This window comes from Carex rostrata, chromosome 30 (genome assembly GCF_964058835.1).
Source record: "Carex rostrata chromosome 30, lpCarRost1.2, whole genome shotgun sequence".
NCBI lineage: Eukaryota > Viridiplantae > Streptophyta > Magnoliopsida > Poales > Cyperaceae > Carex > Carex rostrata.
Genome location: NC_135947.1, coordinates 3,386,125 through 3,458,213, shown reverse-complemented (window position 1 = coordinate 3,458,213; position 72,089 = coordinate 3,386,125). Strand labels below are relative to the sequence as shown.

Genomic DNA, 72,089 nt, shown 5'->3' with positions numbered 1-72,089 from the left:
CTGGAGAAACGGCCCCCGCGGCCCCAAGGTATATCTTCATTCAAATGGTAAAAACAAGGCTATTTATATTATTTCATCCTAGAAACAAATGCTTGCCTCATTTACTTGCGTTGTTGGTAGTTGTACTATATTGATCTTTACTAATAGATCTCATGTTATGGTACATAATGTTGAATGTTGAATCAAAATATATGTTATTCAAATTAAAAAATAGAATATCGGTTCTGTTTCTTGACATTTTTCTAATAAGCTCATGAATCATACTCGGAATCCATTGATACAAATACAACACTGAATCCATTGAATCACACTGGTCATAAAAACATAATGTATTGCCAGGATGCCCCTTTTATATAAAGCATCTTCATTTTTCGTTATTTGCTAATTTTTATTCAAATATGTCCCTGTAGTCTTTGTGCAATGCATGTGGTATCCGGTACAAGAAGGAAGAGAGAAGAGCTGCCACCACATCTGCTATACCAGTTGAACAGGGAACAGCTTGTGGTTACCAGCAAGCACAACCATGGGCTTTTTATGGCTCTACAAAAAGTGGGCCCATCTCGATTTATGGTCATGATTCATCTGACAATGCTGACATGGCATCGTACCTCCCATGGCGGTTCAGTGCTGTACCTGTTCAAGAGAGAACCACCTTGTTCCAGTATAACTAGCCAATTTATTTAGGTTAATTATAGTAGGAAATGTTGCGGTATTCTCATCTTTTAATTTTCATTTTGGATTTTCATTTTGGAGAGTATAACAGCACGAAAATCCATGTGATGTCTAGGGTAGGTACTTGATTAGAAGAATAATATATTTTTTTTTTTTGAAAAAAAAGGAAAACGTCTTTTCTCTTGCTAGTTTCCTTAATTTTCTTTTATTTTTTATTCATGTTAAGGAATTTGGCTAGTATAACATCAGTGTCATTTAAGTCTATATAACACTAACTTTAAAACCTATCAAATCGACTTTGAACGACTAATTCAAACCGTTCAAACCGACTGACATTATGAGTGATGCGTTTACATACAATTTTTTTATATTTTTTTTATATTTTTGAGTTATTTTAGTATCAAATCAAGCTGTAAAAATATTGAAAAATTAATATATTAAAATTAACTTAAAAACTCACACATTTGACTGCTTGACTTAGTACTAAATAAATTCGAAAAGTTATAAATTTTGCATGTAAACGTACAACTAATGAAGTAGATCGGTTTGAACGGTTTAGATTTACCGTTTGAAGCCGATTTGATAGGTTTTAGAGTTGGTGTTATATAGGTTAAAATGACACTAATGTTATACTAGCCAAACTCCATGTTGAGTAGACAAATCTATTCTATTTAATCATCGTTCAAACATAATATAAGTTTATTTGCGGGAGAAAGGAAATAATTTTAGTTTGACATAAAAAAATCTATCGAATTAAGACGTGAATTCAAGGATATTAAACAAATTAAGTACTATTCTTTAAATGTCGGCTAATACTCTGGATAATTGTATTTAATTTTAGAATGATAGACATGGAATTTATGTCACACTTCAAATCCGGGACGGAACAGTTTGTTACATATATTTAATATATACAAGACAATTTATATTTGTATGCATTACTAATATCACAATTTAAAATACTACCGTACTTCAATTTCTTCCCAAATATTTACAATGTTTAAGTACATAAATAAAATCAAAGTATCATCCTAATAATACAAGAGAGTGCTAAACAAAATACGATGAGTAGCAATTAAATGTGTAAATTTTACTTTACTCAATTCACCATGTTTGGTTGTGGCCTAAAGGGTGTAATAAGGAGTTTAGGCCTCGTTATTCCACCAAACGTGCTTTAATTAAGCCGGACTAAGATGATATAAGTCGATCTTTAGGTCAGCCTAAATTAAATCACGGAACATAGTGGTTTAATTTTTATTCCACCTCGTGGCCTAATTTGAATGATTATAATAATATTTTATTTGTATATAATTAATATTTTCTTATTCATAATTACTATTAATATGTAATTATATAATTAATATGTTATATTGTTAATATATTAAATAATTATTATAATACTATTATATAATTAATATCCTTTTATTAATAATAATTATTAATAAATAATTATATAATTATTATGTTATATTGTAAATATATTAAATAATTATTATATAATATTGTAATATATTATAGTTATTATTAATATATTAATATTGTGTAATTACTAATTAGTATCTTATTAACTATATAAAACTATATAATTAATATGTTATATTGTTAATATATTAAATAATTATTATAATAATATTATAATATTTTATAGTTATTATTAATATATTAATATTATATAATTAGTATCTTATTATTAATGTATAATTATATAATTAATATCCTATATTGTTAATATATTAAATAATTATTATAATAATATTATAATATATTAATATTATATAATTAATATTTTCTTATTCATAATTACTATTAATATGTAATTATATAATTAATATGTTATATTGTTAATATATTAAATAATTATTATAATAATATTACAATATATTATAGTTGTTATTGATATATTAATATTATATAATTAGTATCTTATTATTAATTTATAATGATATAATTAATAATTAATATTGTTAATATAGTAAATCATTATTATAATAATATTATAATATATTATAGTTGTTATTGATATATTAATATTATATAATTAGTATCTTATTATTAACAATTATTATTAATTTATAATTATATAATTAGTATTTTATTATTAACATATAATTAATATTTTATATTATTAATATATTAAATAAAATTTATAATAATATATAATATATTACAATTATTATTAATATATTAATATTATATAATTAGTATCTTATTATAAATAATTAACCAATTTAGGCTTTCAAAACTTTAGTCCTCCACCAACTCTAACCAAACAAGGAATAGTTTAAGCTATGATTTAACTTTAGGTCTCAACCAAATATGAATAATTTAGACCTCCTTAGCTTTAGGCCACAACCAAACATGAGGTTTAGCTTTAAACTAACAATTATGTTCTAACTCAGTCCAAAATCTCTCCTGTATTCAATATTTAATTAAGTGGAACGGGTGGGGTGAGAGTTCAAACCTAAACTCTCAGTGCGTTATTTAGTTCTAGCATGTGAATCTGTATAGTTTGCCTAGAACAAATACCAATTGAGTCGCGTAACCACTACAAGATAATACAAACACAAATATGTATATTACATTTTCATGGTTTCATAATATGACCTGAAGTCCTTAACTAATAGTTAACCGTAACCAGATTTGGGATCTTAAGTTTAGTTTAATAATTTTCTTTCATCAAGGATTAATATCAGTTTGGAAACTATCACATCCATCTATCAATTCATATATATGCAAATGTGTACAGATGCTTCAATTAAAATTTAAAAGAATAATAGTCTGAGGGCAGTTGTCAAAATTTATTTGGTTTTCTAAACCATTTTACCAGATCTGGTAAGTAGATGGCTTAAACCAATTAAACAGTTATGGATCACAGTCAAACAATCAGTTTATCAATTTGATTTAGAATTCGTACGTTTTACATAATTTCAAAATTTGCCACATCTGAGAAGTAACGACTAGCAATAAACGTGACGATTATGATCTGCATAGTGTAAATTACGATTTCAATCCCATCCAAGGTATGGAAACACTTTACGATAACCGGGTACCGATCTATATATGTATATAAAATATGGTAATGCCTTTCTGCGTGACATCTGTAAAACTGTATTTGAGAAAACAGAAAAGAGAAAAGAAAAGGTATTAGCAGCTGTGAATACTATTATAATTTTTATGATATAGACAAATTCAATAAAACAAATTATAGCTGTCCAGAAAAATCAATACCTTTTGTTAAAAAAAAATACATTCAAATCCTGAACATGATTTCTCGTTTGAAGATGGAAAATGAAAAAAAATTCCATATTGATCAAATTGAGAAATTACAGCCTGTCATGACATGAATAGGTCCAGTGCTGGTACCAGGAACTCAGTTATTTTGTGCACGAAAAGCATCTTCGTCCAAAATTAGAGGGGGAATGATCCACTTTCCATTAGCATTCATGCTATTATTGAGTCCACCTAAAAATAAGTCAACAGATGGAAAGATATTCTGTGAAGCTAGTCAAGGGGAATTTTTCAATGAGGAAAAATATGAAAACATTATCACATTTGCTTCCAAAAGAAGAGGTATCAAGCAAAACAACCCCTAAAATACAAAAATTATACACAAACCAAAGCAAGGTTAATTTGGATGCGATCGAAGAAAAAAATATTATGTTTTACCGAGTGTCAGGTACATATTTTAGAGGGTCATATAATAATCATATCCTTACATAAGAATAAAGATGATACTGATAGCCGATTTATTGTGGGGAAGTAAAATATTTTTCCTCTGTATGAAGATTTTTATGTAAATTGAGTAATTGACATATGCATCCAGTGATTCTGAAGGACATATAGCTATTTAATCTTGTAAAATTCTCTTTATGCATGTTACTTATGCAGTATATGTGCTTCATCAAAATAAACCTTCTCAGAAAATAAAGTCGAAACTCCACTGAGTTTGTAAGTCTTTTCTTTTCCAAATTTTACCTTCTTTTGTTGCCTCTTCACATCTTTTGAAGTAATTCAACACTAAACCAGGATCAATTTTTTTTGATAAGGCCTCGTAACTCTTTTCAGCATCAGTAATGCACTTTATCTACAAATGAGATCAAATCAAAACCAGATGAATGCATATTAGCCAGCATACATCATGCCCAATTAAAACAAAGGAACCAGTGTAGATAACCTTACAAGCATTTTGGGTGCAAGAGTAGCCCCATAAAAAGCCACAAACATGCGAAGTATGTTGAAGGTGTTGTTTGCCACATCCTCCTAAAAAAGGACCCCCACCTTTAGTGTAATTTCAATTATAAAAATTATTCCCAAGTGAATTGAAAATCATACCTCATAGTCATATCTGCAAAAGGAATTCAGTCTTAGTTAGAAACCTACCACTACTTGTCACACAAGCACTATGGTATAGTGATGGTTTTGGATCTCTTATTTCCTTCACTTCTTTTCTAGAGTTAATTGTGGAGACTTGAGAATTAAAACAACTTACAAGTAGGGAAAAAAAAAACAAGAAAACAACTACATAAATTAAATGTGAGGCCTGATGTGGGTATATATTGGTTCAAACTATTGGAGTAGGTGATAAACAAATGAGTATTGCAAGTCTTACAATAAAATGTTGAAATGATATGCTGTTTAGTAATCTATAAGTCAGTTTACATTTAACAATAATATATGAAAATAAACAAGGATACTTACAAGTCGTCAGATACCTCTACAAGAAATTCTGACACAGAAAGAAACTCCATGTGCAATTCATTCACCTAACTCAAAACATGGTTGTGATGGCTTCAGAAACTTCATTAGATTAAGGCACAAAAATTGCCAATATTAAATGGAACATGTTAGTTTCCATTAACCTAATTTAGCAGTTGGGTATTACCAAATATTGCAGGTTATCAGGCGGGGTGCCAGCTCTCGGGCCAAGCAAAAGAAAAAAGAAATGTTTGATATTTTCAAAAATGAAAAACCATATTTACCTCTTGACCTCTTAACTGGTACAACAAGAGGTTCAGAACCCGATAATCAAATGACTTCAGATGAATGGCCTTTAACACATCTTCAATCAATATCTGTAAAATAATCATTAATAACTGTAAGCACTTCCAGCTTTCTTACCAAAGTATATAATGAAGTAATATTACTGGTTCCAGGAAATGAGCATTAAGCCAAAATTTAGCTAATAAATGTATCGAATACCAATCAATAGTGCATTTAAGACTCAATGTAATCAGTATCAGCCTTAATTATTCCTCAGACGTACAATTAAACCTTGATTTAGTCCATCAACCCAAAATTTCACAAATAATTACAGTTAAAAGCATCAACCTTTTCTTTTTTAGTTAAAGCTTGGCAAAGCTTCGTCTCAAGAGCCCAGTACAGAATTCCTGATTTTAGTTCATCAATAATTCTACAGAATTAGAGAAGAAACAAAGTAAAAAAGTAAAGTAAGAATTAAAAAAACGGATCAATTAATTTACTAATTAGCAAGCAAATATGGTATAACAGATCTCAGGAAAGGTACAGGTGAACTTTTGGTAAGCATTAAAAAAAAAAAAAATTAGAAGATGATCTGAAGTAGATAAAAAAAAAAAATTATTAGTATTGATGAGTTTGGAAAAAAAAAGGAAACCCACCTGTCAGTTATCAGCCCTCGGTCTTGAAGCAGACTAATGAGAGGATTAAATGCATCAGAACCAAAGATTTTTGGAAGAGAAATCTCCATAATCTTCTCTGCCATATTAACCTATCAAAACATAAAAGAAAACTAAAGTGAAAGTTGATTCGGTCCTAATATGAACTGGACAAAAATTCCATCTTACTATGAGAGAGGTACCATAATTACCGGTTTGGGTAAAAGGCATTTCTGGTCAAAGTTGGGAACCTTGAAATCAACCGATAGAAAACTGCACTGTTATTTAATTTCATTTAATTTCCTTTTTAAGACCGATTCTTTATCTCAAGCATACAACATGCAAAATCCTGAGGACCTCATATAGATGCACACTTTTAGTGGATAAGGAATAATCTAACTGAATTTTTTATTTCCAAAGGAAGTGCACATATTCATTATATGTTAGACTTCAATTCGAGCTCACACCAATCATAGGGGTTCCTTTGTAACACCATAAATCATGGCACTTCTTGCAAATACTAAGAATTAGCACTCACATTATCAGATGTACTTTCAGCGGAGGCGGTGTTTTTAGACCCCTTGGACAAATTCTTTTCATTCCAAGTATCAAGCTACACAAGACATTTGAAAACACAATTTATTCACAAAACAAAACAAAAATAACAGTAGCAATTTTTGGGTCAATGATGCCTTAGTTAACACAATTGAATAACTTACATTGGCAAAGTGATATTTGATTGTCAAGATATCACATAATATAATCACCTGATATATATAGCTTTCGGTAAATGATAGGATAGGAAGGAACTTAAAAATAGACTTCGGCTGATTTGCATCCATGCCATGAAACATAAAGTAGGACCTGCACTGTATTCTCAAAACATTACATAATAGAGAAATATAAGTTCTCCAACATAACATTTCACATCATGGTATTCCACATAGTACTACTAGTTACGGCCCCAGTTGGACAGTAATCAATACATTTGATCACACTTGCATTTTCACCCCTCTTGGCTTGTTTGGTGCATTATGCACTTACGGTTGCTTAAAAGGGTTTAGATGCCAATTAATAAGACAAAAGATCTGACGTGCTTACAAAATCCTCAAGGGTGGAGTTAGCTCTCTGCATTGAATCTAAACAAATGAGGGGCATATCCAGAAATTCTGGTCCTTTGAGTTCAATTTCATCGTTTTTCATAGCTTTTGAAGGAATGCCAGAGTATACATCTACTTCTCCTGGGTTTCAGTAATCAGTACAAATTCACCATATTAAAATACCGCAAATCAATATGACGTCTAGGGGTATTCGCCGGGTCCAGTTTATTTGGTTTAAATGGATCAGTTCGGTTTTTCGGTTGAATTACTTTGGTTATATATATTTGGTTCGGTTTAGATTTTGCAAAACCAAAAAGACTGAACTGACCGAACTCTATATGGCTCAAATCCATGCTTCATATATAATGTATGTAATATTAACAACAAGTCTTTTGGTTTGGATATTTTAGAATATTTACATATTTTGTATGGAATTGAACAATGTATGTAATGACAACAACTTATAATATATTTCTATGATTATAAATGTTGTTGTGTATGTATTGAGTTTTGACCTTTCAAATCTAATCTCTCTTATTTCGGTTCAACCAAACAAACCAAAATTTATTTTGGTTCGGATGTTCAGGAACAGTAGGTGGTATGGATTACCTTGATCCATTTCATCAAATTCAAAGAAACTTAACTCTTCAATGACTTCAGGAGTAACCTGTTTTCATAAGAACAAAGAAAGAATAAAAAGATAATTCAAAAAAATTGAGGCTAAGTCAAAAGGTTCATTTTGCTCTGAATTGGAGAATTGTGGGTAAAAGAAGGTATGTTGGTTCCTGTTTCATATGGGTCCTGCTTAATCAAGAATTTAATTACAGCATAAACAGTGACAATTAACTCAGTAAAAATTTATAGAATTGAGGGAAACTGAATCTTAATTGCAGAATCAAGAGTTAAACAAGGATTGCAATAGTACAAGTACAATTTTTACATCAATACCCTACATATAAAACCCGTTAAACATCTTTAAAATTGTATTACATCAAGTTTTTATAAAATATTCTAAAAAAATAATTTAAATTTGCCTTATTGAGAAAGTCTAGTGCCAGAGAATACTTCTTCTCTACGCTTAGCATCCCACAAGGCTGCACCTACATACGAAAAAATAAAGTATCAACAATTAAATTTCATTAGCATTTCCTCGAACACTTCAAGTGCATTCCTTTTACTTGGCCATTTTGAGCAGTAATTATACATAAAACTTCCTCTACTACATGGGAAAAGAAGTTCAGTAAATTTGATGATGCTTGAGGCACAGGAAGCAAAATGTCATTTCTAAGTTAAAGAAAAAAAAAAAGGTTGGGTTAAAACGGTGTCAGAGAAAAAATACAAAGAAGAGAAGGAGATCAGCGAGAAAGCGATCGGAGTGGAGATCGATGCCAGAGGAGAGGCCATGAGAGTCCATGAAAGCAAGCGTGCTCTGCACTCTCTCCAGCTTCCTCAGTGCTTCCATCTGAGTTAAAACTACTGGAGAGCTATACCACTGGAGAGGAGACAGAAGGGGCTGAAGAGAAAATTAAAAGAAAGAGAGGGATGGGCGACGATATTAGAAGAGGGAACAGCACTCAAATTTTGGGCTGAGAAATTGGAAGCCCAAATTGTTTTCATTTTACATACGAGATCAATATTTTTTGTGTGTTAGGCCTAAAACGAAAATATTGTTAAGAATAAATGAGAAACAATGACTCAACAATTTATAATTCTTCTATAAGTTTGAAGGGCGGAAACAACATAAATTTCACACAAAAAATTTCTAACATTTCTTCTTTTTTCTTCGGATTTTCTTCGTTAATATATATTTTTTTTAAAATAAGGCTACAAGGCCCGTTTCATATAGAAACTAATTGGTAACTTTTCTTGGTTAATAAATCGGCAGCAGAAGTGCAGAACCATAGTTTGGTTTTTATTTGCGTGGTACACAGAAATAGCAAAAGAGAAGGGCACCAAGTAAAATGAAAATAGCGCTCTTTTACGTATAAACCCAACATTATATTCGAGGATATTTTTTTAGTTCGAACAAAAATTTCTTAAAAAAAAGTTTGTCAAACTAAGTGTATTCCTTTATTAGATAAGATAAAATAATATACTTATGTCAATTAAAATATTAATATAGAAAGATTAAAAAAAAAAATAGGCCGAAGCTCCACGATGCTTCGTACCTAGTTAGTTATATTATGCTGAAATTTATTGGTGATAAGATGGAAATAATAATAAAAAAAAAGTTACAGTCTGAAATTACAAATGACTGGAAAAATTCTTTTTAACGGTTTGAGTCTGTTTGTTCGTCTCATCTTCAGCCTTCTCAGAAGTTGCCACAAAAAATCATAAAACCCCCGACAGTTTCTACCGGTATGCCATCTTTTCTTAGAAAATAAATACTTCTTCCATGTATTATTAAAATTTCAAATTAAAGAGAATAATGTACCTAATTAATTTTTTTATATTGAATATTCTTAGACTCAATTTTTTTCAGTTGTCTTAAATTATCTTTTCAAGTGAATTATATTATTGTAACTATTAATATAGAGTTATATTCCAAATTTACAAATATTTAAATAATAGACACCAGCTACTTAAGGCTAAAAATATGAGTATATGTTTCAAATTTGTTTTGAGCTAGGCATATTTTTGTTTCTTTTAAACCTAAAGGCTAACTAAAAAGATAAATGTTAGAATTTCATTGACAGTAACATTTGTTTTTTTTTTTTAAAGTTAATGGCTTTAAATATCTACTAAATGACTTTATTGATGAATACATATTTATAATTACTCAAATGACCCTAATTTGAATGCATAGACTTTATTTTTTACCTCGGAAATTTTACTATACAGCACAAGCCCTTTGTCAAAACCATACCGGAAATTAAGTCTTGAACTTGATATACATTTGAAGGAGATTTGTGTCTTGTAACAGTAGTTACTCTCATATGAAACAATAACAGACTAATTATTCCTCTTCATATATATTATTCTTTCTGTATATCTGTTTTAATCATCTCATAAAAATTGCCAATACCATTCTGAATCAAAATTTACACATTTACGAAAACATGCATGATACTGGAGATAATTTTAATACATCTTAGAAAAATAACAGAACTCAAAATATCAAATAGTTCAATTAAAAAGCACATAATCATCAACTCGTTCTTTCTAGCTTTCATTATGTAGGGATAGTAAAAACCACCATATATATATAACATTTGTAAAACAGACAAAAATCTATACTAAAGACGTATGTTTGTTGAAGTTTAGCATGACTGTTACAAACAGAGAGTTTCCTGGAACCCCACAAACATGATTTATTGATTATTCTCAAAACTAATTACCTTTTTGAGGGGTTTGATCCTCTCTGGTGATATACAAGTAAAATTTACTAGATACTGGCATATCTTGCCAACATTTATTGTAGTTACAAAGTTTGTACCTACGGTTTAAAGAAAGAACAAATCGCTCCACACAAAGAAAAAAAGAAAGGTAAAACAACAGTAAGATCCCTAAGAGCTAAAAATGAAAGAATAGAATGTAATTGAAATCATTGGAGATCTAATCTGGCTCTATCGCATGCCAGAGTCTGCCAGTACCAGTCTGGTTAGTATGTCTTCATGTCAGCGTACCGGATCTTTACCGTACCAGTACCGGGTCTATTCTGTACCAGTCCCCATTCCTTCCGGTTCCAATTTGTGTCCTATGATTTCTCAAATTGCAACGAGCTCAGTTCATTACACTCATCAAACAAAGACAAAGAAAAGGGAGTCAATACCAGAATAATCTTCCTCCGCAGAAGCTACAAATGCATTAATTGATTTCAACAATCAAGGAAATGGATGGATAAACAGAGATAGAGGAGTTGATTACCGCAAGTAGAGGCGAGAGAGGGAGGAGACGGAGAGGCAATCACAATTAGAGTGGATGAGCCAAGAACAAAAAGGGTTTTGGTACGAATCTCGATGGAGATAACCACAATGAGTACCATTGGTTCAGCTATAGCAGTAAACAATTTTGAATCTTACTAACCATCTTTCTTTTCATAAAGGACAACCCACAATGTTATTACTTTTAAGTTGCAACTGCAATCGTCACTTAACAACAACAAATTTCCAAAAAATGCCGGTACACAAAACCACATTTTGAGCTTAATAATAACCCCTATGATATGCACTTTACATGAACCCAACAAATTCTGCAATGCATCAGCTTTGATTACATCCATAAACAAATCAGTAGCCACACATTCATATGTTTTACACCACAAAATGAGGTGCAGAGAAAGGCCGTGAACTGAGTTATGCATGCTCGCTGCTGGATTTGATCACCAAAAAACATGAAATCTGATTCTGTGCAATTTTCTTTTCTTTTTTTTGAGGGAAAGCCCTTAGGCATATCTTAATCATAGCAAATTCTTACATTACACAAAAAATCTATTGTCAGCTAGTCTAAACATTGGAAAGCAGACGATAGCATTCCTAGAAAAGAGTAAAAACAAGACTAAATAAAAACACAACCAGTATTTAAACTGGTACCAGTGAATGAACATAAATAAAACTAAAGGCATCAAGTGAACAGAACCGGTGTCAGTAAGTGAACAGGACCAGTACCAGTACTAAAGCTGAAGCCCTGGTACAAGAACCAGTACCAGAAAGTGAACAGAACTGCAAAACCAGTACTACAGCTGAAACCCCGTACCAGTGAGTGACAAGAAGTGGAGACGAGTACCAGTAAGCTATCCTTGGCGGAGAAACCCGTGCCGCTTGCTGACTGTCCCGTTCTTTTCTTTCATCGTGCTGCTACTGTGTGAATGCACTAGGCATTTTGTGAATCCTGGCTTGTGAAAATTGTGGATTCCAGGTGCTGTTGCAAGTTCATCATTCTTACTTCATATTCATTTGGGTACCCACAGTAACTATCTCCAGTTGTTCTTGCCTTATTTGCCAGATCATGCGGTGTGCGCGTTAACATGGTGTATTGTTACCCGGCCCTACATACCTTGAATGTGTTAGCGCATTTGGTCACTTTTTCAGCTGCTTGCCATGAGGGTATGTCATCCAGGTGGTATTCTGTGACGATCTCCACAAGTGTTTTACAGTCGGAGTATACGGCATAGTTGGTCTCTTCATATATCTGACAATGTACTTCAGCAAACTGAAGAGCATTCAGCAGCGGCAGTTTCTGCTTGCAGTGGATCCGAAGCTTGGATACGCTTGTATCTGACCAGTTGTATGGCTCCTGTTTCATTGTATAGCACAATTTCCATGCCCGCCTTCTGTCTCGCGTCCCAGGATGCAGGATGCATCAACCAGAAGCACCCTTGTATGTGGCAGTATCAGCTAACTGTACAGTTAGATACTCCACCTTTGTTGATCACCAAAAAGAACATGAAATCTAAATAACCCAGACAGAATTAATTGCCACCACATCAGATTAATCCAGCAACTAAACAAAACTTTCGGCACAATATTATTGTAAAAGGAAACAAAAACAAAGAAAAAACGAAGCTTGCTACAATTTTCTTCTTCCTCAGATTAACCCAGTGCAGTGATAAATATTAACAAATCAAATATGCCGCAAAGAGAAAAATAATTTACTCATCTTTGACAAATGACCTTGATTTGTCTGACAATGATTCCGAGGAATCCACAACTTGCATATCATGCCTATAAGAAAAGGTCTGGAATCCAGTGGGGCTGAACAACTGGCCCGACCCGCCGCTACTGATGGAGACTGACCTCTCTATATCCTCTCTGTTGGCCACAATCGGGATCGAACGGTCAGGAATTGAAATTGATGGCAGTGCTGAGTCTGATTCTAGAATCTTGAGCACCTGATCCATGGTGGGCCGTGCATGCAGCTGGGGATGGGTGCACAAGACGGCAACAAGCACATGCTTCTCCATCACCTCAGGAGGATCGCACTCCTCCATTCCTTCCTCTACGACGTTGAGTGCCCGGCTTCGCCTAACGAGCGACCACGCCCAGTCCGTTAGGACAAAGCTCTGCCCCTCTCCTAGCGATATAAGAGCTTTCTTCCCGCTCAACAACTCGAGAAGCACCACCCCGAAGCTGTATACATCGCTCTTCTCAGTCAATTGGCCGTACAGAGCGTACTCTGGAGCAACATAGCCCATGGTGCCGGCAACCCGTGTGCTAACATGGGTCATGCCTTCAGGGGCAAACTTGGCCAGACCAAAGTCAGCCACCTTCGCCTCGAAGTCCGAGTCGAGCAATATATTGCTGGCCTTGATGTCCCTGTGGATGATAGCAGGCTGGGCGCCATAATGCAGGTAGGCGAGGCCGCGTGCTGTGCCAAGGGCGATCTTCTGGCGTATGGGCCAGGGGAGGCTGCTGTTGCGGCTACGGCTCTCTTGATCCTTAGATGCAGATGCAGGAAGGGCAAGAGGAGAGAAGAGGTGGTCATAGAGGCTGCCGTTGGGAATGAGGTCGCAGACAATGATCCTCTGGTGGCCTTCGAGCGGAGTGGTGCAGATGCAGTAGCCGCGCAATGCCACCAAGTTGATGTGACGCACACTCGCTATCACCTCAACTTCGTGTACAAATGTCTCCTCCCCTGCAGCAGAGCAGTTCTTGAACCGCTTGACGGCCACCTGCGACCGGTCCGGCAGAATCCCCTTGTAAACGTTGCCGTAGCCACCGCGGCCTATGATATTCTCTCTGGAGAAGTTCTTGGTGGCCTTTCGGATTTCATCAAGAGTGAATTTGATCACCGTAGAGCTGGCGGTTATGGATTCCAGTGCCCGCGGAGTGGTCTGGAGGGAGGACCCATGCAGGGGTGAGGCGGCCCTTTTTCCCTTGCAGCGGTACCACCAGCAGAATCCCAGCAAGAGCAGGAGCAATGCGAGAAGGCCAAAGACCAGGCCAAAGATCAAGGCTGAAGAGGGGTGGGAAGAGGAGGAATTAGAGGAGGTGGTGAGGAGGAAGAGGCAGTTGGCAGTGGCAGGGTCAGTGGGCCCGAGGGCATGGAAAGCGGCAGCATAGATGGAGGAGTAAGCAGTGCAGGTGGTGACGTTGTTGGGGTCAGGGCCGGTGAGGTAGGAGGCCTTGAGGGTGTTGAGGGCGACGGTGCAGGCAGTGCAAGAGGGTACAGGGGCGAGGGAGCGATTGCAGGCTGTGGAGAGGGAGGAGATGGCGGAGGGAGGGACAACAGCCTCAAAGTCAGCACGGGAGGAGATGTTCTTGCAGCCCTGGGAGATGGAGGGGTCGAAGCCGCAGGAGGAGGGTAGGGAGAAGGAGGAGGGGAAGAGGGAGGCGGTCAGAGTGGCAGAGAGGCCGGACCAGCAGGCATCATCGGAGGAGGAGGGAGGGAGAAAGAGAGAGGTGGAGCGGAGGTAGGTGGAGAGGAGGAAGTAGAGGCACTGCAAGGCGAAGGAGCAGCGAGAAGAGGGGTCGGAGGGTACGGGCGACGGCGACAGGTAGGGCTGTAAGAGGCTGAAATCCAGGGGGCAGCTACTATTTGTATTATTTGTAGTAGTTGATACTGCTACAGGTAGGAATGAGTATTGCCACAGCAGCTGGAAGAGGAGGAGCAATCGCAGCAGGTGAAGATTCATCATTCATACCCTCCTCTCTCTCTCTCTCAGTTTATTGGTTCCTTGTGTCCGTCGTCTGTATCTGTTCCCTCTTCAATTCAACAAGCTAACTTTTTGCATTAAATAGCTGATGCCACGTAAGATAGGATTGATGCTCACTGCTTTGTATCTATTCCAGTGCAGAATTAGATTTGGAATGAACTGAAAAAGAAAAGAAAAAGAAAGTGTTACAGGTTTTGTACTGAAAACAAAGAAAAAAAGTGTTTACTGGTAACATGTTTTGTAAAGTACATGAGCATACAGAATTGTTATCTGTGAGCATGAAATTGTAAAACTGTAATATGACAGAGAACAACATATTTAAATATATTACAGTTTACATGATTTGTGAAGTACAAAGGCTTATGTACACTTTTACCTCTGTATTCTCTTTTCTTGATAAGAGTTCTGTAATAGTAAAAAAAACTTTCACCTTTGTATTCTCTTTTATCGATAGAAATTCTGTAATAGTAAAATCTAATAAATTACCATTTACATATGTACACTTTCACTTTTGTATTCTCTTTTATCGATAAGAATAGTGTTTCGTATATATAATAGATATATAAATAAATTGTCAAAATAAAAAAATAAGAAGGAAGAGCAGTACCTATGCACATGCAGATAGAGAATTCTCAAGGATATTCTAAATCGCCTATTCAGTCGACACAGTGTGTACAAAATTCTATGTCTGATCTGATTGCAATGTTCTGCAAGAACAATATGTAATAATCAATTAACATAGCACATCCACTGTTATGTCATACTATAAACATATCTCAATATTGGAAGTTTTTTCGCATATCCAGTTACTGTATTGATTAATTTTTTATCTCAACTGAAAGAAGTACTAATTGTCAAGCGACAAAAATCAAATAGGGAAAACCATTCGATGTTGAATAACACGTAATTTGTGTTAATATACAATGAGAAAAGCCACTTTCCATTGGCACCATTGAAAAAAGATGGTTTCTCTCAGTTGATTTGTATATGAGTTTGACGTGTTAAATAGATTAAGTTTAAATTTTACTCTTAATCACCGGCATAAGAAATGTTTATATAAACAACATTCAATTTGAAACCGTGTCAATATTAGGGATATTATAAAGGCATAAGGGAGCAAAGTGTAACTTGAAACCATCCATGAACTTGTTTACATTGTATTTGAGTTTGGTAACAGGACAGTGCAACACCAGTTTCCCATAAATTTGCAAATGGGGCAAATATAGCATTTGTGTTTTGCTCAATTCGAGTTTGGTATCAGGAAAGTGCAATACAAGTTTTCCATAAAATTGCAATTGGAACAAATATAGCATCCTGTTTTTGCTCAATTGTGACAAATATAGTAACAATTAGATCGATAAAAAAAAAAAAAAAAAAAAAACAATTCAGGTTTCTCGATTTGGAAAAGAAAAAAAATGACTGGTTGGTGGGTATGTTTCGATTTACTCTGATCGGAGTGAGATTCCCCAAAAATCGTAAGAAAAAAAGAAGGGAATGTAAAAGAGAAAGTAAAATGAAGAACCTGCTTCAAACTTCGGAGAATCGCACAGTGAGAGATAGCGCTCTTGAAGAGGGAGACAGTGACAGAGAAGAGAAGACACGGCTCGGCTGTCTCTCTTTCTGTCTCCGACTCTCCGTAGCTCAACTACTTTCGGAAATAAATTTCCGTGTAGCAGCTCAATTCCTTCGGAAATAAATTTCCGTGTAGCGACATGGGCTTTTGGCCCAAATCAATTGGGCTTCAATTATAACAGTGTGTTGTCAAAGATCGATCACTGTCTTTCAGGTAAAGATTTATCGTTAGTTTTAACTTTTAAGTTAAAATTGCCCGAAATTTTTATTAATATCCAAAAGTTTTTCAGCGGGATTTCGAAAAATGCCTAAACCGGTGAGATTTCCTGTTCTATAATTTTGTTAGGATGAAATTTTCAATTTTTTTTTTTTTTACAAATCAGATTTTTTTTAATTTATTTATTTTTTGTATTGGAATATTAAAATTATTTAATATATTTCTTTGAAAATAGATGGAATATAATATAATTTGATTTATTAGAAAGACTAAGACAAATAACTCAGATCAATATTTTTCAGGCCGGATTTTTCGCGGTTATAAGAAAAATTAATATATTTCTTTATGTGTTATTGAAAAAAAATAAAAATACTTAGATTCTGAGTTATTGATCCCGGTTCAAAAGTCACTTCTAAGTAAATACAAAAAATATTGTCATCCTTGTAGTACATTTAATTTATAAAAACTTGTATCTATTTTTGAAAAAAAAACTTTAAATTATTTAAGGATTGTTTTTCAAAAAGAATTTTCTAAATAGATACAACTTTTTAGAAATTAAATGTACTAGAAAAATTACAATATTTTCTTTATTACCTAGAAGTAACTTTTAAACTGCGATCAATAACTCAAATTCAAAGCATATATATTTTTTTCCAATAACACATAAAGAAATAAATAATTTTTTCTTACAGCCGTGAAAAATCCGACCAGAAAAATGTTGATCCGGGTTATTTGTCGCAGTCTTTCTAATAAATCAAATTATATTGTATTCCATCTATTTTCAAAGTAATATATTAAACATTTCTAATATTTTAATACAAAAAATAAATAAATAATTTTTTCTTCTGTTTTATAAAAAAAACAACAAAACAAAACCGGTGAGAATCTCATCGGTTTGGGCATTTTTAGAAATCCCGCTGAAAAGCGTGTAGAATTTGAATTTTTTTTTTTTTTTTGGATATTAATAAAAATTTCGGTAAAATTGTTTTTGTTTTTAGTTAGATGTTAAATGACGAGGCGTGTGTGCTCCAAAGCTAGACATGTTTTATTTTAGCTAGAGTATTACCAACATTTCTTATCTGAATGGACCACCTTTCAAGATATTCTCAATTTTGAGTTTGCCACAAGGTAAGACCAAACAATTCTTTCTGATTACACTTAATGCTTTTGCTTGAACTATTTGAACTTATGAAATAATATCTGTTTTAATCATTTTGCCCCTGATACAGTCCGATCTATTAATTGTTACTAATGTTGTTCACTTTGGTTCTCTATTGGCCTGTAACACTAGAGGAAAACGCCACCCAGGAGCGAGCTGCTTGGCTGCTCCCAATGTAATAAAATGCAGACTATGCAGCCGCATAAAATCTCAGCTATGCAGATTAATATGCTGATTTTACAGTCCGCTTAAAATATTTTATATTTTATTTTAACTACAAAAATACGGATTCTGATCGGATATCGGGTATAAAACCGAAACCAATTCGTAATCCTCCACCAGACTATATTGTCCAGTTCGAAGTTATTTTGAAGGGGAGTGAAGAGGGCTTTATTTATGGAGACTCTAGCGGCTTCAAAATATTAGTTTAAAGATGTGGGACTAAAGAAAACCGGTTTTACAATTGAGGCGCCGCGCCCCAGGTTCATTACTTTATCATTTCCTTTCACGTGCTCCATTTATTACAAAGCTTTTGGGCCAAGGATTAGTTCTCTTAGGGCCTGTTCGGCCAGATCACTATTCACGTGGGAAAAAAAAAATTCAGTTCAACTGAATTTTTTTTTCCCACGGGAACAGTGTTTTTCAGTTCAAATTCCGTGCCCGCGCCCATTCCCATTTGTCGGCCGAACAGGCCCTTAGTTTAAAGACGTGAGACTAAAGAAAACCGGTTTTACAATTGAGGCGCCGCGCCCCAGGTTCATTACTTTATCATTTCCTTTCACGTGCTCCATTTATTACAAAGCTTTTGGGCCAAGGATTTGGGCCATGAATGCTACCTTTCATTTTATTTTCTTCATGCTGGCAGCAAAGGATATAGACAAAGTTTGTTGTTAGCATAGCACATTCTGTAAAATTTTGTTATTATCAGAATCAATACCTGCATCGATGTACTTAATGTATACACAGATTCTTTCAGATTTTGGATCACGCTATTACAATCATGATTATATTATGTGCATATATAAGTCCATATATAATCAAAATACTAAATATTTAATGAAAAATTCGCATATATAAAACCACATAAAAATCCGCATATGCGGCCGTATACCGTATATGCAGTATGCGGTGACCTCCTGCATACCGCATAGAAACCGCATTTTATAACATTGGCTGCTCCAGACTATGGATGATGTTCCACTTCAGGAATGGGACCCAACTACAGCAGGATAGATAGTGGGCAATCCTGAGGATGAAAGAAATTCTCACTAAAGTATATTGCTTGCGTATGCCTATATGGATATGGCACTAGTACAAAAAACTCCTTTACTGACTGTTAAAAAACCCCTTTACTGACTGTTATTGAGGCGTCACTGATGGCGCCGCCAGTATAGGTACTCAACACTGACGGGTAAAAAACAGTCACTGTAAATAGCCTACACTGACGGTTTAAAAAACAGTCAGTGTAGGGTGCCTACAGTGACTGTTTTCTTAAAAAACAGTCACTGTAGGCACCCTACACTGACTGTTTTTAAAACAAAACAGTCACTGTAGGCACCCTACACTGACTGTTTTCTTAAAAAACAGTCAGTGTTGGCGTAAAAATTTTGGCATGATTCTGCCTGTAACAGGGCTAGCCTCCATATTTTTGCCAGCCATATATATTACTATACTACATTAATTGACTGTTAAATAGAAGATCATACAAATAATATACACAACATAAACACAAGACAACACAATTTAATAACATAACATATTCATTCACAAAAAAACCACACTATAGTAAAATATACATAGTAACAAAATATACATTTGAAATTAACAACATTACATTTGTTATGACTAATTTAGAAGTTGTCCAAGAAAAATGTACACCATTGTCGAGTTATTGAATGAAGTTGCATCGTTGTATATTTTTCTGTCGGTAAATCACACTACATGAATACAAATTAAGAAGTTAATTTTATCCAAGTTATATGAAAAATGAATCAATTTCAATCATAAAATACATTAGAAAAAATGTCAAATTCCGTAGTGACTAAGAAATACTTTCACTCACAGGCTTGAAGATGCAGGTTATGCTGTTGGTGCCAGAGTTCTTGAACTTCTGTCACAGAGACAAAGTAAACAATTATTTAACATAGTAATACAGTATATTTTTTGTGGTTGCTTCCCACTAATTTGTTTTTAAAAAGAATAGTAAAGTACTGGAGGAATTTTATATGAAAAAACAATTGATATAAGAATATTCCTACTATAGAGAATGCTACAAGTGTTTGCCTTCTTTTTGCCATATGTCCCACATCTCATTCGTTGTTGGAACCTATGAAAAAAAAAACAGAAAGTGCCATAGAAATAAATTCCTCATTTGTAGAGGCAATCACATACTATACTTCACCATATGTGGTGCCTCGAGATATTCAGTAGTCAGAATATTATAGAGCATATTACAAGTTGTCTAAATAAATGTTGAAGTATCAAATCTTGGTTGAATCCAGCAACAATGGTATCTACTGAAAAGACAATAATTATGTCACTTTCAAATAATAGACTATGTTACTTTCAAAAATGAAAACCAATTTATTTAGAGATATATTGTAAATTTGACAATTTCGTTCTGGAAAGACAATAATTATCAACATTCGAAAATGCACTAGATTACAATTGCTTTAGTTATAAACCAAACTCAAATTGGCTTTTGAGGAAAATAAACAGGATCTATTTGTAGTGAATTAAGAGTGAAATAAAATAGAATACAAACCAGGTGCCACCTAGGGAGAGGGTGGTAACATCTTCATCGGGAAAACAAACATCAGCCTAGCAAATGCGAAAATCAAACAAATTAATTCTCATAGTAAAAAAAAAAATAGATAGATTTGATTGAATCCGTGTATATAAAGATTATAACTTTTTCTTTCCCTTTCTTTCACTTCAAAATTGAATTAAGACCAAGCACAAATAACTTTTCCCATTTTTCCATATCCGATTTGAACAAAAAAATAACAGGGTCATTTTACTGCTTGCTATTCCATTGTTCTCGCCAATTAGAGAGAGCAGTGGGGAAAATGGAGACAACACCTTCGTCCCAGGTGAGAGGCTTGTAGAGCACAGCCGTCAGGCTGTCGTCTCCGGACTCCGGTGGCCACCTTCGCAAAACCCCACCACATCGCCGACGGGAGGCCACGCACCCCTGTCACCAACGCCAAAGCCATTTCCATTTCTGACAATCCTCTGAAAGTGTTTTATATTTTGATTTATCTGTTTGGTTAACTATAATCCATAGAGAGAGAGAAACAGCTGCGGATTTAGTGAATCAGATCTAGATCTGGGAGAAGAGAGGAAGTGAGGTAGTGCTGAAAGATAGAAGGTGGGGGCTGACCACCGCTTAAGGAAAGGGGAATCGGAGAAAAGAGAGGAGGGTCGCAGTTTTTATTTTTAGCTGAGAGAAAGAGAGAGTTTTCAAAAAAGAGAGAGAGGAGGGCGGGGGAAATGAAAATTTTTGGACATAATGGAAGGGAAATGGCGCAAATTGACGAGGAAATGAAATTTTCAGAGCGGGAGGGATATGTTCTAAAAGAAGATGCAAATAGTCACGGGAAAATTTGTGCAGTTTGTATTTAATTGTGACCGTTCAATTTTTAAGCCGTCAGTATTGTATTCAACACCGACGGTTCGCTTACTAAACAGTCAGTACAGGATATTAATACTGACGGTTCCAAAATAAAAACAGTCATTATATGACTTTAACACTGACGGTTTTGAAATAAAAATAGTCAGTTTAGTATATCAACACTGACGGGTCTAAAACAAAAACAGTCAGTAAAAGTATCAACACTAACGGTTCCGAAATAAAACAGTCAGTGAATCAAAATTACAAAAAAAAATGAAAATAAAATCAACATAAAAGGAAGTTTGGAATCGGACCGTTCATTTTCACACGGAAAATCAACGGTCGATCTGTAATGAAATCATTCCAAATCTATTTTAAAATGATCAAGGTAGAACATTGAACGTAACCAACATAAAAGTTCAGAAGTTTTATTATGTATGAGTTTCGATCCAACACAAAGTGTTTATGACCATACGATGCTTCAATTTTTGGTCAACTAGATGGATGGGTAAATAAAAACAAATTTTGATCAAACTTGGATGCAAAACAATATATGCAGTGCTCTTTAATTTAAACGGTTCTGATCGACCCACGAACAACATATTCTTGTGCATCTTCATTAATTCACGGAACGAGAGTTTATGTTTTATGTTCATGCATAGAAGATGTGAGTCATATATGCAACATGCATGTAATTTAATGTGTCAAAATCATTTGATTAAACAATAAATGTTATAACATTAATTATTGCATAAATATTACTAATTAATATAATTTCCATTACCAAATATTTTCAAATATTAAAGTCAAATTTTGATATTAATTGTCTAATCACGTATTATTACTAATCATATTTATTAAATCAACACTGACTGTTAATAAGATAAAACAGTCAATAAAAAGTTCAATAGTGACGGTTCTATTAAACCCATCAGAGAGCTAGGTTTTTTTTATGAAACATAACAGAGAGAAACACTGACCCTTTTCTTAAAAAAACAGTCACTGTAGAGTATACTATCAACACCGACCCTTTTATTAAAAAAACAGTCACTGTAGGGTGAGGCAACACTGACCCTTTTATTAAAAAAACAGTCACTGTAGACTATACTATCAACACTGACCCGTTTATTAAAAAAACAGTCACTGTAGGGCGAAGCAACACTGACCCTTCCTTTAACATAACAGTCAGTGTTGGTATACCGCTCAACACTGACGGTTTTCTAATAAAAGGGTCGGTGTAGGTGGTGATCAACACTGACGGTTAACAAAAAAAAGCAGTCAGTGTTGATTCACTGACGGTTGTTTACAATTGAACAGTCAGTGTTGAAATTCTTCTTATTTACGATTTTGTCACGCAGTCTCTACACTGACTGTTACACGTTAAAACCGTCGGTGATTGACGGTCAGTGAAAGGCTTTTTTGTACTAGTGGGTTTATCTTTTATGTTTTGTTTGTGCTCTGCGTGGCCTAACTCTATTTCATCTTTAGTATTTTGAAATTTTTGATATTAGTTTCTGGTATTCTCTACTGCTTATTAGGTGCTTTGTGGAGCTTGACTTTACCTGCGTATGTAGTTTGTAAGTTACTTTGTTTCTATATGAAACGGGCTTTGTGCCTTATTTCCAAAGAAAAAAAATAAATAACGAGGCGTTTGTCAAACCAACTTCATGCACGTATGCTCTGGCATATATGTTTTCTCACAGAATCTAATTAAATTCTCGAGTTCAGAACTGCCTCATGATGTACCTTAATTTTACAATGACTTCCATTTTATGTATTAAATTCTTTGAATCATGAGAAAAGTCATGCGTTATGTTTTGAGCAAACAGTTGATTCACACGAAACCGTTGTTGGATTTAGTTACGGTGACATGAAGAAAAACAGTTTAAACACTATATATAAAACAAATTAAAAAAAGTGCTTGCTAATGCAGAGACCAGAGGGTAAGGCATTAGGCATGAGCGCATGTGTCACCACGTTAGCATGAAGAAAAACAGTTTAATTAAACACTATAAAACAATTTTAAAAGCTGTTTTTGCTGATGCAGAGGCCAGAGTGTAACATAAGCTAGCGCATGTGCCCCAATCACATGTTTAATAATAATAATCCTCAAGGCCACGACTTGAAAAGTTGAAACTATATATGCTAAGAGAAAGGAAAAGAAACAATAAGGGATAATTGCAGTCGTTTCCTCCTATCTCACCTACCACAAAGTGTTGTAAATAACGGTATGCATGCGGTCGTCAGACGGACAGGATACCGCCAAGCGATTAATCGGTATGCGGCCGATTAATTAGAATTATGGGGACAATTTAATGTTTTTATTAAATTTATGTATATATATCATAATTTATTAAAAATAATTTATTTAACTCATTAAACGTATCAAATAAACTTAATTTAACTTAATTTCATTAATATAACATAACTCTACACTTATTTTTTTTTAACGCATAAGCACTTTACATGTGTATGTAACACATTTATTTAATGAAAAAATAAATTTAAGAGTTAAGTTTTTTTTCAAATACTAATAACATATTATGTGAAAGAAAAGAAACATTACAACATAAAATCACTAAATTTAGTTTATAATAACAATTTAGTTTCGATCAATTGATAGCGCACAAACAAATGTTATCATTCATAATTAAGGTGTCTCAATTCATATATGCACTATGCACAAGACATTTAGTACTTTTTCAGAATTTATAGAAACTTAAAACAATCAACTAACAAAAAAAGAGAAAAAAAGAAGTAAAAAGAACACTCTTGTTGTAGTAGAATCTCACACAGGGGCAGAGCTACTGTGTATCAGGGGTAGGCAGCTGCCTACCCCTGGAAAAAAAAAATTTGGACCAGGTTTTCTAATGGGCTTGAAAAGTTTGCCTACCCTCGGATTAAATTATGCCTACCCCTGGCCCAATTGTTTCACAGCCCGTTAGGAGAAGTGAAGAATGCTTCAATCTTCATCCCTCCCGCTCCTGGCTCCGCTCCGTTAGGGGAACAGAAACAACCACACGATGACGCGACTGCCTCCGCCTAACCCTAAACCGCGCGACTGGCTTGGCTCCGCCTAACCACGCGACTGCCTCCGCTCCGCTCCTAGCTCTAAGCTTCTGACCACACCTCATCCTCTCCGCGAAATCACGCCTCTCCGCTCTCCTTGAGACCGTGTTGTCAGTGAAATTGCGCCTCTCCGTGACTGTCAGTGAAATCTTTGACCACGCCTCTCTGACCTCCGCTCCTTGCCGTTCTCTACTGGTCAGGTTAGTTACTAGTCGGGCTGTCAAGTTCTTGGTGGAGAAAGTGTTTGATTGGTTTGTAGGACCAAGGATCATGAAAACCATGAACAATGATTTCAGAGATTTGAATAGTGGGGGTAATTAATTAGGTCCGATGCTTGTAATTAATTTGATTTATACTTGGGTTGATTGCATGTGAATTTTTTTTTTTTTTGGGCTCATGAGGTGAAAATCCTAGTTGGCCTAAATGTCAGATTATTTTTTCTTTAATCTGGAAACTGAGGTGCTGACTACTTAATAAAAAGCTGAGAAATTCAATTTTGGTATGTTGTTAGGACGCAGTTTATACCAGTGATTATGTTACATTGTTTCTGTCAAAAATTTGAGACCCTGATTAACTATGTCATCCTGCACCGATTTAATATTGGGGCTAGAAATTGGTATTTGTACAATTTAATATCCGCCTACCCCTGGCAAAATTCCTGGCTACGCCACTGATCTCACATGCAGTCCAATGAGCACGCTGAGGGCAGGCGGATGCAAATTTGCGAGTTATAGGTAGAAAAGGAAATTTGTTATGCCGCAATCAATCACGTCACGGAATGTCATGTCACGTTACATTACATCACATTTGCGTCGTGTGATGTGACTATTTGCGTGACATGTCCGCATTCGAGCGAAAATTTATATACGTCACGTCACGTCACGCAAACTAGTCACATCAAAGTATGAAACATAAAGTATCCAATTTTTTGAATTAATTTTCAAATTTTTTTTATACGCATATAATATCCAGGTTTTTTTTTAGTGTAGATTCATTGATATCGATACTCATGTAATACTGATTTTTTTTATTCTGAATTTTCAACAATTTAAGTTAAAACATAAAAAAAAAATTGATGTGATTAATTTACGTCATGTCATGCGTGATCATACGTGACGTGATTGTCCAACACTATTTTAATCACGTCACGTCACATCACGTTACGGCATGTTCCATATTTCCTTTGATATTATTGCATTACAAGATTGTGAACGTGTGTAGCATAAAAATTCCACTGTAATTTATCCAAAACACACGTTTTTCAAGGATTAATGAGTAATTGTTCATTGTTAGCTAAATGGTGATTTAGATTTAAGGATCCCACGGTAATAGGTAAATGAAAATCCATTCTAATTGCTAAATATGATTCTACTGGTTTAGCTTCTACTAGATTTTTTTCCGTTTTGGGTTAGTATTTTGAATCTTACAAAAATATTTAATTTGGGCATTAATAGGATTGTAGGTAATGGTAGGGATACTTCCTTTTGGTTAGATAGATGGCATGGTAATTGCTCTTTATATTGTGTCTTTCCTAATATCTTTATAATTGCATTTAATCCATCAATTACTGTATCTGTTATGTTCTCTAATTTTCCATTTGGTTTGAAATTTAATAGGCAATTAACGAAAATTATCATTTTTGAATGAAATCAGCTAATGGGGCTCTTCCCCTTCCATTCTTTAAATTCAAATCAACTAGATAAAGTTTACTGGAGATGGGTTTCTACTAATTTTTTTACAGTTAACTCTCTTTATAAATGGTTATCATTTAGGGGTATTCCTAATAATATTTTTAATAATCTCTAGAAAGCAAAGATTTCTCTTAAGATCAAAGTTTTGTTTGGTTGTTTAGGCAGGATAATTAAACTTCTTACTAAATGCAATTTAATAACTAGAGGTTGGCAAGGCAATGTAGATTGTGTATTTTGTAGTGCCCGTGAGATTGTAGATCATCTTTTTGTTACTTGCCAATTTATTTCTACTTTGTGGTCTTGGATTGGTAATCATAACAATTTTATTTATAATTGCACGCATGTATTTGACCTATGGAATTTTGATTATTGGATACTTTTAAAGGATACATTATTGGCTGAATTAATTAGGACAGCTACTTTGTGGATTGTTTGGTTAACTAAAAATAAAATTTGTTTTCAAAATTTACAAGTATCATATATTAGTTCTGTAGCATCTTCTATAATTGCTATAACCTCATATTGGTGTAAGACTCGTTTAGATAATTCATATTTCAAGTTATCAGTTTCTCATTTGACTCAGATAAGTACCATGATAGTACTATCGGACTCGGACTCACATGACATATCCAGCCCTCTATTAGATTCAGACGTGGACCCTTTTTTTGGTTTAGAAGGGTCGGACCTTCTGTGTGACAGGGTAATATTTGATGCCATTGATGCGGCTACGAATTCCTGTCTCCTGATTTGTCATCTTCTACTGGTATTAGTGATATTAGTGGTATTTAGTGGATTTTCTTCTGTTCTTTGTTGTTATGTTAGTATTGTATCCAAAGGATATTCTTTTATGTAACTATGTTTTGTGTTTTGTGGATGATAGTTACTAGTTGGTTGATGTTTCACTAGTTAGGTCTATATTCAATGTTTTGTACTAATTTTGTATGAAATATGTTGTTTCGCAATGAAACATGTGAAATATATCCACTTTTGTCAAAAAAGAAGAAGAAGAGAGTAATTGTTAGGCAAGATACAAGGGAAGGGTTATTGATGTTTTTTATATTGAAGTATTAAATTTATTTTCACTTATAATTTATGCAATATAATTCAATTAAACTGCAACTGCATGTTACATCTTTCAAATAGAAGCACATATATCAAAATAATAAATAATCACAAAGAAAGAGATATTTCAGCCAAAAAAATTAAAGGTCCAAACTAATATTAAAATATTCGAAATTTTAACTATTTTAGAAAACTCAACTATAATCCCAATTCCCAACAGAGGTATACCAGTGTTTAACTGTTTCAAAAAATTCAGGATTCAGAACTTCAATTATAGTTAATATTTTTTGATCCATTAATATAAGAGCAAATTTAGTAATTAAATTCGAGCTGACATTTTATAATCCATTAATATATATATATAGAGAGAGAGATATATACTGGTACTGCTGCCCCTAATGCGACTATGAACCATAGCAGTAATCTATAGAAATAATAATCCTGAGTAAAACAAAATCTTTTCTTCATAGAAGCATTTATTGTAGCACTCAATCACACAAGTTAACTCAGTTCTCGCACTGGCAACTTTCTAGTAGCTTTGCAAGCCTTTGTTATTTTGTTCCCTGAACGTGAAACATGCACCAAAAAAAAAAACAGTTAGAGGGAAGAATTAAGAGTTCTATACTGGTGCACAATTATTATTATTTAAACCCTCAATAAACTCTCAACTGCCTGCAACAATTAATTAGTAATAAAGGAAAGAAAAAATCTGATAACAGAATTTTCATACTGGTGCATAGCGTTGTCAAGGGAGATGATATTCACACTACTGAATTTGTAATTAACACAACAGAATTTAAAATTTAATATTGATTGACAAGTATGCCCTTACTTATTAGTCCAACAGTTATGACGTTTGTCATACTAAATTAGTACATCTTTAGTTTTCTTTTTATTTATTTTTTCTTTTGCTTATGTTTCCTTTTATTTCAATCGAATAAAATAAAGAGAACTTTATACTGTTTCATAGTAATTAGATCCTTTTGATTTTTTTTATTAAATATTTTAATTTTCCTACTTAATATGCACAGAACAAAATAATAATTAAAGAGAGAAAACAAAATTGCATGGTAGTGAAATATCAAATTAAAAAAAAAAGAACTAACTGATGCACAGTATAATAGTTATCTAACAATGATATCAGTTGGGCAAAAATCAATTAGTTAACTACACAATTTATAATAATAAGAAAAGAGAAATATTTTTTTGCAACAATTATAGTTATTTTTTTTAATCAATAAAATTTCTAAGCGATTCTTTTTAAGTTGAGTAATTAATTTGATTATGTTTTGTTCTCATTTTCACAAAAAAAAATTCAAACCTCAAATGTTAGATGTAATAGGGGAAAAGAAACTTTTACAAAATATACTGATTAATTCGTTGCACAAAACATAAATTTTAATTCATTTTATATTATTTTCATTGATTATATTCAAATTCAATTCATGAATTGAACTTGATTTTGGTCCAGTTGATTTTATTATTCCATAACCATTATACTTTTCATTAACTAGTTCTTTTATTTAATTTTATATTCCTCTGCGATGCAACTTTTTATTTCTCATGTGAGTCACGTTATTCTTTTGTTTGGTGCATATTAACTTGGAGAATTAAATGTTTAATAAAAAATAATCAAAATGAAAATAGTATCAGGAGTTATATTTATTTTGTTAGATTGAATAAAAGGAAACTACAGCTGTGCTAATTTGGTATGAGATAGCAATAATTGCTAGATTAAGTTTTTAAGTAGGGGCATATTTGTCAATTAATTTTAAATTTTATGTTGTGTTGTGTTAATAACAAATTTAGTTGTGTGAATATCAGCTCCCCGTTGTCAATAGTACCAACACCTATTAATTAGTAATAAAGGAAAGAAAAAGACTGATAACAGAATTTGTGTAGAATTAGCCTGAAGGCTCTGTACCATACAATAATTGGTGTTTTCGAGTTATATTTTCGAGATTTGTATTTTAGGGATTTCTGGACTTGTGTACTTGGACTTGGGATTTTTTTAAATGGGACTGAATTGCATTTGTTAGACAATTTTACTATGGGAACTTTTTTTAATTAAGCGCTGGATTCAAAATAAATGTGAAATATAATCAAACTTGAAATATAAATATATAACTATTTTCAAAATAAAAGTTCAATAATATATTGTAAAATGAAAACGGGATAAGTTTCGAATAACTCAAACTTCAAACAAAATGGTTAAAAAGGGGAAAATAAACCCCACCCAGCAATAGTTTAAATCCTATTTGAAGAAGAAAAAAACGCAGCTGACTGGGAATTGAAATATTGAGAAATTGTAACAACAAAAAATATTTTGATTTTAGAAGTTCTGAATCGCTCACTAGGAATGATTTTCTCCATATTAGAAAAATTAGAAGAAAAAAAATGTATGAATATTGATTATCTACAAGAAAATCAATAGAAGCTTCATTAATCAAGCAGCTCGAACAACTATTTGGATCTCAAAAATTAAGAGTTGAAGGCGTTACATCGACAGATCGATACTACCGAAATTTTTATTAATACCATTTAAAAAAAAAAACACACACACCACTGAAATTGAAGAATTCGAAAAATATATGCTAGGGTCTCCAAGTCAATCTACGAACCCTCAAAAACCTAAATATTAGTATATTACAATACATTTTAAGATTTTTAGGAGGACATCAACGTCAATCTGCGGCACTTCAAAAATAGAGCCACAAATTGAATTGGAAACCTTGGTATTTTTTGGATCTGTCTCGCCCCCCTCCCTTTCCGAAAAGTGGTCATACACGCAAATCCAACTTTCATAGTCAAAGTTATGGATGTTTAAAGTTTTTTCGAAAACTAAATTTTGAAAATTCATAACTAACTGTAAAAAAATTCAAATAAATTGAAATTTATGTCAATTATGTGTATTTTTGAATGCTCTACATGCCGGTGTAATCACTTTTGCAGTTTGGTCCCTGTATCAATCCATACTTGCTGATTTACCAGCAAATGTCAAATTTGATGTTTTTAGTGCATTGCACTATACCAGTGGTTTTTCCCTAGTACTTGGCTGCTGAGTATGGACTTGGTACCATACCAGAGGTCAATCTAGCGTGCCTGTGCATGGACAGAGATCTAATTTGAGATTTGAACATATTTTAGTAGCTCTAAACTATTGTTTTAGTACCAGAAATAAAGAAAAGAAGATCAACAAGCTGTCAGAGCTTGAAAATTTTGTAATCAAGGCCAAGTCCTTAATTAGTGTTATCTTTATGCTTGTGATATCCAACTGACAAATCAAATCAAAGTTATAAAGAGTTATGACATCACTTCATAAATATATTAAATGTCTTATTTTTTGGTATACAAGAAAACTTTTTTTTCACAAAATTATTTTAATCAAAATATCAAAATCTCTAAAAAAAAAAATAGAGGACCGCCCGGCCCCCAGGCAGTCTGCTAGAGGATTTGGGCCGCCTGTGAGTCTAGCTGTCAGGGTAGTTTAAAAAAAAACATAATGCGGAGACAGTTTTAAAAAAAAAATCTTTTTTTAGAGTATTAATAAAAACGGCTGCAATAGAAGCACTACTATTTTGATATGTAACTAGGAGTGTCAATAGGGGTGTCAATGATACTCTTTTATCCGTTTATCTGATCCATAATGTATTCAATAAAACCAGTGTATCACAACTCAGTTGACCTGAAGTTTTACCGGATGGACATTGATGGAATGTCCAATTCAGTTCTGATAATATTAATTATTTTGCTAACTAACTTGATATGATTATCTGTTGCTTCTCCTTTAAACAATTTCACCAAGAAACTATTCAATCGGGCTCTATATAAAACTGACGTAGCAATTCAACCACACATGCACTAGAGACGAAGAAAAAGAAAGAACCCTAAAGAAAGAAAGAGAGCCACAATAAGAGAGAACTTGAGAAAGAAACAATGGTGAATTTTTTTGAAGCACAAAAACCCTTAATACATTTCCTAGTAAAGAGGGCAGGCCTCCGCCAGCAATTGGTCGAGGTTGAGCCTGGTACTGTCATGAGCTTTTTGGTACCAAAAGATAAAGCGACCAAGAAAAGAGGTACCATAAATAATGAAAAAGGCAAGAGAAAGAAGGAAAGGCCGTCGGTTGTGCTGGTGCATGGATTTGCAGCTGATGGTATTGTGACATGGCAATTCCAGGTTGGTGCGTTGGCAAAGAAGTATGACGTGTATGTACCGGATTTGTTGTTCTTCGGTGAGTCTGAAACCAAGTCAAAAGACCGGTCACCCGTCTTTCAGGTAAAGATTTATTGTTATTTTTAATTTTAAATTGTTTTTGTAATTAGATGTTAAAAGTTGTTAACGAGGCGTTTGTCAAATCAACTTCAAGCATGCATGCTCTAGGGCTTCAATTAATATGACATATATTTTCTCACAGGATCTAAATTCTCGAGTTTAGAAATGCCGGCCTCATGATTCCTTTTACAATAATTTAATTCCATTTTTATGTAATTAATGTATCAGGTTTTGACACTTTTGAGCATACAGTTAATTCACAATAACTTGTTATTTATCTAGACCTCTTTGTTTAGACTTTAGACCTTATGCAAAAAATAACAAATATAACCTATTTTCATTTTATTTTCGTTAATTGCCAAAACTGCACTACCAAGTTGAATCAAACCAGTTACTGTTAGCAACATCTATTCCCATTTCCCAGGCTAAACATGTACTGCCACATCTATTCCCAGGCTCAGTGTCTGATTGCGGCTTTAGAGCAACTAGGCGTGAAACAATGCACCGTTGTTGGATTTAGTTATGGTGGCATGGTGTCATTTAAAATGGCAGAGATCAACCCGAACTTGGTTCGTTCATTGGTTATTTCTGGTTCGATCATTGCCATGACCGACTCGATCACTGATGCCACATTTGAGCGGCTCGGGATGAAATCGTCTGCCGAATTACTATTACCGGAGACCGTAAAGGGGCTCAAGGCACTCAATTCGTTAGTAATGTACAAGAAAATATGGTTCCCAAATTTCCTCGTTAAAGACTTTCTTGAGGTATGTCTTTTAAAAGTATATCCTTAATTTACCAGTGCATTAATTGTACATCCGAAGTGTCTTCTAAAAGTATATCCTCATTTATAAATTTGTTATCATCCGAAGTGCATTAATTTGTGTAGAATTAGCCTGAAGGCCCTGTACCATACAATAATTGGTGTCTTTCTGAAAAAAAAAAGGAGGCACTGTACAATCCAATAATTACTGTATATATAGACAAGCGATTTTTGTGTCAGAATAATTTTTTTTTTTCACTCGTATATGCCATCATGAGCTCGTGAGTAGAAATAGATTCGTCAAATGGATATGAAACATTAGTGAATACAACTTTTACCAATGGTTTTTACTAAAAAAACGTTAGTAATTGTATTTTTTTTTAAATCATTTTGTTGATATGGCTAGCAATAAATATTAATTCAAATGAAAATACTTTCAATGAAGTACGAAAACATCACATTATCACAAATCAAATATACAATCTACTTATACATATAAATTAACTCATTATAACCAATTTGCTAACTAAAAATAAAAAAAATACTACAGCAAAATCCTAGATGTAACGACTACATACAATACAATTATGCCAACAATTATGCCAACAATTATTCCTAATGGTAAAGAAAAATAAAAATAAAAAAAATAAAAGAAACAAATTGATTACAAACTTCAACTAAAATTTTGAGTCACTAAACGACTTTTTATTGCTCTAAAACGTGGGATTTTCAAAAAGTGATCATATGTCCAAATCGGAATTTTTTTGCAAAAAGTAACATTTGTTTGAAGTTTCTTTTGTCTTCGGCCGCCTTTGATGAAAATCTCTCTTCCCTTGCCTCGTCCCTTATTTCCCTCAATAAATAACATAAAATTCATAAGAAAAAAACAAATTAAACGAAGAGAGTGAATATGCTTGGAGTAGAGAGAGAAGATGATCGATTTGGTGACTCAAGAGTAGAGCAGGACAATATAATTTGAGTTGAGGTACTAAATTCTCAGAATTGGTGAATACGTAGAAAATAATAGGAGCGGTTCCTTGAGAGAAAAAGACTTGTACTGTTATCTGTTAATTATATTTTGTAACGATTCATTAATATAAAACAGTTGGTAAAAATATATAAGAGTCTAGACTTTTCAGGAAATAGGGATTTGAATCCGAGTTTGTTCTTTGTTTTACAAAAATATCCAAATCAGTATTTGGAAAACTATCCAATCCGTTTATCCGGATTCAGACGGATAGTTCCGTTTCCGTTTTCAGGCCTATATACAATGATCCAAGGAAATAAAAGTAGACAATAGGAAATTTACACTATTAGAATTTTTGTTTTTTTCAAGAGCAGGAAAAGGGCTTGTTCCAACGGGATTCCGTTGGAATAAGCCCAAAAATCATTATTTCCAATGGTATTCGTTGGAAATACTACCGTCGCAACAAGTCTCGTTGAAAATAGCCAAAAAATTGGTCATTTCCAAGGGCTACGCCTGAGTATTTTCAATGCAAGACCACATGGGCCCCACAGTATATTTTCAAGGGTAGACAAGGTGGGGACCCACTTGACCTATTTCATGCGTAAAGCTTCATGATATTTAATCGTAGTGTGCATAAATATGTTAATGGGTAGAAATTAAAATTTTACAAACTAACATTTTTAATTTCTTTTTTATAGGTGCTATGGATAAAAAAAATCGGTCATATATATCTTCAAACAATTTTAAAATGTTGAGGCTACCGTTTGGTTTCTTTAGGCCAATTTATACTTTGAACTTTTTGTAGGCAAAAATTACTTACAAAATGGTGTTGGTTTTTCTTTTTATACGCAGGTTATGTTTCACCACAGGAAAGAAAGAGCAGAGCTGCTTGAAGAGTTGGTGATTAGGGACAAAGACGCAACAATACCTGTCTTACCCCAGGTAAATTACAGATTTACCAGAAACTTTACGTCAATTGAAATATATAATACAGAATCATTAGTAGCTTTCTATGTCACCTTGGGTATATATATATAACGCTGAATCAATAATCATTTGCAAAAATAATTTTACAAAATCATAATAATTGTTATCTAATCATTATTTTGTGACATAATTTGTGCAGAAAATACTACTACTATGGGGAGAGAACGACAACTTGTTTAAAGTTGAACTTGCCAAGGACATGAAAGAGTAAGTATACTATATTCTCTTACAGCATGTATTTTATTTTTATTTTTAATTTCTCTTCTCAAACTTCATAATTTTGTTCAACTCTGGTTTACATAGGCAACTAGGAGAAAAGACCACAATTCAAACAATAAACAAGGCAGGACACCTTGTTCACCTTGAAAGGCCGTGTCGCTTCAATAGGCTTTTGAAAGAATTTCTTGCCACTGTCACAGCTGAATATTAAAAGAAATGAATCATAAATCGTGATAATATGCAAGAAAACATTATAGCAGTAACATCGGTGTTCCATTCACGCGATAATATTATTTATATAATTGAAGTGTTGGAGTCTGTTATTTGTATAATTGTTTTATTTTGTTGCGTTATTTTTGCAAGTGAAATGAATATGCATACTTTAATTTTATTTATCATCCTGCATTGTATTTAGTATTTACCTTTAAGAAAATTAACTGAAAACGTTATATTATGTTGTTGATATTGATTACTTGATGGTATTTTCTTATTATCGAGCCGGCTAGTATGACATCGGTGTCACATGACACTAACTTCAAAATTAATTGAATAGACTTCAAACGACTAAACCAAACCATTCAAACCAATCTACTTTATGAGTGATGCATTTACATGCAAACTTTTTATATTTTCGAATTATTTTAGTATCAAATCAAGTCGTAAAAAAAATTAAAAAATTAATGTATTAAAATTAACTTAAAAACTCACACATTTGATCGCTTTACTTGATACCAAAAAAATTCAAAAAGTTATAAATTTTACATGTAAACGCACAACTAATGAAATAGATCAGTTTTAACAGTTTGAATTCACCGTTTGAAGTCAATTCAATAGATTTTGAAGCTGGTGTTATATAGACTGAAATGACACCGATGTCTAGCCATACTCATTTATCTTTGATAAACATCATCAATGAGAATTGGATTTTGGGCCTGATCTCAGGCCGGGCATAAGGAAAATTAACAAACTGGGCTGTTGGGTCTTTGAATTTAATTTTAAGAAAAAGGAAAGTGGGCTTTTGGAATCAGCTGGAAATTAATAAACTAAATTGCGCTGCTTCTCTTGTTGTTGGTTAAGAAATTAATTAAAAGAGAAGTGTGTGTGCCGAGATTTGTATTTTAGGGATTTCTGGACTTGTATACTTGGACTTGGGATTTTTTTAAATGGGACGGAATTGCATTTGTTAGACAATTTTACTATGGGAACTTTTTTTAATTAAGCGCCGGATTCAAAATAAATGTGAAATATAAATATATAACTGTTTTCAAAATAAAAGTTCAATAATATATTGTAAAATGAAAACGGGATAAGTTTCGAATAACTCAAACTTCAAACAAAATGGTTAAAAAGGGAAAAATAAACCCCACCCAGCAGTAGAAAACAAATAAAAGTCTGCCGAATTTTGCGAAATTTATTGGATAACTTTACAGGAAAAATATAATAATTTAAATCCTATTTGAAAAAAAAAAAAACGCAGCTGACTGGGAATTGAAATATGGAGAAATTGTAACAACAAAAAATATTTTGTTTTTAGAAGTTCTGAATCGCTCACTAGGAATGATTTTCTCCATATTAGAAAAATTAGAAGAAAAAAAATGTATGAATATTGATTATCTACAAGAAAATCAATAGAAGCTTCATTAATCAAGCATCTCGAACAACTATTTGGAATTAAGAGTTGAAGTCGTAACATTGACAGATCTATCAGTATATTATAATACATTTTTGAATTTTTAGGGGGGCCTCAACGTCAATCTGCGGCACTCCAAAAATAGAGCCGCAAATTGAATTGAAAACTCTGGTATTTTTCAAATTCTCCAATTTAATTTTTTTTTCTTGGATAGTGGTATTAATAAAAATTTCGGTCCATACTATGCTCCCTTCATATAATACCATAACATCAATTTATATAGAGGAGGGTTAAAATGCACCATCTTTTTTGTGCTCCTAATGTGCACTCTCTCCTCATATCTTCATTTTTAAAGTTTAAATAGTTGATTCGAACCTACCAACGTGTTCTGCATATTAAAATGTGCTTGGATACCAAATTTTAAATTTTTTGGAAATTTTTTATTATTTTTTCAGAATTTTTTTATTAAACTAAACAATAATAAAAAATTCAGCACAGTGATGATTTTCAAAAAATTTGAAAAAATAGTAAAAAATTTCCAAAAAATGTAAAATTTGGTCTCCAATCACATTTTAATATGAAGAACACGTTGAAAGGTTCGACTAGACCATTTGAACTTTGAAAATAAAGATACGAGGGGAGGGTGCACGTTAGGAGCACAAAAGAGAGGGTGCATTTTAACCGTCCTCTTTATATATATATAAACATTTGAATAATGTTCAATCTACATAGGACTAAAAAATTATCCAGTGTTGTAAGTACTAGACGGTGATTATTAATTGCTGCTTAATTTTCGATTCTAGCTAGGTCCAAATTAGTAAGAATTTTACTGGCTGAGATTTGAGAGAACCCACTATAACTGCAAAAATAATTTATTCCAAAAAAATAAAAATAATTTTTAAATGTTTGACTAAGCAGAAGCACAATAGAAGCTTCTTTCCCATAATTCAAGGAATTGGAAGATTTGTGGTGCACGCAAATGCTGTAATATTAATTCCAGATTCTGAACTGTACAAAGTTGGTTGGAAATTTGGAATTAGGTCAGACTGTTGATCTAACTACCCATAAAATCCTAATCAAGAGCATTTGTATTAGTTATTTATTAGTGTTTTTGTTTAATTCTGGGTATAATCTGTCGTCACCAAAAGGAGAAGGATTAGTTGCGTTTAAACCAATTGTGCTTTAAAATAATAGTATCCCAATTTAGTGTTGTTTGTCAATCACATAAATGCACATTAATATTAAAGTCTACACCAATTTCTAATTTAGTGACAAAGATAATGATATCCGTGTATGAGATTGCATATTCGAAACCTGTCTACAGTTTGGAACCATTAAAAAAATAATTTTACCGTTTTGTTCCATTAAATATGAAGTGAAAGTTTAATTATTTGACACCGATGGGAATCGGATCAAAATTCAGTCCCAAGTAGTTGTTTAATCTGCATCAAGATTCGTGCAAATAACTTTAAAATTTGTGTTAATTAGATTTACACAAATCTTGATGTGAACAAGACGGTACAAATACAATATTCTGGCACCTTAATTTTTTCTCAAATACATGGTCCCAAAGAGATTTTTTAGACGATGCATGTTATGTATATTGAGAGTTAGGCTGGGGTGCTATGGATAGCATAGTGGCCTCTATGCTACGGCTCAATATTCGAGTTTTCAAAATCCAAACGGTCGATTCGAATCGTTCATCTTATTCTCCATATTAATATCTGCTTGGAGACCAAATTTTACATTTTTCTGAATTTTTGTACTATTTATTAAGTATTTTACAAAATTGTTGATCCAATGGTGGCTGCACAAAACAGTAAAACCGTTGGATTAGCGATTTTCAAAGTGGCTTAATAAATAGTAAAAAAATTTAGAAAATTATAAAATTTGGTCTCCAAGCAGATATTAATATGGAGAATAAGATGAACGGTTCGGATCGACCGTTTGGATTTTAAAAACTCGAATATTGAGCCGTAGCATAGAGGCCACTATGCTATCCATAGCAACCCAGCCTAACTCGTATATTGAACCATAGATTGATGTAAATTGTCAAACTTGCAATTTTTTAATTTAGTCCTGTACTTGTAATGATATTAATTATTTTGTTTGGCATGAAAGTTACTGGGCGTTTAATTGGCGGGGTTGACTAGGTATCATTCGGCTGATCTCACATTGAATCTTTAATTGGTGCAACGGTACCACCCAACTAAATTATATACAAATCAATATAATAATACTAATAAACGGTAATAAGGCAACAGAACTGAATTGGAGCCTAGCTAATAGCGGGAATGCTTGCATTTTAGTTTGTATTACTTCGAAAGGTGTGTCCATTTCTACAAGTTTAATATAGTTGATGAATAGATTTGGAAAAAAAATATTAATTTTAAAATTTATTTGGAAAATTGTTCATCCTAACTAAAATTAAAAATATTTATTGTGACCGAAAGAAATTTGCATCTTTAAGATTTTTTATAATAACTAAAAGTTTAATATTAAAGTTTATAATAACTATATTTATTGTGACCGAAAGAATGTATTATAATGGTCAACGATTTATTTTAACCACTGATGGAGAATTATGTAGCAATTCAATCCTATCAGTAGACCTCAACAACCAACAACTACCCTCCATGAAATTTGCGGTTTCTTTCCTCCTCTCCATTTTATACAATAATGCATGTAGCACAGCATCCTTGTTGACATTTTATTGCTTCTCAATTGTCTATAATAAAACAATTAGATATTTCGAAAATAAATAAATCAAAATATTCATAATTTAGAAGGCCTATTTTAAAATCAGTAAGAAATGCTTTAGATGAAGGGTTCACTTCCATATAAGCAAAATCAGCAACCCCTAGGTGATATATTATAAATATTATATATATTGTTAATAGTAAATTATAATTAGTTTACACTTATAAATATATTTAATACATAATCGTTCGTTACTCAAATTAGAATGATGACAGAAAGAGAAGTAAACGAAAAGTGATATTTCTCCAAGCGCATTTTCATCGTTGTTCAAAAATATATGTTCTAAAATATAGAGTCCGGCTAATGTCATAACGTTATAATTTCAACCTAAGTTATAACGAGTCAGTTTTTGAAATTTCAAAGTTCGAATAACCGATCCGAACCGTTCATCTTGTTCTCCATATTAATATGTGCTTGGAGACCAAATTTTATATTTTTTGAAATTTTTTTACTATTTGTTAAGTCACTTTGAAAATCGCTAATCTAACGATGCCTTTTGGTTTTACTATTGCCGTTGAATCAACGATTTTCAAAGTGGCTTAATAAATAGTAAAAAAATTCCAAAAAATATAAAATTTGGTCTCCAAGCATATATTAATATGGAGAACAAGATGAACGGTTCAGATCGGTTATTCGAACTTTGAAATCTCAAAAACTGACTCGTTATAACTTAGGTTAAAATTATAACGTTATGACATTAGCCGGACTCCTAAAATATAGATATATATTTCAGTTTCTTTATTAATATTTTGTTACTTTTTTTCTCTCTTCAGTTTAACTGAAGGGAAAATTATCTTAGAGAATTGGACGTGAAAAAAATTAAAAATTAAAGAAAATGTGTTTTGATAGCGGTCCTTAGTTATTATTTCTTCCCATTTTCTAATTGATCATCGCACAGTGAGAAAGAAGCATTAAAAACTGGACATATCCTTTACCAACAACAAACAGAGAGATTTTAAATGTTCGCTCAGATTATTTATTATTATATTTATTTCGCTAACTCGCTCCGATTCCCTGTTGCTTGCCCTTTAACAATTTCACCAAGACCTAACTATTCAAACGGGCTCTATATATATATGACCGACCTAGCAGTTCAACTACACATGCACTAGAGACAGTAGAGAGAAGAAAACCCTAAAGAAAGAAAGAGTGCCAAAGAAAAAAACTTCAGAAATAAACAATGGTGAACTTTGTTGAAGCACAAAAACCGTTGCTACATTTCCTAGTAAAGAGTGCAGGTCTCCGGCAACAATCGGTCGAGATTGAGCCCGGTACTGTCATGAGCTTTTGGGTACCGAAAGAAAAGGTGGCCAAGAAAAAATGTCCAGTAAATAATGAAATAGTACCCGAAGGAAAATCTATCGATATAAAATTGCTTAATGAAAATGGCAACACAAAGAAGGGGAGGCCGTCGGTTGTGCTGGTGCACGGATTTGCGGCTGAGGGTATTGTGACATGGCAATTCCAAGTTGGCGTGTTGGCGAAGAAGTATGATGTCTATGTGCCGGATTTGTTGTTCTTTGGTGGGTCCGAAACCAAGTCGGAAGACCGATCACCGGTCTTTCAGGTAAGGCTTTATTACTATCTTTAAGTTTTTAAATTAAAATTGTTTTTTTTTTTAATTAGATGCTAAGTGTTGTTAACAAAACCTCTGTCAAACCAACTTCATGCATGCTGCAGGACTTTGATTAATAAAAAAATGGTTTTGCACAGGATCTAAATTTTAAAGTTAAAAAATGTATTATATTTTTCACAATGACTTCCATTTTTATGTATTATTTTCTGTTGATCATGAGAAAAGTCATGTATCAAATTTTGAGCAAACAGTTGATTCACACGAAATTGTTATTTATATAGTTTTTTATTTATTTATACCCTATACAAAAACAAACAATATATATAACTTATTATCATTACAATTTTCCTTACAAAAGTGCACCAGCAAGTTGAACCAAACCAGTAAATTGATACCGCCATCAACATATTCATTATTTTTGGAGAAAAAATTAATGTGGAGTTCTAGCCTCTAGATTTCATAATAGATTTAAATTTTTGACTAAACATGAACTGGCACTTCTATTTCCAGGCTCAGTGTCTGATTACGGCTTTAGAGCGACTAGGCGTGAAACAATGCACTGTCGTTGGATTTAGTTATGGTGGCATGGTGGCATTTAAAATGGCTGAGATCAACCCAAACTTGGTTCGTTCATTGGTTATATCTGGTTCGATCATTGCCATGACCGACTCGATCAGTGACGCCACACTTGAGCGGCTCGGGATGAAATCGTCTTCCGAATTACTATTGCCGGAGACCGTAAAGGGGCTCAAGGCACTCCAATCTTTAGCAATGTACAAGAAAATATGGTTCCCAAATTTCCTCATGAAAGACTATCTTGAGGTATGTATGCTCTTTAAAAGTTCCTGTACTTTAAATGTTTTAGTTCCAAATTTGCTTTCATCCGAAGTGCATTGCTGAATTTTTGTGCATAAATTAATTAGCCTGGAGGCCCTGGACCATCCAATTAATGTCTCCATTTATTCATTTGTTCTTTGATAATAAATGACAACAATTTGTGTCAGAATAATGTCGGTAGGCATTAATATATATATGAATCCAGAGTAGAACTAGGATGTTCCTAATTTTATCAAGTTTTTTTTTTTGTGAATTTAGCTGTAAAATCTGTCAGATTAACTTCAAATGACGAATTCAAATCATTAAAATTCTCTACCTTACGAGTGATGTATCTGCATTCAAAAATTTTAAAATTTTGAATTAATTTTGTATAAAATTAAGTGGTCAAAATTAGAAAGTTTACAAATTAATTTTAATGCATTCATTTTTGGACGTCTTTTGACCACTTGACTTTATACACAATTAATTCAAAATTTTAAATTTTTCGCATGTAAACACATCAGTTGTAAGATAAAATAATTTCAACCGCTTAAATTTATCGTTTAAAATCAATTCGATTAATAACAAAATTTGGTGGACTTAAAGAACACCCTCGTTCTACTCTATGAATTCATTATCCATAGTATTACAGAGTACAGACGAGTCCGCATTAACTCAAAAGAACATTTTTGAGTTAATACATATGGGCCGTCCGATTGTAAATGGAGCTTACCCGATTCCGGCCTAAAACATGAAATGTCTTTAATATTAGTGCGGATTTAATTCATACGAATCTTAAAGCTTATCTGACGGTACAGATGCATTAACTCAAAAGATTCCTTTTTGAGTTAATGCAGGGGATACGAATTCGGGTACAGACTAAAGAGAAGTAGGTACATTTATATATACCACGTATGTTTTAGTGGCACGAGTTCCCACGGCAAGTTTGTGGGAATAAATTTTATATTAATTATTAAACAATTTCCAAACAACTGACCCAGATGATTGACTTTGACTGATCTGGAAAAAGAAAATAGCAAATGTGCACATTAAATATCTTACATTTTTTTTAAGTTCATCTTATACAACGATATCTGATAATTGAAATGTGTATATTAGTGAAATGGCCAGTTATATCATGATCAGAACTAATGCATATAATTTTCCTCTGGTAAATAAAATTTCAAAGTTCCCATCTGATCTAGTTAAAATTATATAACTATAAAGTGTTGACATGGTATCAATTTCAGTCAGTGTTCTAAATAGCTGCGCTATAGCTTTTTTGAACCTTAAAAACTATGACGCTATGGGCGATATATAGCTAGCTACTTAGTGTAATTGCTTCTTCTTTTTTTAACCATCCCGTATACCGTTATAATCGCTATTTAAACCATTGATTTCAGTCCTATGACAGTCGTCTTAGACTGTTGTATTTATCAGCATTTCAGTCTAGTACTCTAATGTTTGACCGTGAAGATCAAAACAAATACATAAAAAATTTCATTGTTACTGATTCTCTTTTACAGCCTAAAAGTGTGTTCAAGCAAACACCCAATTAGAAAGGTATATGCACAAAAATTACTTCAGAATTAAAAATGTTAAATGCTACTGGAAGCAAGTGTTTAGTGTTGGCGGTTCGCATCCTTTAGAGTCTAGACCAGTTTATACTTTGAATATTTTCAAAGCAAATTACTCATAAAATGGGGTTGCCTTTTCTTTTGATTCGCAGGTGATGTTTAACCACAGGAAAGAAAGAGCAGAGCTTCTTGAAGGCTTGGTGATAAGTACCAAAGACGCAACAATACCGGTCTTAACCCAGGTAAATTACAGATTTACCAGAAACTTCGCATTAATTGAATAATATAAACAGAATCATTAGAAGTATCACACAGTATGATAGTAACATCTAGTACGTCATGTCAGAATAATAATTTTTCCTCTGCTAATTTGTATAGTATATTACTTTAAGATTATGCTGAATTTAATGATCATATGTAATAATTTTACAAAATTATAATCTAATAATTATTCTATGACATAATTTGTGCAGAAAATACTACTATTATGGGGCGAGAATGACAATTTGTTTAAAGTCGAACTTGCCAGGGACATGAAAGAGTAAGCATATATAATCTTTCAGCATGTTTTTTTTAGCATCTTCCTAATTTTGTTTCATTATAAATTAAGGCTCTATATATACAATTTCTAATCAATTATATTGAACTCTGGTTTACGTAGGCAACTTGGAGAAAATACCATAATTCAATCAATAAACAAGGCGGGACATCTTGTTCAACTTGAAAGACCGTGTCGCTTCAATAGGCTTTTGAAAGAATATCTTGCAACTGTCACAGCTGAATATTAAAAAAATGAATCTAAGATTTATGGTTTCTTAATTAGTGACTATATGCAAGAGATGAATGTGAGATTTATAACTGTAATGTTGGCTTTCCATTCGTTGTTTTGTTGCGCGGGTTTCTTTATATAATTTAAGTGTTGTATACTGTTATTTGTTACATTTGTTTTGTTTCAGTGTAATAAATATCCTACCTATTGATCATCAGCAAGTGAAATGAATATGTAAATTCCTATTTGTTACAATTGTTTTATTGCAATGTGTTGTTGTCATATTTTCTTGCCCTACCCATACATTCTATTTTATTGATATTTAGTAAAGTTATAGATACTAATAAAAGAAAAGGATTAAATGAAACTGGGCCTAGGCCTTTTTAACCCAAAAAGAAAAAATAACAAATAAAAGAAAAGAAAAGAAAAGAAAAGGAAAATCCTACAATTCCCAATTCAGACTGTACCATTAAAAAAGAACAGACTAGATAAATCTAAACGAGTCTGAATTTAAAGAAAGGATCGATCCAATCCGTTTGTTTTAAATCATATGATCTATATTAGAATAGTAAAATCTTGCTCTTCTTTCATAGAAGCAACAGATACAGATACATTACAAAACCCCAAAATCATATAGATTAGAACTTGAAAATAAAAACTTCTAAATATCCAATTTCTTAATATCTAATGCCCCATTAAAACCTTTAAATATCCAAGTTCAAGTACCAACAGAATCTGGTAAAAACTAATACCTAGTTACTAATCAAAGTATTATAAATATCCAATTTCACGTTTGATGCTCGTACTACCTTCCGTATCCTAGTGTAAAGCAATGTACCAACAGAATCTGGTAATAACTAGTTACTAATCACAGAAGAATCTTTCGAACTGATATTTTGTTACCTATATAGCACAAGAAAATCAGCACCCACAAAACAGAGTCCGAATTACCCCAGGTATCTCTGAGGTGAGGTTCAATATATACCAACAGACGGCCCAGATTAATCCCAGCCAAGCCAAACTCAATCCAGTGCCTATGGAAACTATAGGAAGTCCGTTTTGAGATTCATGCCAGGTTAAAATAACAGTCCGGATCTATAAATTGCACCATAGGTATCGGGGAGAATCCAAATTCCACAAAACATAGGTGTCAACTTCCTCTATTTTCGGTTTCTAACATGCCTCCTAAGGTACAAAACCATTTATTTGTACCAGCACCAACTTTAGATAGCTTATACAAACATCACTTGAGATCAAATGGACCATTTATTGAGAAATGAGAAGCAGATCAGAGCATTTCAACCCTCATTGAACCAAAACCAAATTCTTCAGGGAAAACAGATGTAAACAGAGAAATAACAAAAGAAACTCATAAATAAGGAGCATAAAAAGTAATAGTTAGGCAGGCAACTAGGCTTATGAGCTAAAAGTAGCTTATTCACTTAACACATCAGCAATTTCTCATTTAACTATCTACAATAAACTTGATGAAATATATAAATAGCACCATGTATTTTCCTGAAGTAATAAAATTTATCAAATTATCCATATCTTAACATGCCAGCGGTATTGGTTTCTTTAACTCCCCCCTGCAGTTACTTTGTCAAACCCTTGCTCCAAATCAATAATGCAATCAACAGTTTGGAACAGGTACAATACTAATTGTCTGTTGTTTCTAGTACCACAAAATAACTTTATGAAAGAAAAAAAAAACATTGACCAAGAAATAGGAGACAACTTGTCTTTTTAGGAACAAAGGAAACTGCAGTGGTCATGAAAGTAAAATTTCAACATTTTAACAGGGGCTGATATGAATATTTCCAAAATCAAAAGGTTACTTGAAAGATTAGAAATATACTCGAGCATTTAATTTAGAATTTCCTCTCTTTTTTCCGGAAACTTACATCTACCTACTAAAAATTATTATACAAGTTTTACTAACGAGAATACTATTTCATTTATGTATGATTGCTTGACTTTCATAATGGGAACTAGCAACAAAGGAAACTCGCAGTTCACTCATACAACCAACTGGTAAAAATAAATGTGCATAAATTATTATATTATAACTATCTACACTTTTCCCAACATGTCACAGTGAAGACTATACACTATAAAGTTAAAGAGCAAATAGCCTTTTTTTTCTCGTCTGTTTATGCACGCAAGCACACACAGAGGTCTTGATATCGAAGCCTCCCTCAATTGAAAATAAAGGATGCCAAAGAAATACCAAAACCTCGAGTTTCACTGCCTTCAAATTTAACTTGACACTTTGAACTAACATATATAATTGATGATGACCTCACAAGGAGTCAACCAATTCTTTAATATTAGCACTGCCAAATAAGATCCATCGAAACCTTCTCTATGATTACAGTGGGATTTTACCTCCCTTGCTTATTGGGTACTTTTGGTGACTTAGTGGACAACAGATGGAAAATAATAGGAGAACTGATATACACCCGTTAAGGAAAGAAAGCGAATTTAGCTCTGGTACCCATTTAATGTAAATGGATAATTAGTTGGTGGGACTTAGCAAGAGATAAAGAGAGTGCAGCAAGAAAGAGAGAGAACAAATTTATAAGAAGATAAAAAGGCACATACAGGACTTCTCAAAGTGAAATTATTAGTTTTTGTATTTGCTTCATCATCTAACTTAGCTGAATTAAAAAAGCTATTGAACTCTGATATAGTCAACAAATGTAGCAACCATAAAACTATCTAAATTCATAATTAGTAAGGAGCAAAACAGATCATAGCAGATAACTTTTCGTGGGAAACTTGGCCAATTTGATATCTTGATCGGTTTATCCAATTGATCAAATACCCAATTGATCAAGCTTATGTTTGATAATGAAAGAGTCACCAAATCAATCATTATCTAGAAAATAAATAGCCATAATTCATTCAAATTTAGTATCAGAATTGGCCAATAAATTAACAAACTCAACTAAAACTAAAGTAGACAAGGACTAGAACTCTCCTATACACCTTTAAAATTGCATCATGTCATTGTCAGTTTTTTTCCTAAAACTCTCGTCATAATTGAAATCAATAAATTAGGTATATAATAATACAACTAGAATTTATTACGAGCTGCAAGAACACCAAATCCTTTGCATTTCATGACTTTTTAATTAACTTGGTCTATTTTAAAATATCTTGAAATTACAAATCAGATATCTAATAGCACTCCTGCAATTTCCAAAGTATTGCATGAACAGCGCACCTCTATATTTCATGATTTTTAATAAACTCAATCTATACTCTAAAGTATCCATTTATGACATAAATTAACACAAGCTTACTATTACTCCACTTAATTACTACACTAAATAGAAGTACCAAATGTAAGAATCCAAATAATCTTAATCCTGGAACAAAGGGGAAAAATTACAAGCAGCTTTACCTCTCCTTGTCTCCGCCAAAATTTTCTCCTTATCGAATTGACAGTACAGCCTTAACCAATATTAGGAAGCATCTGTATCGGATCCACAAACTGCGGCCCCGTTGCACCAAGACCACCAACAGCAGCACTACCTCCTACCAGATCAGATCCAGTAGGGACCACTCCACCAGACCCCGCCTTGTTCTCAATCAGCCGCCACATGTACCAGGCACCAACTGATCGATACGGCCGCCACCTTTCACACAACTGCTCCATTTGACTTGGCCTCGGGACATCCTCTAAACCATACAAAATCTGAACTCCCTTTCGTACCCCCAAATCACCCACAGGAAGCACATCCGGCCGGTGCAGAGAGAAAATCATGAACATGTGCACTGACCAAGCCCCAATTCCCTTCACCATTGTTAGCATAGAGAAGAGGGATCGATCATCCATGGAGACAATTGACTCGTCTGACAAGATCCCAGTATGGTATTTCCGGGCTAGGTCATGAAGGTAGCTCGATTTTCGAGGCGACACGCCGATCTGACGGAGCTGGTGTTGTGAGAGTGAGAGGACAGCAGCAGGGACCACACCGGCCTCGCCGCCACAAAGTGAAAGAAACCGAGAGTAAACAGAGGCAGCAGCTTTGAAAGCAAGCTGTTGGTAGAGGATGCTTCTAACGAGGCAGTGAAAAGGGGGGTGGAACGACTGGAAATTTGGTGGGTCGTGGGAATCGATGACGTTGGCGAGAGCAGGGTCGACGGAGCGTAGGTGTCGGATGGCGGCGGCGACCTCGCCGTCGATGGAGAGGGGGCGGAGGAGAGGAGTGGCAGGGTGGATGCGAGATTTTTTAGGGTTAGAGTTTTCAGAGGAGGTAGAAGAGGGGTTTTGAGTGAGGCGTTTCTTCGAACGGTTTGAGGGTACGATGGAAGAGGAGGTGGAAGGATTGGTGGTGGTGGTGGCAGTAATAGAGGAGGAGGGAGGTGAAGAAGAGGCGGTGGAGGTGGATTGGGGGACGAGATGGGAGATGGTTTGCTCGCCCATGGGGAGGAGGAGGTGGAATTGAGTGGGGGACTGAGGCGGGTGATGGTAGTGAGGATGCAGTTGGAGATGGGTATGCGGATGGGGAGAGGACATGATTATTAGGTTTTTGCGGAGAATAGGGAAAAAAATAACTAAGACTGAGGAAGGGAGGTGGTGGGGCTGGTTGCCGGACCACCGGACAGACCCAATAGACTTTAGCTGAATATTTTCTTATGTGATTCGCTTTATGTGGTTTTTTGTGTAGCAAGTTTATATGTTGATATGGTTGGGAACTTCGGATGTCAGAAGTCCCGGACATTCTTTTAAAAAAAATGACACAATATTGATCAAAAAATTTATTAATACCAAAAAAAATTATAAAATTAAATCTATTCAACTTTTCAGAGGAATTCGAAATTTGTCCCTTTTGGTTACTAAATAACCGGATAAAGTCCCTCTTTCCGGTAATTTAGTCACCGGATCCAAATAATAACATTGATGACTAGATAATCGGTATCAGACAAATACACCGGGTTACTAAATAACCGGTTTTGTTTTTTTTTTACAAAACAAAACAAAAATTATTTTTTATATTGAAATATTAGAAATGTTGAATATATTTCTTTGAAAATAGATGAAATAAATATAATTTGATTTATTAGAAAGATTGGGCTTTTTCGCGACTGTAAGAAAAATTAATATATATCTTTATGTGTTTTTGAAAAAAAATAAAAATGCTTGGATTTTGAATTACTAATCCCAGTTCAAAAGTCACTTCTAGGTAAATACAGAAAATATTATCATCCTTCTAGTACATTTAATTTCTAAAAAGTTATATCTATTTTTGAAAAAAAACTTTAAGTTATTTAATAATTGTTATTCAAAAAGAATTCTCAAAATAGATACAACTTTTTAGAAATTAAATGTACTAGAATGATAACAATATTTATTGTATTACCTAGAAGTGACTTTTGAACCGTGATCAATAACTCACATTCAAAGCGTATTTATTTTTTCCAATAACACATAAAGAAATATATTAATTTTTCTTACAACCGTGAAAAATTCGGTCTGAAAAATGTTGATCAGGATTATTTGTCGCAGTATGAAAAAAGTAACGAACCGTGCATATATATAATTATTTATTTTTAAATAACAATTCAAATTTGAAACAATAAATTAAATTTATTGTTTTACATATTTTTTTAACAAATTGTTTCTTTATTTTATAATAATTTATACTTTTTTTTTCTTATTTAAACTAACTTAAAGTTTGACATAAATAGTTATACATGATTAAAACTAACGTGACCTATTGCAAATTTGCAATTGTTCATAGCATAACTAATGTGTCATAACTAGTCTATATATTTTTGTTCATAACATAATACGGTATGTGAAAAATTAATTTGATAACGGTAAGTACAGCACGAATCACAACTTATTTCCTATAATATGGATGTCTCGAGTTCAATACTCTGGATATACTAAAAACATGCTATGAAATATACAATCTTAGACGGTCACGGTATTTTAAAATATTTTATTGTCGATTACATCTTGAAGAGCATACTCAGTTTCAAAAGTGAATGTTTCATGTGATATGCTTATATTGTGAAATTTAACTTGTTACATGTAAAAATTATTAGACGACGTATAAAAATTGTACTTAACATAAAATACAAAGTTAAACACTTCATTGTTGTCTTAATACTTCCGATATTTTTATTTATATCATAATAAAATAAAAATAAACCAAAACACCTTCATTTAGTGGGAATTTGAATTTTACCCTGACCGCTAAACCATTTAGCGGGTCCAAAGACTAAGGACCGCCAATTAGCTCAGCAGCCCTAGTCTAAGGACATCTAAATGAAATAGCGGCCTCAACTTTTTTTTTTTTAGCACATAACACATGGGTAGTTTACCGAAAAAAAAATGATTGCTTAGTAAACATGAGCAGCTAGGTACAGATATGTGATCTAAAGATTCTGAACTCGATTAAATCAACTGAATTAAACAAATGAAATAGGAAGACCTCGATATCTATGGTATATATGTTGGCTTCAAAATGTGGGTCCTATCATTTTTGTTCTCATATGTAAAAAAAAAAGAAAAAGAAAGTTAGGGCAGCTAATTCAGTTGGAGGCCCCTAGACTGGAGCCACAGGGCCAGTTGGCAGTCTTCAGTCTTTGAAATCGCTAAATAAATTGGCGGCCTGGGTGAATCTCAAATTTTTCATCAAATTAGGATGTTTTGGTTTTTTTTTTTTGTGAATATGGTAGAAATAAAAATTTCGGTTAATACTTCAACTCAATTAAAATTTGTACATGGCTAATTCTTTTACGAAAAACAACTATTATTTTGATGGAGCAAGAATAGCACTAACCCGAGAATAACACTATTCTTTTGAGTTATTCGATATTTGGATGGTTCAAGAATAGCACTAACTCATTATTCTTTGTTTGTCTTATATGTGTTAGCTCACTATTCTACTAATCCAACAAAAAATAGGGACAGCTGCTATCCTCAAACTTGGAATTAGCTTTATTTTTACTCTATTCTTTGTTTCATTCAAACGTAGATTCCTAATGTCTTGTTTGATAGGGTGCAAAATAGCATAATAATAGTGTTAATTCACTAAAATGTTGACAAACACTTTCAAACAACGTATATAAATCATTAATTTAATTTAATTTAATTTAATGTTATCGGTTTTATATATTAGTTGAGTAAATTTTTCTAGATGGCTAAAGCACTATAAAATAACGACCTACAACACTAATAGACACACATGAGTTGTTTGTAGAAAATAACACAATCAAGAATTATTTTCTCCAACTCATCAAATGATTCATTGCAGGCAGCGAAATGAATTAATTTTTCACAATTTCACTTCTCAACCTGAATTAATATTAAACAAAATTACAAGACTGATTTTTTCATCGGTAGCATAAAAAAAGGAGTGTTATTTTGAGATAGGGTATTGTAATATTGAGCGGTACGAGAAATATTTATCATTAAATATCTATTTTATTTTTTTATTATCTTTTTTCATTATCTATTTCAATTAATACAAAGTTAATAAAGGAAACAATTAATAAAGAAAAGATCTCACAGAAAAAAAAATATATGTCCGAATCTCAGGAAAAAAAAATGATAAAGTGAATAAAGAAAGGTATTAATGTGCCGTATTTAGAAATTCACCATGCTAGGTTCTGCTCAAGTTATACTAATGCAATTCTTACAGTAGCCAAAATTTGATAAAATTAATATTTTATTCACACCATTTAGATTTTTTTTAATCATTAATTCCCTTAGGCAACCCTTTCATTTGAACCAGTAATTTATATGGTACATAAATTTCAAGTGAAAATTCATTTCTGCGATTTTCCTAACAAATAAACAAATATCAAATACCAAACAAATAAACAAATACCAGTAAAAATAACACTATTCAGTTAATACCTTTTTATCCTGATACACTGGCACCTTTTTAGTTTTCAAATACAAAACTATTTTTCCAATATAGATGAATACATAATCCTCTAATATATTCTATCTAGGTTTCTAATTAATTATTTTAAGACCCATATTGTCATACCCCGAGACAACCCGCCACGTATTAATACGTAAGGCGTGTGCACATCACATACATTATCAATAATAATATAAATAAAGCCACATTTGTTCCATAAGCAAAAGAGTTTTTACAAGCGATCATGGCGGACATGGCTAGTAACACAAACACTGCCATGCCGACTCAATGTATCAATTATTGAATCATGAAAACAAAACAAACACTACTAGAATTCACTCTTTTTTCATGCTCCCGAAAATGGCTTTTTCCAAGAGATTACCCTTGAAAAAAGCCCAAAAATCGCCATTTTCAAGCGCTACCCTTGAAAATACTACCGTTGATAATACCCTCCTTGGAAATAGTCAGTATTTCCAAGAGGACCGTTGAAAATACTATTTTCTAGCTTTTTTCAAGAAACTACCCTTGGAAAAAGGGCCGTTGAAAATACTTTCAAATTTGGCCACTGTCTACATTATTTTCAAGGGAAGCATCGTGGAGCCCACCAGATTATTTTCAAGGGGAGCATCGTGGAGCCCACCAGATTATTTTCAAGGGGAGGGAACATGGGGTCCCACTTGAACATTTCCAAGGGTGACACCCCTGGGACCCACTTGAGTATTTTCAAGGGCAGTTTATGGAGGACCCACCCCAGCAAATTCATGGCCAACAAAAATGGGCCCCACCTGGTCAGATGTTGGTGCTATTATTTGAATAGATTCATGTATTTTTTTTTCATGGATATACCTCTGGAAATACTAGCCTCCTTTTTTTTGTACCAAAATGCTTTCATTGGATAATTCTCCCTGTACCAACCCAATATTCCTTTACAATCCCCAATTCACATTCAAACTGATAACACATCTTACAAATCAATAGAAAACACATTGAGAAAAGAGATTGCAAAGCATTTAATAAGCATAAATCATTAATATAGTATAATCAACACATTGTATCAAAAGAAGATGAAAAACCCTTTACAACACAGTATTGTGCGCTTGCACACTACTAATATACTCAAAATATACTCACTATGCTATGAGTTAACAAAAATTCACATAATAAGTTACCACCTAGTTTGTTGATATGCTAAAAGTTGTAAATTCACCAAAATGTGCACTTTCGGACACTAAAAGGTCTGGTTCAAGTTGAAGGTAGATTGCCACCTACAATATTAAGAAAACATCCATGTGAAATTATCGAGTCTGACACCTACAATATTAAGAAAATAAATCATGAGAATTATATTATTATTATTAGTTTGGAAATGCATTTTGCAAAAATGTAATAAGTTACTAAAAATTGTACTCTACCTTGCTGCAAAGTGCAGACATAATAAAATCTTGAATGTAAAGTACATATTGGTACAAGGACTAACATGGCCATACCATTGTAAACAGACAGTAAACAGACATTAGAAAATCACTTGATCTGAAAATTCTGAACCATCCAAAAACATTAATTATTTATGATTCCTAATATATATAAGCACTTGACACAAATTTTGAATTGAGCTTTAACAAGTACACATATATATACCTGTGTTGGGTGGTGACATATCAGTACAACTTACGGTATTGCCTCTTTGTTTTACCCATTTATTTGAATTTGGGGTTTTCTTATCCACATTACAAGGTTTCGCTGCTGCATAACAAATGTATACTAAAATTAGCAAATTTGAATAAAAGTATAGGTTAATGAAGCCAAGATTTATCTTACTTCACACTGATAGCCTGATATCAATTGTATCTGCGCGCTATTATTACACAATGTCTCACCATAGTTCGTATAAGCACCACTTCATTTATTTGAAATGCAAAAAGGAAACAATGAGCAATTAATGTCTAAATTAAATGTTTATATAACTTGAAATAGCATATTTTTCAAATAAAGTTTGAAATACCCGAATCATGTGCCATACACATATCTATGCATCTCTAGAAAATACAGGTGCCATTATCTCTATGAACCTATGGATTAATTAGTTAATTGCCAAAGCTTAGATCCAAAAAAAATATAAAGGGCCATACGAAAGTTAAATGTCAGTCAGTTTTCAACAAGTTGAATTTATATCAAGATAACTAAAAGCAACTTGATATAAATCACCAAATTGAGAACTTGATACAGGAGTTAAATACCAGGAAGTGAGAACTTGATCTGGAAATCACCAAATTGAAATAGCATGAACTTGTGTAGCACCAACTCCTGTGTCAAATTGTTCTTTTGCTAATCCCACTACCTTTCCTGAAACAAAAATTCACCAATTGTGACTTAGTCACTGATAAAAAAAAATGGTATCAAATTATAAATAATTGTGTATTAGTTCAAGTTTGGCACTATCGTCACTACTACTATTGTAAATAAATTAGAATTGCTCTCAGAAGCGGGATATTCCCTTCGGCATCTCGATTTATTTCTTGTAATGGCTTACATGTAAAGATGCTATAAACTATGCTGTGCAAAAATTGTGATACTTAGAAGCCATTGAACTTTGTAGAAATCAACATTCAAATGTACCTTCCTCATAAAAAAAAAAACAAAATTCCCAGTGGTATGAGACTGATAACACTCTTAAAAATGGTGGAACATAGAGGTTGTTACTTTGTAGAAATCATGATTTTCAAATGACATAAGCCAGATATTGTAACCTATATTCTTAAAAAAGAGTTGTGCCGGAAAGGTTAAATTGAGAAGGCATCATCTTTTTTGGATGTGATGTGATCTACAAAAGGCATGTACCTATAAGCTGAAAAACTAAAAACAGTAATTTACGTACCAGACATGTATCTTTCTTGCACAAGAAACCGCTCTAACCAACAGTCATAATTTACCGACAATTCAATTTAAGGCCTAATCGCTCGATTTCAAACAACACGGAGAAGGAGAAATAACTTAGAAAAAAGTCAATTTACCGGATAGGTTCCAACTTCGGCTCAGCAAGGCTTCACGGTGCCAAGACGGTCTCGATTGGTCTCCTCCGCCTTGCTTCTGAGGCCGTTAATTGAGGACCCAATGAAACCCTAACTGGGTTTGAGTAGTTAATGGAGCAATGAGGGGACGGCATAGTGCAAAATCGCACAAGAAAGAGAGAGTGAGAGGGAAGGGAGACCGATCTAGGTTACTCTCTCGTGCTTGATTTGTGGGCTACGGGGTAGATTTGAATTTGGGTGCGGCTTCTATTTGGGAGAAGTTGAAGAAGGCGGTTTCAAAATTCAATTTGTGTTGCTTGGAGAGTACAGGGAGGAGAGATTTCGCTAAGTCCAGGAGAAATAGAAAGGAAAGATATTGTATTTACTGGGAGTATTCATGTGCTCTAAGGTAGCATAATATTTCTGTTTAGATCAGAGTCGTCTGATCATCATTACGCACTAATATTAAAGAATTATATGCATTGTCTGGCGTCGGATCTAAAGAGAAATACTACGTTACCTCAGAGAAATAAACTCCCTTTCCACAAATTCTAAAATGAAGATATCGGGACCATTCATTATTTATCGAACGGCTCAGAGTTTGATATTTACTGATTAGCTAATGAATGTACAACAAATAATATAAAAAATATTTTAAAATTATTTACATCTCCTATGACCAAATTATACTTATAATTTTCAATTTGATAAACTTTTGTTATTATTTGCCTCTTCGAATTTAACAAATATTTGCGGACCGTTCATTTTCACGTGCATAATCGACGGTCGATCTGCAGTGAAATGATTCCAAATTTATTTTGAAATGATCAAGAAAAAACATTGAACATAACCAACGTAAAAATTATGAAATTTGATTGTGTCTGAGTTTCGATCCAATGTGAAGTATGTATGGCCCTTCGATCTTCCGATATTCCGTCGGCTTGATGGATAGATAAATAAAAATAAAATTTCATCAAACTTTGCTGCAGGAAAATAAATTCAGTGCTCTTTAATTTCAACGGTTCCGATCGACCAACAAACGAGGTGTTTACGTGCGCCTTCATTAATTCACAATGCAAGAGTTTATGTTCTATGTTTCACAAACTCTTGCATCGTGAGTTAATGAAGGCGCACGTAAACACGTCATCTGTTGGTCGATCGGAACCGTTGAAATTAAAGAGCACTGAATTTATTTTCCTGCAGCAAAGTTTGATGAAATTTTATTTTTATTTATCTATCCATCAAGCCAACGGAATATCGAAAGATCGAAGGGCCATACACACTTCAAATCTGAACCGTTTGATTCAAATTAAGATGCGTGCACTCTACTTCAAAATTCATGAGTGAATGATCAATTTTCTTGCACACATATCTTAATACAGATCAGACGGTGTAGCAGCTTATTGGACTCAAAAACTCCGTTCTCTTTTTCCCTACCTTAGCGCCGGCATAAGTTGTGAACTTGTGATAGCTGTTTTCTGCTTTTAGCAGCATATGCTTGCCCAAATTCTAGCGGGAGTCTTCCCGCTAATTTATTGCCAAAATCCCCTCTTACGTTGAAGTACCAAAAAAATCTCTGTGTTGTCCGCTTCAATTTATTTTTAATGAAAGGCAAACATCTAAACCCTCTTCTCCTCAATATTTCCTCCTCTCAAATACTCTATAAGCGGGAAGAAAGCCGATCGTCGGAAACGCCAAAGCAAACCCGATCATCGAAGGGAAAACCGTACCCATCGGAGAAATTCTCAAGCAAACCGAGAACCTTCTAAGACACTGGTACGTAGAATGGTCTAATATGGGCGGTAGAACCCTAAATCGTAATTAAGCATTATAGCATTAGAAATTAGAAATTGGTCTAATTCGGTTGCTTTATGCCATTCAACTCTTAATGAGCACCGATCTGCTCTTTTTGAGATTGGCTCATTAATTAACTCGTTTAATTGGGGATAAGCTGATGTCAGTCAATTCAATTCAAATGCATATTGTACAACACGTGTATAACCAATGTTAAACCAGCGAGCACCATATGTTTGTTGAAATTCCCAACTGAAGCTCATATATATTTTTGTCACAACAACTGTTTGCTGAAATACTTAACCCTTGTTGTTATTCATTTGATTATCATCTGACTAATAATTTTGCTGAATGCATGATGTAGACAGTACCTTTCAGACTTCTGGAAAAACCAAAGGAGGACGACTTAATTAGTCTAGAATTGTAAGCAAAGTTTTGTTACTTTGTAATTGTTGAGAGTAAGACTGTAAGAATATGTGTTCATCTATATGAGTGCCCAATGATATATTTCATGGATTGCATTTTAGTAATTATTTTATATGCTTTGGGCAATGTAAAGAGATTAAGGTTTCTTGCTATCACAATTTAGGTAGAGGCAGCATCTAATGGAAGGTCTCGACTGGCGAGGTGTTGGTTTCAATTAATTTCAACCAGAACATAAAATTGATTGGTAATATCTAATATGGACCATTATTAGAAGTAAATTTATGTGTTACATATATATTACCACATGGTGCTACCATACATGAAGTTACTGTTAATAATGGTTGATATAGCCCCATCAATTTTATAGTGTCACATGGTGCCACCTCACAAAATCAAAATATAGATTTCATATCTCTTGGTGTAGCCATAATTTTTTTAATTATTCTTTAATGAAATTTACTCTTGATTATGCAACCAGGAAAATGGATTTTGAAGATGCAAGTCAATGCCCACAATTTGGCAAATTGGCCCTTGATTATTTGAGAAAGACAAACGGGCCGGTATGAAGAGAATATTTCCATATTTTGAGAGGAGGAGCCAAATGCTGAGGCTTTCTATGTAAAACTTATGGAAGAGTTAGAAAAATGCATAGTTGGGTAGTTTGCATACCACCGGGATCAAGCCACTTTTATGATTAGCTAGGTAATTGATTGTATTGGTCCCTTTATAATTTTTTTTTATTGTCTAGGCCTATCATTAGTATCATTATGTAAATCTGCCGTCATCAGTATCATTGGTGCCAAACATCTCAATATATATATGTGTGTGTGTCTATATATATATATATACATATACATAGAGTTAGGCTGGGGTGCTATGGATAGCATAGTGGCCTCCCGTGCTACGGCTCAATATTCAAGTTTTCAAAATCCAAACGGTCGATCTGAACCGTTCATTGTTTAATCCATATTGAAATGTGCTTGGAGACCAAATTTTACATTTTTTGGAATTTTTTTACTATTTATTAAGCATTTTTGAAACCGTTGTTTTCCAGTGGTGCAGAATTTTAATAAAAACAGCGATTTTGAAACCATCTTAATAAATAGCAAAAAAATTCCAAAAAATGTAAAATTTGGTCTCCAAGCACATTTCAATATGGATTAAACAATGAACGGTTCGGATCGACCGTTTGGATTTTGAAAACTTGAATATTGAGCCGTAGCACGGGAGGCCACTATGCTATCCATAGCACCCCAGCCTAACTCCATATACATATATAGATTATGGTTTACCAAGTTATATTGAATTACAATTTACCTTTATTTCAGATTCGAAACATCCATGAAGAGATAACTGTATTGCCAAAATGCCTAAGGATAGTACGGAGCTTGACATACTGTTGCCATGGGTACCTACGGCGTCTTGAGTGCTGCAGCTCCCAGCTCGCAAATAATGCTTAATTTGTTCCAAAATAATTGGATGGAAATGTTAAATTGTCATTACTAGTGATACTTTTGAGAAAATAAAATCATGTAAAATATGAACTTGTAACGTCATCACTTCATTTTGAGTGAAGTTATGAAGTGGGGGCTAAAGGGAGGTATAAATTTTGTTTTTAAACAAACTATACAAATCACTCAGATCTTTTTTTTTTATCACAACTTTTTGTATCTTAATTAATAAGATTGGTTTTATTTCAAGGATTAAAATTTAAGTTTTCATTCTAATGTTTCAGTTTATTTCAATTAAATGCTGCTTGCTGTGATTTACTTTTGTTGAACATTGAAACTGGTATCTCAAATAATCAAAAATATTTCTGTCTCTAGGAGTTAAACTTTTCCAACGGTAGCCTCATGAAAATATTATATCTAACTATAAAATAATATAAACTGAATCAATAAAATATTTTCAAGAGTGTGCTCCAGCATTTTCATGGGCCTCAGCATAAAATAATATAAACTGAATCAACAAAATATTATCAAGAGTATTTTGCTCCAGCATTTCCATGAGCCCCACTATAAAATAATATAAACAGACTTACCAAAACATTTTCAAGGGTAGTCCCTTGAAAATAATATGGGCTATCAATAAAATATAGTATTCGTTCTGTTTAGCGGGTCATGGGTCGTGCAAAAGTATTTACAAGGGTGGATAACAAGCATTTTCAAGGGTTGGCATCAGGGATTTCCATGCGCTACTATTTTCAAGGGACTACCCTTGAAAATAGTTAAATGTGTCAGCAAACTCGATTTTATTTCCAAGGGCCCTTCTTACCCTTGAAAATACATATGCTACCCTTGAAAAAAACGGAAATTCTAGTAGTGAAACAACATGCGGCACTTTATCAATTCTTATATCTCCCCGCTTAGTCTTACTCTTGTCCTTGCTTGAATTCTTCTTCTTCATTACCCGGAACCCACATAAAAGTGGAATGAGTGAGAGATAGAACCTTCTCTCAGTGCGGGATTCAGTTCCAGCCCAGAGCTTATAAAACATTTACTTATATTCACAAACATGATAAGAAAAATAAAATGCACATGTTTATCATAATGCAATGCATATCATATCATTACTTACTACTTTTATTTACTTAAAGAAAAATCTGTTAATCTTGTTCCGTTTGCCACACTAGAAGGTGAATTTATATGCCGCTAGGTCTTGGCGTGATAGGACCGCTTCCGCCTACAATCACATTCGTGAAAGGACCGCTTGCGCCTACGATCACGTCTGTGAAGGGACCGCGTCAGCCTACAATCACATCCGTGACAGGACCGCTTTCGCCTACAGTCACGTTAACGAGGGGTCCAGTCGAAACTAGACCCAATGTATACATCCCAATATGCAAGCATATTGGCCCCTGTTCAATTACCATATTTGTTTGTTTTCAAAACACATTCATTCAATCACACAGTTCATGCCATGCTCAACACATCCTATTCATGCAAATCCATTGGTCAACATATGAATCCTATCATTTCATGCAATTTATTTATGTCTACTCAAGTCGAATGGTTCGAAAACAACATGCATAAATCCAACTAATGCAATAAAAATAAACAGTTGAATGAACAATAGGAAAGTAAAATAGTTTTATAAAATCTAGGAAACCCGCACCTGTTGTCGTAGGGAAGTCATTATACGTCCTGAGATCTCCTAAATTTCCAGAGTTCGAACCTAGTCGATATATATATATACACACACATTAGCCCTAAGTTAATACTTCATATTAAATATTCTAGAGTTCTTTAGTTACTGACTAGATTAATTATAATTCCTATAATCTGGGTTACTTGATTAAATCATTTAAGAGAAGATAAGGAATCATTAAAGTTTAAAAGGTGAATAGACATTATATCCGAAGGAAAAATATTCATGAAAACTTCTAACGGAGAATAGAAGCACAATAAAAGAGGTCATTAAAATTCCGAGAACAGTAAATCAAAGCATTAAACAAAGGAATTAATCACTAATTCTCTAACTGATTTATCTTGGCAACAGATTATTCAATAAATAATAAAAGAAGGCTTATTCAATCTAAGAAACATAATCGTATAAATTTAATGGATGTTGAATAAAGAAATACACTAACTTAATTGGCTGAGTCAAGAAATGAATGTAAATATTTCAATAGTTTAATAAAGTTCAATCTAGGAAATCCATCTCTATCAATTTAAGTGAAAAAAAAACATGAACCTATATTAAGTTCGGTTGAGGCAGTAAAGGAAAAACACAATATTTTTAATGAGCGATTAATTCACGGCTGAAATCTTATTAATCATGTATATATAGATATTATTAATGGAAATCTTGGACTTTTGAATCATGTGAGAGATTTAGAAATGAATCATCAACACTAGGCAATATATGTCTATCAATATAAATTAAATATATATATAAAAATAAATTAACAGATAAGGAAAACATTATAATATTTAGATGAAAATATTGCAAGTAATTAATTATTAAAGGAGGGTACCATTTCTGATGACCATTAAATTATATAATAATAATGATTTTTCTAACTTCATATATTTTGCTTGAGTATTATAACTCGTAGTAAAAATAAGTTAGATGCATCCAGAAAAGAAATTCATGATATTATTTATATATATATATTCATGGAATTAATTATTTTTAATTGGAAGGAAAAATGAAATGCAAGAAAGATTTGACAGAATCATTGTACAAGATTCAAAATTATTATTACTTCAACCATTAGAACGTCTGTGGTTTCTTTTTGGGGTTGTCATCGTAACATGAACCGTGTAGGTGTTTTGCACCGATTATAGGTCGAAATAAAAAATAAAACGACAAGAAAATAAATATAAATATAAAAGACGAAACAAGAATCAAACCAAGCCGTATAAATGTCATACATCATTTATGCCTTGGATTTTCAAGAAAGTAAAAGAAAGAAATAAAACAACCAAAATTAATATACTTATCAATAGGAACAGCCGTGACCTTACTGGTTTATTTGACATATGGATTATTAAGTTAAGAACCATAATTAAATTAGTTTGAGTTAAAGGGTTACCTTGGGGCCCACTGGAGTGGGTGCTCAAGTTTGTATATTTTATATATTTTTTTTGTTTTGTTTTGTTTTGTTTTGTTATGAGAGAGTGTGTCGGCTGTGGGGGAGGGGGATTTATGAGGGGTTTAAATAGTGATTAACTAGGTTTAGTAATTTAATTCGGGTGTTGGGCTTCATTTTGTGGGCCAACATATTATAAATTCGGATTTGAGTCCATGACAGAATTTGTTTTAATGTTTGTCTTCAAAGATTGAAATAACTGGAATTATAAGTTTGGTATTTAGAGAAAGTTAAAATATAAGAGTTATAGGTTTTTCTGTTACGGTTCTAACACAATTGGTTTCACCTTAATTGGAATTTCCAGTGAGGAGAAAATATAAAAAATGATCGATGAAGGTCTGCAGTCTCAGAACTGAAATGTTTACTGACTTTACAATTTTATGGATAATCCTACGTTCGGAATTTGGGATAGTCTTCTACACGAAAGTTGTAGATCATGGAGTTATATTTTTCAGGTATTAAATTTCATTCCAATCCGAATTAATATGAGTGATCTGTGATTAAAATACTGATAGTTGTCCATCTGAAAATTCCAGCTGAAACTAAACTAAAAAGGTTATCGAAAGGAGTAACTCAAATCGAGGTTTTAAATAAGGATTTGATTTGTATTTACTTCGTAATTGCTGAAGCTAGCTAAATAATATATTTATTTTAAAAATTAAATGGAATATTATTTGTTCCTAAGTTTATCGGTATAAAAATAATAATCGATGTAACAGAATATTACACATATGCCTCTTACATCATATACTCCTTGCATACTTTATAATTGTGCTCATATGACTACTACCTATTATGAGTTTCTTGGTTTGAATCATATCAATGATGAGAATCCTCAAATATATATATAAAAAAAATATTATTCTAAACAACATCAATTATGGGTAGCAACAGAGCTTGTCTTTAGTCAACCTCTTTATCTTGTTCTCTCGCTTGAAGAATGATCTTTTAAACTTATTTGCATCGAGAATTTCAGAGTAGGTGAAAATCGTACAATTTGATTTGCGATATGAGAATTGGGAAGGAGCAACAGCAAGAAGATACGGAGATGTACGTATTGGTTGAATCGTTATACCCTTTTAAACTTATTTGCCGCTGGAGAGATATGTGTACTGGTTGAATCACTTATTTTCTATGATATAAGTACTAATTGAATAGAAGGGAATATGAGCAGGAATATACGGAGATAGAGAAGGGAGAGGTGTGAGATTCAGACATATATTTTCTTATATGTAGGTAGTTCTTTTCTTTGTTAAATTTTCTTTATTAACTTTGTATTAATTAAGGTATATAATGAAGAGAGAGAATAGAAAGGTAAAATAAATATTTGATCACAAAAATTTTTCTCACCGCTCAATATTATAATACCTAGTTCAAATAGCACTCTTCTAAAAAAAATCTTCCATTCCATCAATCTCAACAAATTAATTTATACCAAGACTGTAGAATAATCCATCCGTCGAATCAGTTTCAACCACTAAATTATTGAACAGTTAAAATTAGAGTTTTGGAAATTCGGTATTTTTTGAAATGAAAACATATTTTATCGGTGAAACAGAGACTATACGTTTCACTCAAACATTGATATTATTATTTTTTTCTGAAAACATTGATGTTTCATCTTATAAGTGAAACGCATACCATGTGACTATGCTAGAATCGGAATTTTCGTACAAACCGGGAAACTTATTAAATATTTTGTTTCATGCTACAAATAAAAATATCAGTCAATGCTACGAGCAGCCTAAAAGTTATTTTTCTTACAAATCCAATATATAAATATCAGCCCAAATATTAGCATGATGAAGTTACAGGCCGGGCCATTGAGGCCCAATATTAGTTCAAATTGAGCTACAGAAGATCAAAAGTTTTTGGGGGCATTTATTGGGCCTGGATCTCTATACTTTGGTGGTCAACAATGAAGGAAAAATGAGCAAATATGGAACTGCAAGATCATCTCATGAATCAATACAAATATACAATAGATTAAGAGCATCTACATCCCTGAAACTCTTGTAGTTTTTAAATAACTATTAACTAATTTTTAGAAATTTTATCTCTAAAAGTTTATAAATCCCCACATCCATGAAACTAAAATTAGAATTTATTAATTGTCACATCAGCAAATAAATTATAGGAGAAAAGAATTTTAGCGAATTATTTGGCCACGTCAGAGTTTATAAACGATTTCTTATTAAGAAACTTTGGAGCAAAGTTGCTAAATAAGAAACCCATCTGCATCCCTGAAACTTGTTTAGAAACTGCCACATCATATTAAAAACTTCAAGAGTTTCAGGGATATAGATGCTCTAACTGGTTATCGGTACATGAGGGGAAAATAATTTGAAAACGGCATAGCAATGGCAAGTTCACTGTCAACCATCCGATTATTATTTTTTATTATATATATTTAATTGCATAACTATTTTATATCCATTATTCTCTTCTCAATCCAAATTGTTTTTGATAGAGATTATCTCATTTTTTTTTTAAAATTAAACCTTTCAATAAAAATCAAAAACGAATTTGGTAGACAATTATAATCAAAGAAATGATTAATTAACAAATGGGGGCAATATGTTGAAAGTGACAAAATAATACAAATATTATTGTAGCTAATCATTATCATTTATTATTTAAAAAAGCTCTCAAGTTCCCTTTTCAATGAAACGTCGATACCAACAAGTATGTTCTATACTTGTCTCCTACACTGAAAAAAATAGTCTTAACCAACTAAGTTAGAAGTCATTCTTTAATCATGGTCATTTTTGTTTGTTTATGTTTATTATAAGGGCTTTGTGATGCGTAATTAAATTTATAAAGAAATATTTAGTTTTGTGAAAATCTTATCTTTTATATTTAGATTTTCATTATATGTTATATACCATAATTGGAAGCTGAAAAAAAAACTGTTAAACACTTAAATTGGGAAGAATTCTGATATATTGGGAGGGTTGAAATTACATTAATTAAACTTAATTTTCTGATTCCTGTTGGAGTTGAAATTACATGATATTGGATTTAGTATATTTGATAGTGGGACCAAAATTTGTATATATTTTTTAAGAACTCCATTATTTATATTATTTTAATGGAGATAACAGTTTTAAATTGCTGGCATTTTAGTCTATTTTTCGTTTTTTTTAAGTCAGAAATTTTGAACTTGTGATTTTTTTTTTAAAGAACTCCAAAAAGTAATGGATAATTATGTATAATTTACGCGGCGCAGTAATTGTGACTCTCCATAATGTTATCATGCTATCAGAGAAAAAAAAAATCACGGCAGTTTGTAAGCACTATTGACATTCTTGTAAGGGATGATTTCTATTTTATTTTCCTTTTTAAATGTTTGTGCTCAAATCAGACAACTAGCAGTTTTGTCCAGTTACATTATTAGTTTGTTTAGATATTGGAAGCAACTAAAGTAGTTCTAAAAAGCTAAAGTGAGAATTCTTTGCTCCTATATTTATTCATGTCTTCTTTCTAATTAAGTTTTTTTTTTGTGTAAATTGTAAATAAGGAAAATTAAGAAATTGTAATATGATAAAGTATAAGATCGAGCTTGTGAGCCCATAAGATTTATTTTGACTCTGAAAGAAAGAAGATCCAGTCCGGAAAGAGAAAAATTCTACTATATATTATATAAATTGGCTCTTTTATCAAGTAGATAGACAGTAAATAATTTTAGTAAATTGCAATGTATTATTCAAGTAAACAATTGGTAAATCTAGTCTTGTTTATACAAAGTGAAACAATTTTATCTACAATTTAAATTGCGAGATATTCAAATATTTGTATATATTAAACTATGGGATCTATTTTAATTTTTATACATTGCTAGTGTTCAGTGTTGACTTTTTTTATTATATTTTTTTGCTCAGTTTTAACTCGAGCTATAAATTAGTTCACTTCAATTCAAAATAGTTGTATAAGTAATTCTGTATTTCAATTTGAAAAATCTAAATATTAATGTAACATATAATGCTCAATTTTTTGAGATGAATGCAGGTATTCTTTTAAAAACACTTAATCATATGAATAAAATACATGTAATTTAAAATAATATTTACAAAAGAACAATGATTTATTTTGTATTTTTTTAGAGCTTACAAAAATAATCAATAACTATGCAAGAGCCTAGAGCTCAATTCTAGTTCCAATTGTTGGAGCTCTATTGCTAAATTGATTTTCAATTTTTTTTTAATATTAATTAATCTTGATGCATTATTTTTAGCCACTTAATTTGATACTAAATGAATTATAAATTATAAATTTTGTGTGCAAACTCAAATTGAAGAATTAAATAATTATCGGAAAAATCAAACTGCCTCCCAAATCCCAATATCAAAGACTGAATGTATCAGAGTTATAAGCTTTTGACAATAGACAATTTGATGGAGAGAGTTAGTTTGTACAAAGTTAACACTAAGCTGAGCAGAGCTTGAATTATTGCCCCTACTTTAGCTTCCTGATATGCCGAAATTTTTAAATATACAATACTTCCAAAAAAAATAAATCAAACAACCACGATTTCTGAAAAATTTGATTTTTGACATGGCCACATCCCCTAGGTGCGGCCACCTTTTTTTGGGCTGCATCTAGGGGATGCGGCCACCTTTTTTCGGGCCGCATCTAGGGAATGCGGCCACCCCTTTTTTTTTCCTATTCAGATTAAACTACACGACGAAAAAAAAAAAAAAAAAAGGTGGCCGCATCCCCTACATGCGGCCCGTAGAAAAGTGGCCGCATTTTGGGAATGCGGCCATGTCAAAATTTAAAATTTTGAGAGAAAGTGGTGATTTGGTTTATCTTTTTTAGGATAATGATATATTTAAGCCTTAGCCAGCTACTGAAACCGTTCATATTATCTGGTACAGAAACTGAATGAACCGCAAGTCATAATGACATATTTAAACTAATATAGTTTTTTCTTATGTCGCTCTGCAAAAGTATCGCATAGCTAATCCTGTTAGTTTCATCATACAAAATTTTAACATTTTGAAAAACATTTATTTGTTCCTAGCTACTTACTGTTAAATGAAAAAATAAATTGATAGAGATTATCCCATTTTCTTTTTTCGAAATCCTGGCATAGGCTGACCAGATTATCCCGTTTTCAAATTTTAATATTTTCTATTGAGGAGGGTTCAAATGCACTTAAATTTTTGTGCATCCAAATGCACCCTATCATTTTTCTTCATTTTCAAAGTCCGAATAGTCAATCCGAATCGTTAGATGCGATTTATATATTAAGATGTGCTTGGAGACCAAATTTTACATTTTTTGGAATTTTTTTACTATTTATTAAGCCACTTTAAAAATCGCTGATCCAATGGTCCAGAAAATGTAAAATCAGTGATTTTCAAAGTGGCTTAATAAATAGTAAAAAAATTCCAAAAAATGTAAAATTTGGTCTCCAACTACATCTTAATATATACATCGCATCTAACGGTTCGGATTGACTATTCGGACTTTGAAAACAGAGAAAAAAGATTTGAAAGATAGAGTGCATTTGAATGCATTTGAACCCTCCTCTTTTCTATTTAATTTTTTTCAGAGATGAAAATCGATAAACAACCCTAAACAAAGAAGAAAAAAACTAACAAAATCAAGCAATATGTTGGAAGTGTTATAATAAAACAAACATATATGAGTAGAACTAGGGTGCTCTTAAGCTTACCAAAATTTTGGTGAGCTTAACTCTAAACCTCATCAAATCAATTTCAAATGACGAATCCGAACCGTTGAAACCCGTCTACCTTACGTGTGATGCATCTACATGTGAAAATTTTAAGCATTCGAATTAATTTAGTATAAAGTCAAGCGGTCAAAAACGTTCAAAAAATGAATGCACTAAAATTAATTTATTAACCTTCTAATTTTGACCGCTTGACTTTATACTAAATTAATTCGAATGTTTAAAAATTTCACATGTAGATGCATCACACGTAAGGTAGGCAAGTTTCAACGGTTCGGATTTGTCATTTGAAATCGATTTGATGAATTTTAGAGTTAAACTCACCAAAACTTTAGTGAACTTAAGAGCACCCTAGTTCTACTCAACATATATTGTCTAGCGAATAATAATAATTTTTTAGTTACAAAGAAAATAGACTATAAGCTTCCAAGAACTCCATTAACGTATATTTTTTTTAATGAAGATAACATTTTGAAATTGCAGGCATCTTATAGTCTATTTTCATTTTTGAATCATAAATTTTGAACGAGAGGAAATTTGGAAGAGCTTCAAAATCAGGTATAATAGTGTGTAATTTACGCGGCACATTGTGACTCTACGTAATATTATCACGCTAATAGAAAAAATGACAATTTAATGCATGCGTACTGCTAGGAGCTATCTTATGGACTGTATGGTTAGAAATAAATAGAGTTATTTTTAATGATGATACTAATCTCATTTCCGCTAAATCATTAGGTTTTAAGATAATTTCGTTAGCTACTTTTTGGTGTAAATCTAGATCTGAAAACTTATATTTGAAATTAAGTCTAATACTTTCATATGATGTTAAGGACCTCCCAGATCAGATACTGGAGGAGGAAGAGGAGTCAACCCAGGTTTCTGGAACTGGCAGCCCTCCAGGTCAAATGTCTAGAGAAGAATTGACGGATGAAGACTTACTAGTTTATGATTAGTAGTCTTTTCTTATGCTAACTGTTTAGCTTTTTTTTGATGGTCTGTTATTGTTTGGTGTAACTTCTATCACTGTGTTGGTTGTTTTTTGTATGTTTTCTATCTTTTGCTATGAACACTTTATTGTTGTAGACCTTTTCATATTTAGTTATAGTACCTAATTTGGGTACCATATCAAAATATATTTAATTTCAATAAAATGGATGGTATTACCACTGCTTTTCAAAAAATGCATGCGTACTGCTGTTTGGAAGCTTTTTCTTTTTGTTGCATTTTTCTAAGCATGCTCTTGTGACTCTACGTAATATTATCACGCTAACAGAAAAATGACAATTTAATGCATGCGTACTGCCGTTTGGAAGCCTTTTTTTTTTTTTTTTTTGGCATTTTCCTAAGCATGCTCTGTTCTTTTCTCTTTGACGGTTAAGCTCAAAATTTTCGGATATTGGAAGCAACTAAAAGTTAGATACTTTTTGAAAATTAATTATAAATCATCGAAAAGCTGATATATTTATTTTTTAGAAAAAACACGGGTTTATGCCAATATTCATGATGCGTTTGGATGAATCAAGGAATAGTTCGGAATAGCAGCTATTTCTGAGTTCGGAATAGCGGCTAATCCAACATTTCATAGGAATAACGAAATAGTAGCTAACCCGAGCTATTCCTTTGTTGAGAATAGCGTTTTTTTTTTCATCCAAACGTGTTGAAGTTAAGAATAGCTCGTTAGGAATAGCAGCTATTCTTGGGTTAGCGTTATTCATGTGTCAGTATAAGTTCTGATAAAAAAAAAAAGGATAACGTGCTTAATTCATTTGAGCATTATATTATAAAAATTAAAATACAAACATATGTTAAAATTTAGATAGTAAATAAAACATAAAATTTACGAGAAAACAACGCCTAAAGTGGCTGTTGGTAAAAGTTTGAGAAACTGATGAATGATAGTGAAATCTGCACTTCTACCTCTAGTTCGTGAACTGTATTTCATTTTGTTTATTAGGTACTTTAATTTTTTTTAATTTTAAGTCTTTCTTTTTGTTTGTTAATTTTTATTGATTTTATCTAGCATTACATCTATTTTTATTTATTATTTATTAATTTAACTGACCATGTATAGAAAAATTTTAAAATTTTGGCACGCAAGTAAATTTGAAGGTTTTATAACATATATGAATTGCAGTACTTCAGTATTTTCTTCAACATTATGTACATAATTTATGTCGTTCGTGAAATATATATATAAATATACTTTTTTTTTTCAAATCGGGCAGAGGCTGTCAGATGAATGCATTAAAAAAATAAAAACAGGGTTACAACATATAAATATACTTAAGACATCCACATTTTCTACTTTAATTTCAAATATGTGGTTCTTTAGCTAATTTATTTGGATATTTAATTAGGAAAAACTTACATATGTATTTTAATAATTTGTTTAAACTTAAACATGTACTGTTGCTGTGTCACACCCCGCGGCCCAACGAGGCGCGACAGGTGCTCCTGCCGTAGACATACGGTTGCCCGTATGCCTACAAGGCAATTACGATATAATAGGAAATAAAAACACAAACAAACAACCAAACAAACAAATAACATAAATCCCAGCTGGTCAGGTAATATCATACAAACCCGTATCTCGATGGATACGCATCACAAAATGACATAGAGACTATATATATACACAATCAAAACATAACTATATACATAATCTCTAATGTCAAAATACCAGACAGTCTAAGCAGCGGTGATACCAGGCCTACCGACCTCGTGTCTCTCTCGGATCTGCCGAACCGGAACCTGAAAAATTAACCCAAAAAGGGGATGAGAAATAAATTCTCAGTGCGATAAATTTGCCACATTTCATTCCTGGACTTGCAATCACAGATTATATTCAAAATGAAACACAAATAAAGCTCAGATCAGTTTATAATAATATATAAACATGAACGCATAAACCCGACATCAATAAGCCAAATGAAATCACAAATCGGATTTTTCAAGCTGAAATTCAATCACACAATATTTGGTTTAACTCAAGCTCAATATATCTGGTAGTAATTACAGAAGTTACAGGCTTAACCGTTTACTTAAAAGTCTGGTTCCATTTCATATCCGGAAAATCCATTTAAATCCAATCGACCGTCCAAACGCAATACCCCCTGGGTAATGCCTCCGATACACAAGTCACCCAAAAATCATAATACAGAGTCACTTACCCCTCGTCCCAACCGGTACTGGGAACTGCCGAGGGCCAGACGATTTAAAGCTTTAAAACACTGGGCGTCAAACATCCATGCATAGACTTTGACAAATCCGAATTTACCCCCTGGGTAACGTCGCCACGATGGGAGACAATAATACCATATCCACCAACCGAGGGTGATATAAATCACGGTGACTTTTAATTCCAAATCAGATCATTCAGATCCATACACAATAATAACCATACCAGCATGCATATCCATCAGATAAAACAATTCGAGTTCCAATTATTTGGGCAATGCAATGCATATGCAACACAATTCGATAATGCAATTAAATGAATAATCAACATGTCAATTGAAACACAGTTTAATTATGAATATAAACTATCAAACAAGTCCAGAAACCCCGCACCTAGGTACGCAGAATACGCAAAATGTATACGTCACTAAGGTCTGGAGGTCCCTGAAGGTCCTGCAAAATCTCGCTCAACAGAATCTACACCTATTCCAACATAACATAACTGAATTAATATCTATCCAATTAAATCCCACCGGACCTATATATGCAACTTACTATAAGATCCTCCAGACAAGCTTAAATTACCAAATTTTTTTTTTTTTTAAATTTAACATATTATACTTTATGTATGTTACTTTATTCAGGAATGAATTTCTAGAAATCTGAAACAGATTATTTACCAGTAAATAGACTCTACTGGTACAAAAGGATATCAATAATTCACATATACCTAGTCTAAATCTATTTTATTTTCTTTTAGAGCAAACTCAAGACAAAATCACAATTCATTTTTCTTATAAGTAAGAGCCGAATGCTCCTTAATTTCATGCATTTCATTCTATAGCTGATCATATACTTCATATTTTTCATTATTCACTTTAGTCCCTCTGACATGAGTAAATTTGCACAAAACAAAGTTTGCAACTTTAACCTTGGCACCCATATTCAAGTAACAGCTCATGTATATGTTGGTACATGTATAAACAACAACTTAATCCCCTTTCAATTATTTTAGATGCATCAAATAACAAGGACAATATGGTATTTATTGACACAAAATCATTTGAGGTTGGTACCGTAAGGTACAAATTATGGTCTGAGCACTAAGAATTCAATCAAATTAACAATCTTTATACTTCTCAGAGATTGCAAATCAAGTCAACAAGAACAAACTCAAAGTTCAATAACTAACCATGCTAATGGGTGATAACCCGATAAAGGAAATAAAGTAAATAACTTTCAATCAATCAACAAGAGCTCAACTCAGTTTATAGCACCAAATAGATTGCCTACTCAAGTCTCAAGGTTATCAAATAGACAAACCCTAGGTCGGGTACAGAGGAAGTAAAACTGAGAGAGATATATACCCAGTGCAATCGCTGAATATAGCGAGCAAAGAGGGATATGAACATCAATTTAAATCATAGGAGAGTAGCTCACTAGAGGAAGAGAAAATCTCTCTGTTTCCTTCTCTTTTGCGCAAGGTAAGAAGAGCCAAAGAGAGTTATGGAAGAGGATTGAAATGAATAAAATATAATAAACCTTCTAGAGAGAAAGAGATAAAGATGGAAACAAAAACGTCGGTCCCATATATCATTAAAAATTCATCTTGTAAATTCATCCTCTAAATTTCTAAATCTGACAAATTAGTCCAAAATTACTTATAAAACAAAAGATTGTACATTCGAAATGTTACTTCTTTACATATATCTATCTCATATCACTTATAACTTTAAAATATTTGCCTCTTTATATTTTTCAGCATTTTTCAATAAA

The 72,089-nt window shown here is 32.9% G+C and overlaps 6 protein-coding genes and 3 long non-coding RNA genes across 17 annotated transcripts in view; 4 read left to right on the top strand and 5 right to left on the bottom strand.

Moving 5' to 3' along the window:
• LOC144546952 (GATA transcription factor 15-like) overlaps positions 1–896 on the top strand; it is a 1,953-nt gene extending 1,057 nt beyond the window's left edge. Inside the window, exons 1-2 of the mRNA XM_078295541.1 lie at positions 1–28; positions 411–896. The exon at positions 1–28 is cut by the window's left edge and continues 1,057 nt beyond it. Coding sequence (XP_078151667.1) covers positions 1–28; positions 411–671 — 289 coding nt within the window. The 3' untranslated portion in view covers positions 672–896. The remainder of the gene's footprint in view (positions 29–410) is intronic.
• Positions 897–3,842: 2,946 nt separating this feature from the next.
• On the bottom strand, positions 3,843–8,930 carry LOC144547017 (ATP synthase subunit B). 7 transcript variants are annotated; one of them, XM_078295615.1, is made up of 14 exons: positions 8,745–8,930; positions 8,440–8,505; positions 8,015–8,072; positions 7,407–7,546; positions 7,073–7,174; positions 6,844–6,918; positions 6,309–6,418; positions 6,001–6,082; positions 5,652–5,744; positions 5,371–5,435; positions 5,005–5,017; positions 4,852–4,932; positions 4,648–4,756; positions 3,843–4,134 (listed from the first exon to the last, which is right to left on the bottom strand). In XM_078295615.1, the coding sequence occupies exons 1-14, from the start codon at positions 8,865–8,867 to the stop codon at positions 4,043–4,045; spliced, it is 1,209 nt and encodes a 402-aa protein (XP_078151741.1). In that variant the 5' UTR covers positions 8,868–8,930; the 3' UTR covers positions 3,843–4,042. The 7 variants fall into 7 exon arrangements, 4 of the variants coding, with proteins under 4 accessions (XP_078151741.1, XP_078151742.1, XP_078151744.1 ...); XM_078295616.1 differs by having other exon boundaries at positions 8,440–8,499; XR_013508955.1 differs by lacking the exon at positions 5,005–5,017.
• Positions 8,931–12,850: 3,920 nt separating this feature from the next.
• Positions 12,851–16,628, bottom strand: RKF3 (receptor-like kinase in in flowers 3). The gene is made up of 3 exons (XM_078295348.1): positions 16,522–16,628; positions 15,607–15,706; positions 12,851–15,158 (listed from the first exon to the last, which is right to left on the bottom strand). The coding sequence occupies exon 3, from the start codon at positions 14,979–14,981 to the stop codon at positions 12,996–12,998; it is 1,986 nt and encodes a 661-aa protein (XP_078151474.1). The 5' UTR covers positions 14,982–15,158; positions 15,607–15,706; positions 16,522–16,628; the 3' UTR covers positions 12,851–12,995.
• A 14,633-nt stretch (positions 16,629–31,261) lies between these two features.
• On the top strand, positions 31,262–34,810 carry LOC144546947 (uncharacterized). The gene is made up of 5 exons (XM_078295535.1): positions 31,262–31,660; positions 32,113–32,424; positions 34,240–34,329; positions 34,514–34,581; positions 34,678–34,810. Exons 1-5 carry the CDS (start codon positions 31,319–31,321, stop codon positions 34,802–34,804), a joined length of 939 nt encoding a protein of 312 aa, XP_078151661.1. The 5' UTR covers positions 31,262–31,318; the 3' UTR covers positions 34,805–34,810.
• A 5,274-nt stretch (positions 34,811–40,084) lies between these two features.
• LOC144547098 (uncharacterized) lies at positions 40,085–43,990 on the top strand. Its single transcript, XM_078295706.1, has 5 exons — positions 40,085–40,550; positions 41,070–41,381; positions 43,105–43,194; positions 43,426–43,493; positions 43,614–43,990. Exons 1-5 carry the CDS (start codon positions 40,164–40,166, stop codon positions 43,738–43,740), a joined length of 984 nt encoding a protein of 327 aa, XP_078151832.1. The 5' UTR covers positions 40,085–40,163; the 3' UTR covers positions 43,741–43,990.
• Positions 43,991–46,836: 2,846 nt separating this feature from the next.
• LOC144546965 (alkylbase DNA glycosidase-like protein mag2) lies at positions 46,837–48,326 on the bottom strand. Its single transcript, XM_078295559.1, has one exon. It carries the CDS (start codon positions 48,247–48,249, stop codon positions 47,182–47,184), a length of 1,068 nt encoding a protein of 355 aa, XP_078151685.1. The 5' UTR covers positions 48,250–48,326; the 3' UTR covers positions 46,837–47,181.
• A 4,292-nt stretch (positions 48,327–52,618) lies between these two features.
• Positions 52,619–54,935, bottom strand: LOC144546956 (uncharacterized). 2 transcript variants are annotated; one of them, XR_013508923.1, is made up of 3 exons: positions 54,625–54,935; positions 53,616–53,956; positions 52,619–53,510 (listed from the first exon to the last, which is right to left on the bottom strand). It is a non-coding gene; the product is annotated as an uncharacterized LOC144546956 (long non-coding RNA). The 2 variants fall into 2 exon arrangements; XR_013508922.1 differs by having other exon boundaries at positions 52,619–53,682; positions 53,851–53,956.
• A 1,162-nt stretch (positions 54,936–56,097) lies between these two features.
• On the top strand, positions 56,098–58,562 carry LOC144547071 (uncharacterized). 2 transcript variants are annotated; one of them, XR_013508989.1, is made up of 4 exons: positions 56,098–56,397; positions 57,005–57,085; positions 57,320–57,543; positions 58,170–58,562. It is a non-coding gene; the product is annotated as an uncharacterized LOC144547071 (long non-coding RNA). The 2 variants fall into 2 exon arrangements; XR_013508988.1 differs by lacking the exon at positions 57,005–57,085 and adding an exon at positions 56,780–56,838.
• An 11,100-nt stretch (positions 58,563–69,662) lies between these two features.
• On the bottom strand, positions 69,663–71,855 carry LOC144546929 (uncharacterized). The gene is made up of 2 exons (XR_013508912.1): positions 70,707–71,855; positions 69,663–69,887 (listed from the first exon to the last, which is right to left on the bottom strand). It is a non-coding gene; the product is annotated as an uncharacterized LOC144546929 (long non-coding RNA).
• Between the last annotated feature and the right edge of the window lie 234 nt (positions 71,856–72,089).

Bases quoted from the DNA above. Each gene is read 5' to 3' on its own strand.
- LOC144546947 (XM_078295535.1), top strand. From the start codon at position 31,319: ATGGTGAATTTTTTTGAAGCACAAAAACCCTTAATACATTTCCTAGTA. The intron at 31,661-32,112 runs GTAAAGATTTAT...ATCTATTCCCAG, and splicing joins ACCGGTCACCCGTCTTTCAG to GCTCAGTGTCTGATTGCGGC. The intron at 34,330-34,513 runs GTAAATTACAGA...TAATTTGTGCAG, and splicing joins CAATACCTGTCTTACCCCAG to AAAATACTACTACTATGGGG.
- LOC144546965 (XM_078295559.1), bottom strand. From the start codon at position 48,249: ATGTCCTCTCCCCATCCGCATACCCATCTCCAACTGCATCCTCACTAC.
- RKF3 (XM_078295348.1), bottom strand. From the start codon at position 14,981: ATGATGAATCTTCACCTGCTGCGATTGCTCCTCCTCTTCCAGCTGCTG.
- LOC144547098 (XM_078295706.1), top strand. From the start codon at position 40,164: ATGGTGAACTTTGTTGAAGCACAAAAACCGTTGCTACATTTCCTAGTA. The intron at 40,551-41,069 runs GTAAGGCTTTAT...TTCTATTTCCAG, and splicing joins ACCGATCACCGGTCTTTCAG to GCTCAGTGTCTGATTACGGC. The intron at 43,494-43,613 runs GTAAGCATATAT...TGGTTTACGTAG, and splicing joins CTTGCCAGGGACATGAAAGA to GCAACTTGGAGAAAATACCA.
- LOC144547017 (XM_078295615.1), bottom strand. From the start codon at position 8,867: ATGGAAGCACTGAGGAAGCTGGAGAGAGTGCAGAGCACGCTTGCTTTC. The intron at 6,419-6,843 runs GTGAGTGCTAAT...ATGTTTTGATAG, and splicing joins CTGAAAGTACATCTGATAAT to GTTAATATGGCAGAGAAGAT. The intron at 6,083-6,308 runs GTGGGTTTCCTT...CTAATTCTGTAG, and splicing joins CGAGGGCTGATAACTGACAG to AATTATTGATGAACTAAAAT.